This window comes from Lycorma delicatula, chromosome 12 (genome assembly GCF_047948215.1).
Source record: "Lycorma delicatula isolate Av1 chromosome 12, ASM4794821v1, whole genome shotgun sequence".
Classification (NCBI taxonomy): Eukaryota; Metazoa; Arthropoda; class Insecta; order Hemiptera; family Fulgoridae; genus Lycorma; species Lycorma delicatula.
The window spans coordinates 5,604,915-5,660,064 of NC_134466.1; the positions used below are offsets into that span (position 1 = coordinate 5,604,915).

The window sequence follows — 55,150 nt, forward strand, 5'->3', positions numbered from 1 at the left end:
ATATTATAATAATATCTTATATCAGTATGTTATTGAAAGAGTGGTTTTTGATATGGAAGAAGCGCGTTTATGCCGAAAAGGAGTTTAGCGTGATCTCCGGTGGAGGAGATAGAGAAGAGGGACCCTAAAGTTCATGTGAGCGGTCTGTTCATAGTGGACAAGCCGGGGGCGTCCAGAGTACGTGTCGCCGCTGAAACGTACGGAGTCGCTGGATAAAATGTTGAGGCAGAGGAAGTAAGCAGGAAAGGCGGAGGTGATGCCGTCTCAGGAGGAGGTGTGCCCTTATAGCCTGCTGCTGGAGCAGGTGGAACAGCAAGTTAAAGAGTTTGTGAAACTTTTAGGGGCCAATGTGAATTATAAAGTCGAGATAAAAGAACGCTCGGCACGGCTAAAGGAGTTAATGAAGAGGAAGGAGCAGCTGCGGAAGTTTGGTCATCCGGCTGTTGGTGGTGTGTCCAGGATAGGAGTTGGAGTGGATGCGGCGACACAGATGCTTCCTGTAGATAGTACCAAGCTACTTGAACAGTTGGAAGAGGGAGTGTACTTGAAGAGAACCTGTTGGAGTTAGTCGGCAAGAGGTGGCCGTTGGCGTTCTTTTCAAGGTGTGAAGAGAGGAAGGAGTCCCATCTTTGGAATAGATAAGGAGGATATCATGATAATTTGTGATTTGGGGATGAATACTACGGTGGGATATGGGAAGGCACTCCTTGATATAACTTTGCGGTGAAGAGAAGGCTGCAAGCTGGAAAGTTACGTCGAGGTCAGGTGGTGCTAGAAAAGGACCAGACAGAGGTTTTGCTGGGAGATCTGGAGGAGGAAAAGGTGGGTAAATGTTACTCTACAATAATAAATTCGCGGGAGGACGTAAGGTTGCTTGTGGAGGATCTGCATCGTGGATTACGGAAGATAAATGAGGTGAAGGAGAACGTGAGATATGAGGCTCCAGTCAGCCAGGTGGGTTGGCTCTTTAATAAGTGGCTTTGGAAGTATGTGGGGAGAAGACGATAGGAAAATGGTGCTTTGTATGGAGTAGGGTCTTTCCCCAAAGGAGTGGACAAGGAGCAACAGGGCGGAGAGGATAAATCGGGTAGATTGTTTTCAAGTCTGACGGCTCTAATTATCGGCGAGATATGGTCAATTAAGAAAAAAGCGGGTGAAGCCCTGCATATTCGGGGAATGCGTTAGGCAACATTAGTTGGAAGGTGTTAGTGTTACGCGTACTGCGAGAGGTAAGCCATCAAGGATGGCAAGCACTTGACGATCCGGAAATGGATCTTCGAGTGCTGGCCCTGAGGGCTGCGTATGGTCACACGCATATTGCAAAGGTTGCATTGCCCCAGTTGGCGACGAGTCGGTTAGTTAAGTTGCGAAGGATTCAAGTAGGATGGATGGGTTCGGTGCTGGGTGGAGATGAGAGAGGTCAGGTGTTACAGATGCCTGTTGGAAGGTCATATTGCGGCGAGGTGTAAGAACCTCCGATCGTTATCGGATTTGTTACAATTGTGGTGAAGATGGACATAGGGTGGCTGAATGTAGGGCTCCTACTACTGAAATAAAACCCGGTCCCTGACTCGACCGGGTTACTAACGAGGTTGTGGCTGCAACGGTGGAAGTTGCTGTGGACCAAGTACTGGCAGCCTTCAACTGAATACTCTACTGAGGAAAGGTGGTGAAGAAGTAGGAGGGCCAGTCGGTAGCATCTCGACCGAAATCTGGCAGATGACTGTGTGATGTAATCAGTTAGAGGGTATAAAGACAACCTCCGGTAAAGCCCCTTAGGGCTTGGAACAGAGGGGGTGGTGTGGCAACCGGTAACGTCACAAGTTGGGTGTCTCCCTCCTACAGGATTGCGATTGTGGCCTTCAACCGAATACTCCTGGATGGTTGTTTGCTACCAGAATGGAAGGAGGCCAGGGTGGTTCTACTGTGGAAAGGTGGAGGAGAATTAGGAGGGCCAGTGGGATACCAATCTCTTTGCCTAAGCAAACTCTTCGAGAGGCTGCTGGCGGAGCGTCTCCAAAATGAAGTAGAATAGAAGGGAGACCTTAGTGAATGTCAATAAGGATTCAGGAGAGGGCGGACAGAACAGAGAATACCATAGCAAGGGTGATGAAGCCCTCATCCTGGCAGTGGTGATGTTGGATGTTAAGAATGCATTCAACTCACTGCAGTTCGGATGCATCATGGATTAGTTAATTTGGAGAGATATCAGCCCATATCTGGTGCGAGTCCTTCAGGACTATTTTATTGGCAGAAGGATAGTTGGTCATGCAGAGGGTAAGAAGGTTACAACCAGTATGGAGTGCGGTATCCCGCAGGGTTTGGACCGATCCTGTGGAACCTAGCATATGATGGTTGTGGTATCCTGAGAGAGTTTTGGTTACCGGTTTTGCTGATTACACCAGTCAACAAGGCAGGTAGAACAGTGTCGGCTGTCTCAAGGCTCATGAGCAAGGTTGGCGTGCCAAGCTCATCAAAGAGGAGGATGCTGGTGGCGGTGGCTCGGTCCATTGCCTTGTATGCCGTGCCAGTGTGAAAGAGGGCCTTCTGCACAAAAGTGGCCATTTGGAGGCTTGCAGGGCTGCAGCGCCAACTGGCAATCCGCGTTGCTAGGGCTTACCAAACGGTATCTCCAGAGGCAGTTCCGGTGATTGCCTCGCTCCTCCCTATGGAGCTCTTGGCAGAAGAACGGTTGCAAAGAAGAGAAGGGATGACAAAGAGATTGGCTACGAAGGAGATGACAGAGTGCTGGCAAGAGAGATGGACTGGATCAGAGGTGGGTCTCTGGACGAAAAGGTTAATACCAGATATCAGGCCTTGGCTCAGACATGAGCACAGGGAACTCACATTTGAGTTAACCTGATTTTTATCAGGGCATGATAGCTTTAATAGCTATCTCTACAGCAGGAGGAGATGGTCGTCTGAAAGTTTCCAGTATTGTGGAGGGTGGGATACCACAGAACATAGTGTTTTCCAGTGTCCAAGGTGGAGGAAGGTAGGGAGAGGTTACCGCAGATAATGTAGTGGGGTAATGCTTCATGCATTACCTCCACAATATTATGGTTTCACAGTCGGCTCGACTATAAATTCTATGAGACACATAGAAACATTAAAACACCTTCAGAGATATATGTATTGTGTTCAACAATCCACGAAACTGAGATAACTATCCAACACTATTATGCTCAGCCACAAACATCGCATGCAACCGCTGAGGCTCTTGTGAAGTAAATTTTAAAACTATTTCATACCCTCTGTACTCAACACATTTGGCACACTGTGATTTTCACTTCTTTCTGGAATTAGACAGATGTTAAGGGTATTCATTCATTTCATTACAGATGATGAACTAAAGTAAACAGTAACATTGAATGAAGGAAACACACCATGTTTCTTTGACGGAATGAGAAAACCAGTTTACCTTTGGGGAAAATGCGTAGCAGTACGTGAGACTACATGGAAAAACAGAGGTGTAATTTTTAATACCAAAAAAATGAACTTTTATGCCATACATGTTTCATTTGATTATCTCTTTTCATTTGCAAGTAATGAGCAACTGTGCATTATATTATTTCATCCACCTCTTCGTTGTTTTTATTCATAACTAATAGTACTTTGATTATAAAAATATAGTTGCAAATTAGCAATAGCATTAGCTTATTTTGCTGAAAGGATATGTGTGTGTGTGTGCATGTAATAAAATAATATTCATTCATACAAAAACAATTGGGCTAGGCAATTAAAATAAATAAATAATGCCTCTCATTTTATAATTTGTAAAAAAAAAAACAATAAAACATTTTATTTGCAAATAACCAAACTGATTGTCGTCTGGAAAATATGACTGGATTGCTGGCAAATAGTTTAAACGAATGATTGTTGTTTTATAAATATAATTAAAATGTAACCTAAATACTTATTTTTACAGTTGCTTTTATACATTCTCCTATAAAGAAACTTTCAGGACATTTGTGATGAAAATAATGTAAACCATTCATATAATCATAAGTCTGGAAAGGTTTTGAGTAATGGCTAACAAAATATTTAAAAATGCAAACTGCAGAAAACAATTTTAAAATAAATACAAAAATTTATAAAACATATTTTTACTGTGTATATTCAATAATTTAAATACGTAAAACAAAATAATTATGTAAAAACTAAATTGAAATGCGTTTTACATTAGAAATATTTTTTAAACATTCTATTGTATAGGTTGAGCAATATAGCTGGCTAACAAAGGAAACTGTACTTCGTTTGAATCTGTGAAAAATTTTTCTTTATGGATCTTGTGACGTGACGGAAATTCAGAAACTGCTAGATGGGAATAACAGGGGAGATTTCCTGTATGGCGGATTTCAAATATGAAACATTTTCTTCAGTATATCAGCATTTAAGAATGAAACTGTCATTTCCAACGTGTCAGTTTTCTACTGAACACCCAGAAAATAATTGTGTTAATTATAAACATCAGATGATTCAGCACATTTAGCATAGCCCAGGCACTAGTACAAGGCGAATTTCATGTCGCACTGGCTTGACGAAAAACAAAGTGTGGCAAACCTATGATAAGGCAACCATTATAATTCCGCCTGCAGAAGGTTCAAAATTTGTGGTCAATAGATTACTCCAGCGGTTAAATTTCTGTCACTGGATTTTATACAACGCTGATAAGGTAAATTCAATTTTAATTACTAATAATGCCACTTTTATGAAAAACTGAGTCTTCAGTTCTAAAAATATTTATTTATGGAGCGAAGACAATCATGGTACTGTGGAAATTAATTTCAAACATAGATTTCACATTAATGTTTGGTGTGCCCATTATATACCATAAATTCTAGTACCATTTATTTTCAATGAATATGTTACGGGAGATGTTCGTTTGTTGAAAAATAATTTGCCAGCTCTTTTGGAGGACTGGATTGGACAAGAGTGGTCCAATCAATTGGCCACCACCATCAACTGACTTAACACCATTAGATTACTTCATTTGGGGTCAGTCATGAAAACAATATTATACCGATAAAAAGTTAATTCTAAAGAAGAGTTACTCATTAAAATATGAAAGGCAATTGAATTTATACAAAAAAATCCAGAGATGATATAGAAAGCCACCTTAGATATTTTACGTAGGTAGAGCGTTGTCTACATTGTGAAGGAGGGAATTTCAAAAAATTACTGTAACTTAGTAACAGAATAACAATTCTGTTACCATTTATCTTTTTGTGCATTTTTTTTATTCTGCTATATTAAGAATTATTTTTTATTAGGTACAGAAAGAATCTGAGTGAAATTTTTCACTAGCTGTAACTCGATAACAAAACATTTTCAGACCTATGTTTATGTGCTTATTTTTCATTATTTTCACCATTAGAACATGTCGTGAAAGTTTTTCCTTTTCTTCGTGGGACACTCTGTATTACAGCATGACATTCACGGATTAAAAAAGAAAAATTGCAAATGAAAATTATTAAATTCGATAATCACAGAAATTGATATTTAACAAATGGGATCTGTTGTTGACCAAAGAACAGGGTGTCATCTGTCCATACTCCTTAACTTCATGTACATGTTTGGTCCCAAGTGATACTTTGTAATTCTTAGAAAGTCTCATCAGAAAACTACTGCAACAGGTCGAGGTGAATAGAACATACTACATGTCCTAAAGAGTTTGAAGTTGAAACCATATCGCATCACAGTTATGTAACATCTGAAGTAATTGGACAAGGGATAACATTTAACTTTTTGTCGCAGGTTGTTGGCTATTGTTGCAGATGGTCGATTGGATCTGTTTATGTTTATCATGTCAGATGTGGCGTGGTTTCATTTTAAAAAAAATCTAAACCTAATACATGACCAGAAAAGTATGAGATGCGCTGTGCTTGCCGTACATGTTACTGGTACAGTTTATGACATCACAAATATCCTACATGAGCATTTTGGATGACTTTGCTAAACAGTTGACAGAATGTGATCACTGCATCTTCCAGCAGGATGGGATGACCTGTCTGATGTCTGAGAGGCCACTTGCTAATGTTTATGAACTGTTTATTGTTGAATGAAAGGCTTAAGGTTGCCACAGTCACCAGACTTGTGGACATGTATCTTTTAATAATAGGGAATTTTTAAAGGAGTATCAAACAATCAGATTCAACATCGATGAACTGAAGGAGAAATTAGGATGTGCATGTGCATTAACAGCATTGCCTTGGTGGAATTGACACAGGTATACTCGCATTTGTTAAACTGTGCACAAGTGTTTAGCTGTTAGTGGAAACTATTTTAACATTTACTCTGAAGATTAGTACAGGTATGTTATAAATCTTACATACATTACTGTATATAGTGGTGGGACTAATTTTTTGTGACTCTCTGTATTTTGATTTCTATTATTGAATATGTTGACATCATCCTAAGCTATCGCTTGAATACTTCAATATTTGCTATGTTATACTATTTATACGTTAAACAAATAAAATTGGAATAAAATTCCCAGGGGGAAAATTTAGAATTTCCCAGTGAAAAATGTTTAAACAATATATTATTAGAAAAGTATGGACAACATTAGACTGAACAATAAGTATTACAGAAACATATCCTCCAATATTACACTTTTAAATGAGTACCACCGTTTTAGATTATAAAAAATGAAATATTTTTCTTGAATATGTATAATAAACAACAATTTTTTCACACTTATTCAACAACTAGGTTAGGTTAAAAAGAATTACAATGAATACACACATTATGTATAAATCAATAATTTATTTCAAACATATAAATTAACTTACATATACATAACTTCTATTTTTTTCTTAGCACTAGAAATCAGTCACAAAAAACCATACAACTGCATTACCATCTTACAATTAAGGACCGATACTGCCTTTAGAGGACTCACTATCTCATATATCATATATATATATATATATATATATATATATATATATATATATACACCCACACCCACACACACACATACACACGCAAATGAGGGAATTAGATGACATATTAAGAACACCAGTGAATGTTTAGAATGGGCTTAACACAGGCTTTTGGCTTAAACAACTAATATTCTCAATACAGTTTTTCCTTGTTCTTTAGACTTCAAACAATGGGGAACAACACACCAAATTTGAACATACATTTTCAATCAATAGATAGTAAAAGGCAAACCTAACAAAGAAAAATAAAGTAAATGCATTCTCTTGTTTGAACTTATATGAACAGTCAAGTCGAGCCTTTTTAAATTATATATAAAATATCACTTCATCACAAAATTATTTAAATCAGTTTGTCTTTTATTTTAATTACAATTCATCATGATCTTCCTTATCTTCTTCATCATCATCAGCTCCTACTTCTTGTGGTTTTTCGTCGCTTTCACTATCACTTATATCTTCTTCTTCTTCTTCGTCTTCCACCTAAAAAAATATATATATAACTTTTCTACTAACAAAACAAGATATGGTTAAACAGTCTAACCCAGTTGTCCTTTAGATTCTACCTAGGTAATGAGATACGCATAAAAAAGGCTGTACACTAAATTTTAAACTACAATCACGAGTAAAATAAGGGAAATAGACCAACACTTAAAATAGCTTTTTTTCAGTGTTGTTCCTATCTGTATGACAAATTTCAGGTAAATCTTTAGTCGATAATTAAAAACAGAAAAAATTGATCTGTTCAAATACACATGAAAATCAGAAGTACCTGACAGCTGTTTGTACAATACCTTATCAAGTTTTGCTATATGAAAGGTGGTATTAAAGTTGTAATGCACCACCACCATCAGCTCTATTGTCTAAGAAGCTGTACAACACTGTCTTCTTAATTAATGCTGAACTTTTAAAAGTATGTCGTAAATATTATAAAATAAATACTGATAAATGAAAATATTATTACACAATACAGTTATTGTAATAATAGCAACACGATTATTATTGTAAGTTAATTGTAATTATACAATTATTATTATTTCAATTATTATACACTGTGGAACTGAATTACAGTTTTTGAAAAGTAATTGACTGTGAAATTACGGTGAAATGCATTAAACTGAATTTAACACATGAATATTGGGATCTATTCAGTGTTAATACTATACTGGACAATTTAAGTAATGCAATGTTGCCTCAGACAAATTTTTATTCATTCAATTCTATATACTATTATGAATCTTTCAATAACATTTTACGTATTATAGGGCTAACACCCTTGGTTTAATGTATACACGTGGTGAGTTTTTTTTTTTTACAAAGCTCTAGCACAAATGAGCAACGACCTGTTGAGTGGTGCATTATCATGGTAAAGGGATTATGAGTTGTCATGCCATTCAGATACCTTCTTCCTCACATTTCTCCAGAAATGATGTCTTCTAACTAATGTCTGCCCTACTGCCCTGTCAACTGTCTACCCTGTTCATAGAAACTCATAGTGACAACCCATTTGTCAAAAATAAAAACAAAAAAAATTTAAAAAATCATCAACTTTGTATTTGAATGATTTTTGAATGCTTTTTTCAGTATTGGTGATTAGAATTACATGCAGCTCAGAGACCACCATTAACCCTTTTGAATAATTTTGTGCGATCGGGTAAAACTTTTTCTAAGGCTTAACACAAAATTTGACTGCCATTCTTAGTTCATAGATGTTACTCATGGGAAAACGCACCAAACAACACCTACTTCAAATGAACACTACACAAAAACTAATTGTTGTACACACATGCGCAAGATGGGGAACTGTGTTAATTCCTGTATTATCCGATGATAACTACAAGTCTCAAAATATATGTCAGCAACAGAGAAAAAAAGTTAAAAACAGAATTCATGTATTTGCCACCCTTTAATATTAAAAAACAAATAAACACTGATATATTTCTCTAATGAGCATGTCATATGTCATAACCTATATTTTTAGGAGGTGTATATATTAAATAATACATATTTGAAAAAATGATGTATAAATCAAATAACACATGAATTATTACATTAAGAAACTTTTATTAGAATTGTATAGAACTAGAGAGAAGGGGGAGAGAAAGACTAACTGTAAGTTTATTTTCAATGTAGAATAAAAATGAGTATTCAGTCCTTTATTTTATCTTCTGCATTTGGATAAGACCAAAACAAAATTATAATAAAGCAAAGATCACAATAACAGCAACAAAAAGAGTTACTTATATTTGTTTTAATTAAATGAATATTCATCATTATCTTATTGCTACAAAAACAAAATTTACATATACATACATATATATATATATATATATATATATATATATATATATACATACCTGTTCATATTCTGAAATTCCTAAAGTCTGTTTCATCATGCTTTCAACAGTTTGTGCGAATTCTGCTGTATCTTGCAGTAAATAACCACTTCTCAATGTCGCTGAAACAAAAATAAGTAATATTATCAAAAGTTTGAACCCGATTTAATATAATATAAAACTAAAATTACCCAAATCATTAATAGATAATCTTCATCTAAGATACAAATGGGTCATTCCATCTCTATTCAACTGTACTAGCTCACCCACCACCTCAGATTTTGATGAAACTTAGCTTGTTTGTTCTACCTATAGAGGTAAGTAAGCACACCAAATTTCAACTCTCTATTTCATTTCATTATCATGTTACAGCCATTCAAAGTTTTGAGGTCTATCACATTTTGCTAGTTGGATATCGCAAGACAAAAAGCGTCTGTAAATAAAAAATAATTTGTCATTTGTTTATTTTTCATCCAATTGTGAAAGTTTGCTCTTAACCTATGGCGATTTTAGGGGGAAATATAACATTCGTCTAAGTGTAACGGTTTGGAGAAAAAAAATCTTATTTTTGTATCTCTCAAGATTTAAAAAAATGAAAACACGGTTTAGCGTTAAACTCAATATAGTCACACAATACACGCAATAAAACAAAAATATACAATATATGCAATATACATCAGAAGAAGACTGCTTAATGTGTTTCAGTCAGTCACATCCTGAAATAATACAATACAAACATTTGAATAAATAACTGTTATTACTTTTTTAATTTATTAGAAAGTGTGTACTAAAGCATTTATCGTAAATGTAATGTATTTTATTTAAATAAAAGTAAATTATTTTGTAGTCTGAAATCAACCTTTTTGTTTCAAAATCACCTAACTCCCAAATTTTGTTTCAAAATCAGCCATATGCAAATAAAAAATTGAATTTCCTGCTAAATGTACATGGTTAACTAAATAAAATTTTTATTATTTAATTAGGAGTGACTTATTCTATAGTGAATAAATCAAAATTTTAGCTATGAAAATTTTACTGTTCCAGCTTTTTTGCTATCCTGAAAAATTGAATGAAATGGCTGCTGTAGCTGATTTTGAAACTAGGCTGCTCAAATATATTACTAAAAAAAAGTTCATTTACTTACAGTTTACTAGTATTAATAAAATCCATAAAAGTAAAGAAAAACTCACAAAAACCACTACACACTTACACACAGAATTAATATTTAAAATCCTAAGCAGTATACACCATGCTGTTTTCTAAGGAAGTACAAGTACTTCCTTAATAAGTGACTGACTTGGCAAGCCAAGAATAGCTTATTTGATGATATGCCTGTCTAGACATGTTCTGTTTCTACTTGCACAGTTCCAGCAGCAAACAAACATGGTTGCACACTTTGCAAGCTGAGCCTCTTTCTAGTTGCAGCTTTCTTATTTTTGAGCTTAATTAAGAATTTTATCTAATAATTATTTATTGCTCTAAAAATAGTGTAAGTGGCAGTTTAATAATTGACATAGTTCCTACAATGGCTCAATGAGTAATTTTAAAAACTTTTACATTTAACTTAAAAAAACTATACAAAGGAATGAAAAACCCAAAAAGTTTATTCATTTATTTACATTACAGCCCATTTCATAATGATTATGTAGGGGGGAAAAAATTTTGTGATTATTCCTTTACCTTGAAATATTGAGTTTGCTAAACCATGTTTTCGTTTTTAAAAAACTTAGATATAAAAATAAGATTTTTTTCTGCCAAAATCATTACGCTTAGAAGAATGTTATATTTTTCTCTAGATCCCCATAATTAGAGCAAAATTGAAAATTTCACAACGATTGGATGAAAAATAAACAAATGCCAAATTATTTTATATTTACAGATGCTTTTTATCTTGCGACATCAGACTAGCAAAATGTGAAAAACCTCAAAACTTTAAATGGCCATAATATGACAACGAAGTGAGATACAGTTAAAAAATTTGGTACGGTTACATACCTCTATAAGTAGAACAAACAAGGTTAAATTTCATCAAAATATGAGATGGTGAGTGAAAAAACTGTTTTTTGTGGTTGAACTGACATGGAATGATCAACATACATGTAAGACAAAGTTTTAAATTTTTTTTTAAATCAAAGCAGTTACATTTTGGTTCAAAAACACATTAAGATTCTGCTGGCAATGTTTGTAATAGAAATACAAGTAAATATAAGTAAAATATAAGTAAATATAAGTGTAAAATATAAAGTAAAATATAAGTGTGAAAATAATAATCTCAAATGTATTTTGACCATAACAATAAGGAACTAATACTAATAATGCTAATAATATAAATATTATGAAATGCAAGTTGAAAAATTTTTTAGCAGAGTAAAATTATTTAAGTTTAAAATTAATTCTTGTTGTGTTCGTGAATTTTATATTCTTCTTCTTCATTGTTTTCCTATTTTTTATATAATGTTTTGACTTATTTTTTTTTTATCTTGCTTATTTATTTTAATTTAAAATTTTGATTTGTGATGTCAAAGATCTTTTTGAGGATAGGCTATGTTTTTCTGCTACAATCTTTATTTGTTTGAATAAGTTAGATAAAAAATACTAAAAGCAAATAATCTGAAACAACAGTCTCTTAATTCAATAAAAAAATTTAGTATCCTATATAAAATTAGGGAATAGAAAGAATTTTTAAATATGTTTGTATGAATAGTAATGCTGATGGGAATAAAACTTGGATAATAGATACACTAGAAAGAAAGTTTTTGAGATGTGCATGAAAATAAAGTTAATTAAGGAAAACTCAATATGAAATTTTTAAGATGAGTTGGAGAAAAGAGGAAGTCTGTCAAATTTTTTTTATTCAAAGTAAAAAATAGAAGGTTTAAAATGAGAAAGTCTAAAATTTTCAGAAGAAAATTAGAAAGGCCCAAAGAAAAGTATTACGATACATTAAGAGAAATTAGTAACCTGTGCCATAAATCTTATTACCATAAAATCAAATATTAAAGAGACAAAAGACTGTACAAAATTATTAATTCATTTAATGATAATGAAATTAATGCTACTTTCAGCATAATTCCTGGTTACATTTAGGCACATGTCCCAACTTTCTCCATTGATAAAGAATTATTCACTTCAGTGCCTGAGCCATTTATATACGACATTCCTGACCGATTCATTATTGCTGAAATCAGTGCCATGTAAAAACTGTTTTAGAGGATCGAACATCTGTCTGATGGTGTGAGATCAGGACTATACGGTGGATATATCAACACCTCCCGACTTGACAACCTAAGAGTATAAATTTTCTCAAGCAAAAGCATGCTTGTGCAGCATAAAAGCAGGCATTATCGTGCACAAGAATTACACCTTTAGAGAAGGTACCAGGATATTTCCTCTTATTGCAGCATTTTTACTTTAGTCTAGCGTGTCACAGAAACATTCACCGTTGATTTTACTTTGTTCTTCTAAACGATTGCAATAAATTGGGCCTTTAAATTACTTTACATCTGAGACATCAATTTTGAATTTTTTCTTAGCGGGTGACCATGAATCCAAGTTTCACCGCAAGTTATGTAAGATAAAATAGTTTCACCTTCAGCTAAAAACTATTTTTCTAAATTCCATACACGTGTGAAATCAGGTAGATGTATTTGTGATTCTGAATCAACTCCTTGGAATCCACTCTGAACATGTTTTACAGTAATTCAGCTTATCATGGATAATCGGATGGGTATTAACGATATTTGCACTACAAATTTCCCAAATTTTTATGCGTTTATCCTTGTGAATAAGATGAATAATGTGATTTTGCAAAACATCAATCAAAACTTCTACCGGTCTTCCACTATGTTGAAAATCAGTCATATTTCTGATTGAAACTGAACTCTTCTGCCCGATTTAAACTGTCCAATCAACTTATAAAAATTTGCATGATGATGGATTATAATGGAAATTTTATTTGAACAGCTGATATTTTCTGTCAGGGATACCAACTTAAACATAACTTTTCTGTTGTTGTCTCTTTAATTATTAATAACCCTCATATGTTTAATACACTAAAAATAGATTCAGAATTATAAATATTTATAAAACAATTGAACGGATGGCTGGTAGATAACAGAAAATATGCTATTAAAAAAAAAAGTATAATTACTAGAGTGCTCAATAAAAATTGTAATTATTTACCTGTTCTGAACATCATTAAAGCAATATCATTAGCAACCGAGTCATTAGGATCATCAGAAACCCTACGTTGAAGTTCCTTAATTAAAGGATGTCTAGGATTGATTTCAAGAGTTTTCTTTTGTCCTAAATAGAAACTACGCTGAGGATCATCTGCTTTTTGATGTGCATTTGATATCGCCAATCGTTCCATATTACCAGTCCAACCAAACATACTAGCAACAAGTGCACAAGGTGAATCCGTTAATCTTTCTGATACCATAGCCTTAGCAATCTGTTAAAAAAAAGTGAATAAAATAAAATTTACGGTATCAAATTCTAAGGTATATCTTTTAAAGTTTACTTTAACTTCAGTAATAATGTAAAATAATTTGTTTTTAGGATGTTTCTAATAGCATCATAAATGGATATTCTAGGCCGTTCTCAATAATTAATTAAAAAGATATTCGGACTGTTTTCTTTCTACAAAATTCTGTATAGAAACAACTGAATTAAAAAATTCTAAAATTAAATAATAAAAAATTATACATATTTTCTAATAAAATTTTTAAATATTTTTTACAAGATATCCTAGCAGAAGATATTTAATTTAAATTACAACTCCTGTGACATTTTTCACGGATGTTATGAAAGAAATTAATGTTAAGCGTGAACAATTTTCTTGATTTTATAAACCACAGTTTTAAACTATTATGGCTACTCTGTTCTTTCATCATTCTGTAAGGCAGAACAGATATGTCACTTCACATTTTATGACAATTTTCACATTTTACCATGTAAAATGAATAAGACGTCAAATATCTAGTTGTACACACAGTTATTTCTTAAATAAAACACAAATGCTACAATAAAAATCTTACATCTATATTATATGAAACTAAAAATTTCAAGCTTTCATCTAGTATGAAAACCAGCTAGTTCTAAACGTACTTAACGAAAGAGCAATATATTAACCGTAGTAATCTTGAAATACAGAACTTCCAAACTGATAGGTAACTCAATCAAGAAGTCCAAGGGTTAGTGAAACTGAAATTTTACAAAAAAAAAAAACATACTACAAAAACCAACAATTACCTTATCCTTAAGTCCTTTATCCATAAGCCAGTTTGTAAGAGTTTCAAATTTGCTCTTAAGTGCTTCAACCTTCTTTCCTTCTTCAGGTAAAGTAAATCCTTCTTTGGCAACATTTTGGAATTTCTTGCCTTCAAATTCAGGTAATGCAGATAATGAATATTCATCAATAGCTTCAACCAAATATAATACTTCATATTTTTTCTTCAACAACCTTTCAACAAACGGGGAGGTTTCAACCTAAAAAAAAATTATGTATGTTTAAAATAATGATGTTAATCTAACGTAAGAGCAAACGAATAAAAATGTTATCTTAGGGATTATTATGAAGATAAGACTTCATGCAAATATTTTATTGAGAATAAGAGTATACTAAATTTCAAGAATTTGGAAAAGTACAAAGTATATCTTATGGAAGACATGACTTCTTAAAAACAATGGAATTGTTGAACTAATGTTTTTGAACACTCACACATTCTTTAATAAATTGTTCAACTCTAAACAAAATTATTCTTATTGCTTTTCTGTAACACCAGAAGAGAAATATATCTAACACCTTAGTAATTTATAATAGTACGTCTCATTTCATTACAATTTTCTGTAAAAAATAACCGTTATAGATACAAAAGGTTTGAAATTGAATCTTGTTCAAATTAAGGAAATTGATTTATATCTTTCTAGACTGACTTCATTTTCTTTTCTCTTTCGTGTTCATGAAACAGCAGCAATTTGAACACATCTTAAAAGTAAAAGAAAGAAATACATATCTAAAATTCTAAATAATTAAAAAAAATCTTTTTTAGACTTTCCTAGTAACTTTAAAACAGTAACAAGAAAAATCTTACTTTTAATTATTGATACCAAAGATAAATTAAAAAAATCTCACAATTAAAGAAATTAATACCTCCTGTCTTGAAGCACCAGCAATATAGTAGATATGAGTTTGTTTTGGTTTCATCCTCGATACGTAATCGGATAATGTTGTCATTCCCTCTTTATTTGATGAATGGAATCTTAACAGTTTAGACAATCTTGATCTGTTACTTGGATCTTCTACAATGCCCAATTTAATACTGAAACAAGAAGAGGAAAGGTAGTAAATGAGCTATTACAATATTAACTTTTACATCCACTAAGATAAAAGACATCCAGAAATATGAGACGTATACAATATTATAAATATATATATATATATTATACAATGTATAATATTAAACTTTATATCCACTAAGATATAAACATATCAAGAAAATTGTTAAGCTTGTTTTTCATTCAAGACATATATCCCATTTCATTCCTAATATATATCCTACACCACAAAAGAGCATTTATGCTTGAAAAAAAAAAAAAATAAACACAATTTTTTATGTAGTTTTTATAAATAATTTTCTACTGCCATAAATGTGGACAGCATTACTGGTTAATCTAAAAATTTACAATGTAATGATGCTTCTGTCTATTCAAAAAAAGATATTAATGAAACCTGAATGGTTTTGTTTCCAAGAGGAGCAAAAAAATGTGTTCTCTTGCGAACACTGCTTTTTAGTAAGAAAATTTAAAAACAGATATATAAAACTTCAGAAAATTTAGTCTTCAGATTATCAAAATGTTCTTGTAATGTCAATCTATTATAATGCATTTAAAAACAGATATCACAGTCATATTACAATTTTAAAGGAATTTCGGCAAGTAATAGCATAAAAAAAAGGATTATTTATAATAAAATAAATAACTGATTTTTCTTTTTATGTATACTTGGCTGCATCTTCCATTTAAAAAAAAAATACTTGTATTCATTATGCGTAATTGAAAAACCTAGATTGAAGGCAACTGAAATAATTATTTTCTCATTTTTATGAGACATACCCAGAAAGTAAGTACAGTTTTTTTATTAAAAACAAAAATAAGTTTCTACAGAATAACTCAATAATTACATGAAAAAGCATATCTTGAACTATTCGTCTACCTAATTTCAACCGTTACTAAAGCACTTTTCATATTTTCATATCGGTTTTTTCAATCCTTCCTCAAAGAACAGTGCCATCAGTGAAACACCACTGCTCACTTTTGTACAGCATTTTCGCACCAGTACTGTCATTATAGTGCTAACCCGCAAGCCATCACTTTAGCTTGAAAAGCAAACGGTAGTCGCTTGGCGTCAAGTCGGGGCTATACAGTTTGCTCCCAGCCAAACTATTCAATCAGACTCTAAGTTTCACTGCCAACATGCGAACAAACATTATCATGAAGCAACAATCCCATGATTGAGCATGAGCATACCTCTCCTGTTTTGGATTGCACTACATGTTTTTTTAAGACTACCGTAATAAAGTGAAGCATTTATAGTCTCACCTTTGGCAAGAAGTCAACCAACAAAACTCCTTTCTTCTCCAGAAGACAAAGTACATGATTTTTTATGTTGACAGTAGTTTTAAACTTCTGTTTTATTTTTTCCAGAGTAAGACTATTAAGGAAACCCAACTTTCAAAACTGTCTGTTAAAATTCAAGGAACTCAATATATAATGAAGAAATTATAAACCCTTGATTTTCTTCATCTATTTTAACAAAATCATTAATCACTATGGAAGGGCACCAACTTCTTTGCTACTATATACAACTTCTTTGCACACTACATTATCTGTCATTGAACTGCTGCACCGACTTTCTAACCGTTCCATCACTCATAGCTTTTTCTCCATACACTTATCTCCATACACTAATCTGATGATGATCAGCAGTTTTGACATTTCTCGAATTTAAAAACAGGTAACTACCCTAATTTCACTATCAGCAGGATTCTTCATCGATTTGAACATTTTAAACATCGTTTAAAATAACTTTCAACTGAAAACAAACAAAGCTGTATTTGTAATGGTGTCCATAAAAGCCAACCAATGTAAAAATGCGGTGAACATGCTGCACAGCTGCAAGTGATAAAAAAAGTTACATATTTTTTCAGATAAGCCTCGTATATTCTAAAAAAAAACGAATAAATATAAAAACTTACTTAGTTGAATATTCCTTCCAGAAAGTATCCATATCTTCCCCTTCCAACTTTTTAATCATATCAAGTGCCTTTCTAACCAATTTCTTTTTAATAACTTTAAGTAGTTTGTGTTGTTGTAATGTTTCACGAGAAACATTTAACGGGAGATCATCGGAGTCAACAACACCACGTATAAACGCTAAATATTTAGGAAGCATGTCAGCAAATTCATCTGTAATGAATACACGGCGTACATATAACTGAAAAAGAAATAATTAAATATAAAAAATTTAAGAATATATAGAATTTCATCCACACTTTTTAATCCAAAGCAAGCACACATTAACATGTACATTTAACCAATGAATTATTTTTTATCACCAACCAAACAACTGTTTCAGTACAAGTTCTTATTCATTACCTGTGAAAGAATCATGTTAAAATTTAAAAAAGAAATTTCATAAGGAAATTGCTTCAATTTTTATTTTGTTTATAATAGATTAATATAATACATCATGTTCGAATTAAAAAACTTCCCTGTACATACGTTACAGCAAAGATAGATCATAAGCACATTTAATTGTCTTACACACATCGTGTGCATTATAGCTCACCTTAATACAAAATTCTTTTATTTGCTTATACATTTTTTTTTTAATGAGCTAAGGTGAACAATAAGCATATTTCATTGTGTTAATACATTTTTCCCATCTTATAGTTAACAAAACATAAATAATAAAAATGATCTAATCTTTCTTTTAAAAATAGAACTTAATACTACCGTTAATTTTATTAAACTGCTCATAAATAATAATAGTAGATTATGCAATGAGCCTATAAAGATAGCCATTAAGGTACTGATGCCATTAATTTGAAGTTATGACACGAGTGTTAGAAAGTGCCTAAACTTTGCAAGAGTGCATTACTAACCATTATAGAAAGTTGCATACTGTATTTTTTGAACGGCTGAGAAATAATCGGATCAGTGATTTAAATCAGACAAAAATAATTGTTTATGGAACTTTTTTTTTAATTTTTCAAAAAATACATTAAACAATAAATTTCTGTGGCAATGGGTTATCGGTCATAAGTTCTGCATTTTGTTTAATATTGGTCTGCGTTAAAGACATTTCTTCCTCAGAATTCAATATAATTAAGAAAAGGATGAACAGTATACTATAGAAACTTAGTTACCAACAGACGTACTTTCAAATTAACCTCTGCTTGCTAACTACTAAATCAAATTAAAAAAACAGTTGACACATTAAACATAATCGCTTCCGATTGATAAGTGTTTGAAAAAATAGGCTTTTGATCGGTTGACCCTCATTATGATACAGGTTCCAGCTGCGTAATTCAAACGTTGCATATACAGCCGTAGAAAAAGCAAGTTTATCTAATTTTATTTTTACGATTTATTTATAAATTTAGTAAAATGTCTTACACTGACTGACTTTTATACATAAAAAATCATTTACTTAATCCAATTATAAATAAAAAATCATTTACTTAATCCAATTATAAATCTATCTCAAAATACTTCACTAGTACATGTTAGAATAAATAGTACACATTTTATTTTTAAAGTATACATAGTTCACACTAAGTTTTATAAGTGTAGTTGGTTGATGCACAATAATTCTTTTGTTTGGCTCTGGGTAAGTGTTGGTGAGCGGGTGTGTGTGTAACAGGTCTATATTAAAAGGGAAGGGGAATGAGACAAGCACCTGGAGTCTTCAGAAAGACATACACACGAGACATGTTTTTCATCTCATTCTGATCCAGCAACAGCTTAGTTCTCTCGCATCTAAAATACCATTTCCTCCAACCACTGTTCACAAAATTTAAAATTACTGTACTCTAATATTTACCAAACAAATTAAAAAATATACATAAAAAACAAATAACAATTACAATTTATAAAATGTATTAGTGTGATAAAATAATTACACACATATTTCATCAAAAGTTCAAACAAATAAGTAATTTTTATATTTTCATTGATGTTTTGAATGTACTTTACTAATACACACATTCCAGATTTCATAGACAGTTTTTTCCCATAACTCAACAAACTAAACAGTTATCTCTGAGATCAAATACTGTAGTGAAGCAAAATCACAAAGTAAAAAGATTAAAACTGTATTCAATCGTTAATGATGTATAAAAATGATTAAAGATGAATAATTTTTTTGCCCGATACACAAATGAACTTTAGAAAAAATGTGTTGAAATAGAGAAAATGGCATGTTCTATACCACACATGATGAGTTAAAATTCACACAAACCTTACACGTGATTTATCAAAACATTTGGAATAAATAAAGTATGACGTAAAGATAAGATGATCAGTCATGTAGTAATAAATCACTCCATTAGATTTAAAAAGTTAAACAACGTTGGCCCCAAAAATCTCTATTCAGTTAATAACTTAATCTGTTGACATTTTTCAGACATTAACCAACCGCTCTTTGTTTATCGTAAAATTATAAATATGTCTATAATTAATTATAGATATATAAAATACTTACTTTAATATTATCAGTTTGTGTGCCGTATTTATTAAAACTGTCACTTGGCTGCACTTTAGGAACAAACAGAAGAGATTTAAATGTCACTTCACCTTCAGCAACAAAATGAACTTTGGACAATGGATCTTGAGTATCTTTTGTTAATGATTTATAAAACTCACTGTATTCTTTATCTTCAACATCTACTGGCCTAATGAAAATACATACAAAAAAATTACATCGTAAATTAAAGAACAAAAACACAAACTTAAGTTTGCATTTATTGCAACATGACATATTTGTCATGTATACATACTTCTGTATACATTCTAACATATACATATTTCTAGTATATATACAGTGTTCCGGGATGTATTCTTTGAAATTCAAGTACAGATTCAAAATGAGCAGAAAAATTCATATCGACGTAAGTTCTATTTTGCTTTGTTTTATTTCTGGATGTAAATTCATGATTTTCAACAAAAAAAAATATTTTCCACGAACAGGTAAACCTACTTTAATTTAATATGGCAAATCTAAGACTAGTGTCTTATTCAACAAAATAAAAAATTCTAAAAAACATCAATTTCAAAATGGCAGCCTCTTATGATTGTAATTATTTGTTTGATAAAATTTTTACTTATAACAAAATTTATTAAGCATTTTATTTTGAATCACATGACCTCATTTGTAAAAATCTTTTGACTAACAGTCGAGTTATTGCCGATAATTAACCCAGCAGCACCGTAATGCAAGGTGATCATTTTTTGCCAGTTTTATTTTCTCCTCCAAATGTAATAAAAATTATTAATAATAAATAATAATAATTTTTTTAAAAATATTTAAATAATTCAGTAATATATTAACCACTGTGCTAGAAAAATGTAATATTAAAAATTTATAAAACTAAAATTTCAACAATTTAAAGTTCACAATTTATTTTTATGTAGTTATAGAATTAAATACCAATTGAAGATGTGGGTCCTGCAAAAAAAGATCCTTGGAATTAATACGGTAAGTTTAACAATTCTATTTACTGTGTTTTGGTTGCTTAAATTCCATTTAATATTAAAGATATATTATACACACCAACAATCAAGTGACAGTGTAATATTTTCATTTTTTCATCAAGCACAAATAGTATACAATAGTTTCAAAAACTAAAAATTGCAGATATTTCCAAGATGAAAGAAATAAATGAATAAAAACTGTCATAATAAAAAAAAGTTCGTGGAATGAGTTTTCAAAAACATGAAAAATTTTTAGTGTATATTTCTTTCAAAGTAGTTTCACACTTTTTGAGTCAATAAAATTACTGGAACCCTTCTTGAGAAACCTTCCTCAACTGCCTGCATTGCAAGCTGTCATCAGCATCTATATATATTTTCCTTGTTACAGCATAATGTGTATTTGTTAACAGAAATCAATAGCTATAATTTAGAAGCGAATCACTAGTTAATTTCATCGAGAGATATCGCTCCTATAATTAAAAGAACATTTAAGAATATGCCCCATGCTTGGAATTAACAGCTCTTTAAGCTGGCTTGTAATAATTAACAAACAGAAATATGTGTTTGAGATAGCTATAAAAATTAAAGATTTAATCATTTAGCAAACATACTTGCGAGTCCAAATAGGTTTGCTATCATTTGCCAATTCCCAATCCCAGACAGTTTTTTCAACTTTTTTTGTTTTTGGTTTATCTTCTTTTTCTTTAGCATCTTCTACTTCAATATCTTCATCTTTCTTTTCTTCTTCATCTTCCTCAGTTTTAGGTTCAGCTTCTTCATCATCAATAGGTTGTTCTTCGGTTATGGTCTACACAAATAGAAAAATAAATTAATTTATAATTTGCAAAAATCATTAATATACAAGATATGACAAGTAATATATGAAGCATGTCCAAAAAGAAATAAAATTTGAAAATGTTCCCTAAATGTGGAACAACTTTCAATGATACTTTTAAAAGTTACACATAGGAAAGTATAAGAAAGTATTATATGAGCACATTATATCATATTAGTGGTTTAACAGTTTCAAATTTGGCAGAATAGTAAAAAATGTGAAGTCGTGTATTATAATAGTGTTGAGAGGCTGATCTCACAAAGCTTATTGATGTAAAATCAGTACGGGTTTCATCTTGAAAAGGGTACCGAGGACGCCGTACTCCGTGTGATGAGTGAGGTATGAACTAGTGAGAAGGAATATGTCCTGGGAATTTTCCTGGACATCTCCGGCACATTTAATAACCTGTGGTGGCCTCCTGTCATTTATCAATTACAAAATCCTTGCTCCATGAGGACAGGCATGAAGTAGACAAGACGCTGTCCAAGGGCTATCCTCAGGGCAGTGTCTTGGATCTATTGTTGTGAGTGGTGTTGTTTGATTTCCTTCTGCGGCTGAGATTGCCTGACAGATGTCTCTTGTGGCTTATGCCGAAAATGGGCTCCTGCTGGTCGAAGGAAGCTCGTGGAGAGAAGTTGAATTCTGAGTCACCCAGGCATGCAGGATACTTGAGTTGTGGGGTCATCAACGTAAGATAACATTCAGTCCGGAGAAGACCACAATGATGATACATCTTAAAGGTCGTTTGCTAGTGAGACGTCAGGTTCGTGTTTCAACGTCATTCCTTCATATTAAATATGTTCAAGTTCAAAACCACCTCTGGGTGTTTCTTAATGAGAAATTGCAGTCCAAGAAGCAGCTTAATTACATTGCATTGAAGGCCTGTCATGCATTCTTTGGTATTTGACGAGTAGTCAATCCTGACTGGAATCCTAATTTTAAGACTATGAGTATCCTACATAAGTGCATGTGCGAGGCAATTATGCTATATTTGGTGCCTGTTTGGGCAGACAGGCTAAAATTTAAAAGCTATCAGGATATATTATTAAGAGCTCAATCTTTATATTATTAATGGTAACAGGAGGTTACCGTACTATTTCACAGGAGGCAATCTTGGTGATTCCAGGCGTGAAGATGGTAGATTTAACTGCATCAGAAAAGCAGCAGCGTTATGTTGGTAAGAAGTCAGGTGAATTAACTTCAGAAATATTTGTGAGATAGAACGGCATGGCAATGCTTTATGGCAGGTCAGATAGAATGACGCAGAGGGTGGGTGTTATACGCATGATCTCCTCCCAGACGTTGTTGGTTTACAGGGCACCCCTTGGGTTCACCCTAACAAGTACGTGATGCGATTTCTTTCTGGTCATAGCGCCTTTCGAGACGGACTCCAGCGATTTGACCCGGTGGATTCAGGCGAGTGTAGAAATTGTTGACTAGATGACACATACCATGTAGTTCACAAATGTGCAAAATAAAAACTTTTGCACACGAAGACTATTTGTCGGCTCGACATTATCAAGTCAACATTAGATCTCAGTGAGAACTGGAGACACCAGGCCGAACAGGTAATCATTGAAGATTTCATCGGGTACCTAGCAAAAGAACAGATTGCCGAACAAATTTAGGGTTCTGCCGTCTTTCCTGTGTTTTGGTTTTGTTGTTCTTGTGTTGTAAGGTTTGATGTTTCTGTAGTGTTTTGTTTAGTTTTATGTTTATTTTTATTTCTTGTTTTGTGTTATGTTACGGTTGCATGTTAAACTCAACTTCTAACCTATCAGATATGTAGTTGCATTTTTAATTTCAGTTCCTTCACATCACTCAGTCTTGTTAAAGAGTTGACATAGATGTGTTTTGTTTTAAAGAGTTCATTTCCTAGCAGTACACCGATGGGAATATCACATGTGGTATTCTCATTGGCGGCATCCTGAATGAGGCAAGAACAAGACTGAGAGATGCCCTTTACCAGGTTCTGAAGATGACCACGGTAAAGCCCATAAGGGCTAGGTACTGAGGGAGCGGTGTGGTGACCAAAACAGCCACATAGAGAGTGTCTTCCCCTATGGGGTCAGAAGGTAATCAGGAACTACAAACAGGAAACTAAAATGAGAATTTGTACTAATCGAGTTTGACCAAAAATTAGATATACATCCACTGCAACAAATTTGTGCAGCACCAACTAAAAACTTAGTTAGGAGCTTTTGGATCGATCAAATGCACAAAGACTATTCGAAAAACAGGTGATGAAAAGGACGTACAGTTATGAATTATAAACTAAAGTAACATCATTATTAAAAGCACAACAAAGAAGTTATTCTATCAATGTGATCCTGACTGTCTTTTTTTAACTAGATGGGTGACACTTCCAAGAAGAAGATGGGTGACACTTCCAAGAAGAATTTCATTCCATGGTGAAAACATTTTTCAACTGTAATGTCGCTTGAGCCAATAATTCACGTATGCTGAATCAAGCCACCAAATTATCGATGAAGAGCGCAATAAACGTTGGTTCTTAAGCCTCGTTACTTACTCTTTCAAGATGACTCCTGAAAATTTTTTTTTTGTTAAATTAACTAAGTTCAAAATTAGGGAGATACAGTTTTCAGACAACAGAAAAAATAAAGGTAAACTTAAACTATTCCACTAGCACAATTTCAGCAAGCATCCAAATAGTATAAAATCACACAAAGGTTTATTAATAAAGTAGGCTGATTACTTTAAAAGAAGCTACTACTGTACATAAAATTTATGATAATTTTTTTAAATAAAGAATGATAAAGCAGGTAACTTGGAGAATTTTTTTATTTTTCCATCATTACAGCATACTGTAACTGTAATAGTGTAATAATATATCCCTTGATAAATATCATTCTGATATCAAGGGTAATTCCAGGAGGAACTTCAAGAAATCTGGTTGGGAAATTTACAAGATATAAATATCTTTAAAATTCATTTTAGCAGGAAATGTTAAATTACATTTATTAATACACAGAGTCATAGCTTTCTTTATAATACTTCCTTGAAATCATTTGCTACTTTATCAAGGAGCAAGTTTCTTGCCAGGCAATAATTCCAGAAAAAAGAAAAGCTGATAATATAGTTGTAGGACTTTCCCATCACACAGCTAAAGTCGCGTTCCCAAGTCCTAAAACTGTGGGTTATTTCTGATGCACGGCTTACACACACAACTTAATTTAAAATATTTATCATTTTATTTAAATATAATATGTTTTTTTTTTTTAAATTTAATTCAATGATTCTAACTAAAGCATGCGCGCATACCATATTTAATATGCGTGGGTGTGGTGGTACTAGTGCAGATGGTCGGCACTAACTAACTAACCAATGTAATTTCACAACTTACATAGAACCAATTTCATTGTACGGTTGGCAGACTGGTGTAGCTGTGAGGCTTAACACACCAGATAATGAATCCACCAGGTGATTGAGTTGGAGACAAAGCCAAGCAGACTTTGTTGAAACATTTATTCATTTAATTTACTAAGCGGTGGCACCGTTGTATAAAATCAAGTTCTGATAAGTATATATCAGAGTACTTTCGAAGCCTGATAATTAAATAAAATAATAATTTTATTTAAATTAAAATTATTACATTCATAATAGTCGGTCGTCAAGAAATAAAATTAAATTGTACATCAGTAAGACCGTAACTTAACTCAAATACAATTATACATTTGAATCTGAATTATCTTTTGGGAAATCGCTGATGACAGAGTAATGGTTCTGAAAGTACTCTAATATATAATTTTAAAGTTGTTGGTAAGTGGAACTTTGTAATATACAATTTATTCAATTATTTAATTTACCGTTCACCTGTGACGGAACAACATAGCAGTAGTTAAGAGCATTTTTAGGAATGGGGATGCAATTTAGCAAAAAATTCTTTTTGCAAATATTGTTATTTTTTAATTCTTAAACAATGCGCCTAAAAAAAATATGACCTTAATTAGACGAAATCTCAAGACTGAGGATAACCTTGCTCTACAGCCTCACCTTTTGACACTCTTGACCTTTTAAGTTAAAAATTTAATGGCATCAATGCCCCATACACAGTAGTCTGACTGAGATTGGTCAAAATCGATCCAGCAGTTCTGGAGATATAAGGTAATTCAGAGGCCAACACCGAATACATGTGCATATGAACATTTTAACATCCAGAAAATATCCGTCTGGTTTTTCTGGGTTCCTTAAGTGACAAAACATCAAGATCCGGTGAAAACCGCACGTGCCCAAATTGGACCGATTACAATACTTTTCCTTCTAGAGCTGTAGTGCTATCTAGATAAGAAAGTACTACAAAAAAAGTTATTAATTTTTTTTTACTTTTTTAATGAGTTTTTAATTTGTTTTTTATTTAGTTTCAAACCGATTAAGACCAAGAGATTGTTAAAATATCTATTTAAATTATAAAAATGTTACAAGAAATTCACATGTTGAATTAAATGACTTCCAAATTATTTCAATTTTATAACTTTTATTAAATGTTTATTCAAAATTATTTCAGTTTTCATCAAACTCAATCGTTCACAAAACCTAAATTATTTCACTATTACACTAAAATTCATATATCAAAATTATTTCTGTTATAATTTTTGCTATTATTTAGAACATATTTATAAAGACAGATGTGGATTAAATAAATATGAAACACACTCGCTCTTCAAACAAAAAATTAATGAAGAAAAAACCATAAATCATAATTTAAAGCAAGCAGTTAAATTACAGTTCATGATTTCTTAAATTGAAGAGAAGTAGCATAATCTTCAAATTTACTGAGTCCAACAACTGTAAAGCTTACAATATTTTCTATAATAAAAGTTCTTTTACGACCTTCTTTTATAATAGTTCTTTTACTTCTGTCCCTTGTAAAAATATTACTGCATTTAACTGTAGAATACAAACATGTCCACATGCAGATTAGCCAACAGTTTTGGATTAAGAAGGAAATTTTTTTCTCTCTTCTGTCTGTTGGATGTCAAAACTGAAGGGTTAAAGACAAGAAAATTTTTACCTGTACATTTCTTATAAAAGTGTTAGTCGTATGAAAATAATTTTCATTCGTTTCAGACACACAAGATAAATTTTATAAATTCTTTTAAACATTAGTTTTGTTTTTATTGTTGAAAAAACCTAAAACTTCACCGAAAATGTTTTTAACTATATTACATTGCCATCATAAAACAAAGTATTTTAGCACAATTATATTAGTGCAAATCTACATTAATTTTTTAACCAGTTTAACTACAGTTTTTACAACTTTAATTTCATAGTAATGTGTAATTGCCAGGCAAATAATGGGAAGACGTTAAGGTATTTTAAAAAATCCATTAAAAAATTGTTCTTAATTATTTTAATATATTAATCTCAAAATGTTCCGAATAGAGCCAAAATAATTAATATTTTTATAAAAAGTTTCTTTCGTTAATTTTGTTCTGATAAATGAACAATGTAACAAATTAGTATAAAAAAAAATTGTTAGGCATGAGCTAATTTAAAATAAATCGCGTTTTAAATTTATCTTTTTGTTGCATTGTACAAGTGATTACAATAACACAAAATGTTCTCAATCGTATTTAGTACAATTTGAAGTTTAAATTACAAGTTTACAAATTTAGTAAACTTACAATTTCAGTGTCAAGTTCTACATGTTACCTTCACCCCTTCTGAGATGATGGATAATGAACTGTGTTGAAAGTTGAAAACAGTAATAGAACAAGAGTTTCAGAAAGATTTCCAAAATTTGTACCAAAGATGTAAATAGTGCATGAACATCAGTTTTTTTTCCAGAAGCACCAGTATTATTATCATAACTGTTATTCAGGAAATTTACATCTATCGTAGCCAAAACAAAGGCTATAACAGTAAGAGTGAAATAAAGAAAAATACATTAAACTAGCTCTTTCCATAAATTATAATTAATTATAATTCCCTTTTTACACTGCAGTACCTCTACTCAGAAAGGATAATAAAAGTAACAAGATTACAACAACCAAATAATAAAATAAATTTTATCAATATGCTCTGCATGCCAAACATTCAGAATATTTCAATACTCAATTATATATCATATTAAAAAAATAAATAAAATTAAAAAAAGCTACCTTGCTAGACCATAAATAAATAGGAAAATTTATGAATTGAGAGTATTTCTTAATGAGATTCTTTAAAGTCTGAACGTCAAGATATTCAGATGCTTCTTCCTTCATGTATAAACTAAAAAAAAAAAAAACAAAGAAGAAAATAATTTATTTGCATGATTATAACATTAAATAAACAAGAAACATTTCATTTTGCAAACAAACGATAAAAATGAATACAATTTATATAATCTTGTACGTTGATTATAATTTATTTATATAGCGCTAAACCAACAATGAAACCGATGATAATTAAATGATAAACAATCTGCAGAGTTGTTTTTATACAAAGAAATAGATATTTAACTTCTAAAATGCTCAAGCGATAAAATATAGTTAATCGAAAACTTGCAAAAATGACCTACTAACGATACATTATTAGTAATGTATATCTGATTTAAAATTTCTATAAGTAAAAGAAGAAAATTAGTTAGTTGTGCTTTCTTATTTAATACTTTATTAAAAGCAAACTAAACAATAATCATTATAAACTACTAGAGAAAGAAATATTGAATACTAGCATAAAAAGAATGAAATCCAAATCATATCGACTGTTAAATTCTGTCTGGAAAATTCAAAGGCTATACTACAAAAAAAAGATAGCACCTGAGTAATCGCTGAACAAAATGTTACAACCGGATGAGAACTTCTTAAAAGCAAATGGATTATTAACACAGAAAAGGCTAAGTCAAGGAACGGTGAATTTTTCAGGAAAATCATCTTACAGGGGATGACTAAAATGTAATGTACCCTGAACATAATGGAAGAACAAAAATCACAGTAACTAGTACTGATCCCTCGTGGATTCATTCCCCTACTATTAACATTCCAAAATTCATCGACCCATGCCCTCTCATTTTCTGTCGGTTGTCATTGTTATGGAGTTGAGTATACTTGCTATATCAACGCATCTAAAACAAAATGCAGCGATAAAATTTTTAACGGTGGAAAAAGAGAGCACTAGTGACATTATTGTTATTTAAAAGTTGTTTATCGGGATGAAACTATTGACTGAAATACTGTGAATAGGTGGCCAATAAAATTTTGTGCGTCAGAAATTAGTAAAGCAAATACTGCAGATGATGTCCAATGGGAAGACCAAAAGGTGGACAATCTATACAAAATGATTGTCACATCACACAATGCATCGGCCTCCCATATAGGCAAATCAAAAGAATAAATAGGACACAATAGTACAAGGTAGCACAAATGGGCTACCACAAAATCTGTTCGCAGTCAGTGCCATGTTAACTCACAGAAAACAATAACAAAAGGAACGTTGTGAACAACTTATGAAATGTTAGCGTGACAAGGAGATGACATTTTCAATATTGTGGTACGAGATAAAACTTGAATGTATCATTTGACACAGAAGAAAACCGGCAGAGCATAGAATACCAACAGCAAAAATAATTCAATATGACATTCTGTAAAAAAATTCTCTTGAAAAGTGTTCTGGGATTCTAAATATGTATACATGACTAACTATCTGAAAGCCGGGTTGACTGCAAATTTTGTGCAATAGAGAGCATTTTTAATTCACAGAAAGATAAAATTTTTCACTGTTGGGAGATAAAAGTAAATGGTAATTAAATGTAAGTTTTTGTAACAAATAAAATGAAATTTTATGCCATATTTGTTTGTGAATTATGAGCAATTGTGAACTACATTTCAGCCACCCCTTGAACTTTAGAGTAATTTCATTTTTACAAATTTAAAACAGCGCTATGAAAAATGTTTGTTTTCTCCATAACAAACTTAATGTTTCAAAACAAATAATACAGGAACTGATGTGAAACAATAATAAGGTAATCTTAGATAACTTTCATGTAAAATAGCTCTCCTAATCAAAACGTATTCGTACCAAACATTCAGATTTGGAGCTGTGACCAGGATTCATAGCATTGTATTGAGCGCTTGGAGCTGTTCTCAAAAATGCTGATGATTATAAACCAAGATGACCAGTATTCTTGAGACATCTAACAGCAGTTCATTATAGTATGTCGTGGGAATAATCTTTTTGAATTTGTATTAGTATCCTAAAATATTTTGTTCAGGAAGCTAACGATAGAAACATTCCACAATAATATAATAAATATAGGATATTATAAACGAATATAGTAAAACTTTATTCGCACAATACATTCCACATTTTATTGAAAGACCAATGTATTCTGTTTTTATCTTCTGAGGAAGGTACTGTACTGAAACAGTTAACGCGATCTTTTTTAAATAACTTTTTTGATTTTCTTTTTGGATTCTCATCTATATTTTATTCAGTTAGCTTATAGAGTTCAAATAAACAGTGTGTACAAGTGTTTAGGCGGCCGATTCATATGCATCTCCTGTAAATCCTGATGCATTTAAAGAAACTACACGACATAAATAATCAGTAACCGCACGCTATTGTACTTTAAATTATTATACGCGTTTCAAATTTACATAAATTAAGACATTTTATTTGAGTTTTTTAAGTTATAAAATTGTTAATTGTTCACAAAAGTAAAATTTTACTATTATCTTAAATTAGATTTCTATACGCTACACTCACGCTCCAATAAACTTAATAAAAATTGCATTAATTAACTTTAAATAACATTAGAGTAAATAAATAACTAACACAAACACAAAACTTGAACACGAGAACAAAGGAGTGGTCGTATGAAAAGATCAAGGGTTTTAATAGAACCGAGAAGAAATAACATTATATAAACTTTTTATTACATTGATTACTATATGACAAATTAATTATATGGTGACTGTATGAATAGTGCTTATAATGTTGTACACATATGGCCATGTTATGAATCAGCACTGATGCAAGGGATGTGCTTCGCAGAATCATGATGAACTCACTCACACACAGACAATGTTTGTTTATTCTTCACTGTACAAGCCAACTGAAAAAAATTACTTAAATCTAGTCATTGATAAACAGATTAAGAAATCCCAAAACTATAAGGAAAATAAAACCAAGTATTCCTTTTTGCCATTAACTTAGTGTAAAACATTATAACTCAATAACCCCGCCCCCCCCTTCGAGTGCCAAAATCAAAAACCAAGCTTTTTTTATTATCTTTTAAAACTTTCTCTATTGTTTCCTACATGATACAATACACATTTCACATTTTTCTATTTGGAAGCTTGGATGTAAATGTTACAAAGCTGTGTTTATTAAATGAATAATGACTCTAAGTAGTTATACTACTGAATTGCAATGCTGACAATGCTAGGTTGCCTAGCTCAAGAATCAATGTAGCCTAATGAATATAATGAAATTATACAATCTATAATCCACCTTTTTCTTTCTTTTTTCTGTTTAGCCTCCGGGAATTACCATTCAGATATACTTCAGAGGATGAATAAGGATGATATGTACGAGTGTAAATGAAGTATCGTCTTACCAGTATCAGTTCGACCACTCCTGAGGTCCAACTGACAGTGTAATGTCATTTTGCTTGATGCGAAAAATACAACGAAAAAGTAACTATGTTTCCAGTACTGATCCAAGCTGACACTAATGTTTTAAACTTTAATTTTTTTAGAATTTCTTTATTATTAGTTTTATAAAGAAAACATCTAGATACAAAAAAAGAAATAAAGTCACTCCATAACTTTTAATATTATTTCACAACAGAAATACATTAAACTTGATGCTTTACACAATCTATTCTCAATTTTCATATGGCTATGATGCATGTAAAGCACCTGACATCCCAAACACACTGTTCAGGGTTGATCCCTCATTTAGAGTAAGGATGTCCAATATAACCAGTCTCTAAGGAGGGCAGAATGGAGTTACTTTAAGACTGAATATCACCTGTAATTTGGAGGGTTTGGCATGCTGATATTTAACCATAAATTTGGCTCAGTGAATGAGAAATCATCCTAACTTTTAAGTCACAGTATTTTTAGTAATCCTGAAATGAGACTTTTTAGGCTATTTTTATAAACAACTTGCGACTCATGTAAGGTGCCTAGAACAGTTTATTTATACATTCTTCAAAAAACTACCAGGAATTTGTATTTTAAACAGGCCGCATTAAAGATTTTTTTAAAATCTTTTTTTCTGTAAGACGGTTGCACTTTACTTAACTAATTATTTTACCAAAAACGATCACAATCTGTCTACAGCATCTGTTTGAATCAGTCCACCTTCAGTAATGCATCATGATTGTTACAATGAACAAAATTATTAAACAAAGAGTTTGCCTTAAATTTTGTGTTGCGAATGGAATTTCATGTGCCAACTCGCTAAAAATGTTAGAAAAGGCTTATGGTGAATTACTTTTTATAAAAAACACATGCTTACGAAGCATTCAAGAAGGGTCGAGAGATCGTCGAAGACATGCCTTGTTCTGGACGACCTTAAACCACTTCAACTGATGAAAAGATGAAAAAGTGAACGAAATTATGCTAGATAATTCCCATTCCAGCTTAAGTTCATGACCTTCACATCTCTCACGAGTCTGTTCATTCAATTTTGGTGGATTTTTTGGGCATGAGATGCATCACGACTTGTTTTAAAAGAGCTCAATTTTCTTCAAAAAAAAAAAATCAATACCATAAGCAGGTCTCTTTAGACATGCTGGATCGCACCAATTCTGATCCCACATTCATGGAATGCATCATAACTGGTGACGAGGCACGGGTCTGGATCTATGAGTTTGACAAGCAAATACGTCAACAGTCATCAGAACAGAGGGCAAAAGATAAGCCGAAACCAAGAAATCAAAGTCGGTCAAAAGTAAAGGTGATGCTCATTGTTTTCTTCAATATTCATGGTTTGGTGCATCACTAATTCATTCCAGAGGGAGAGACAATCAATAAAGAACACCATTTGGCTGTATTGAAGCGTTTGCATGACAAAATTAGTCAGAAATGACCAGATTTGTGGGAGAAAAATTTCTAAAATTTACACAACAATAATGTGCCACTGCATAAAGCAACAACTGTGACCAAATTTAAAGCCAAAAACCCGTACCATCAATCGACTGCCATATTCACCACATTTAGCCCGTGCGACTTCTGTCTGTTCCCAATTTAAAGCTGCCGCTTTGGGGTTTTGACTTGACTGAAGCCATAAAGCAAAATTCATTGAAGGAGCTGAAGGCCATATAGGTAAGTGCCTACAAAAAGCGTTTCAAAGACTGGAAAAACACTGGCATACACGCTTTGCATCAATTGGGGGCCTACTTTGAAGGCGACAAAATAAATATTGATGAATAAATATAAACTGTCCATTTTATTTAACAATTTGCAGTACTTTTTTGACAGCGTATATTTAATTTATTTACTATAAATTTAAATAACATAATTATTTAAAGATTTGTAATTATTTAACAAGAAACATGAGAAAGCCATGCATAACTTCTAATCTCCGTTATTTAATAGAATGACACATAACAAAACTGTCAGTCATATTAGAGTTTCAATGAAAAAGTAAAAGATAACATACGTGATTGTTGATCCTCGTTTCTGTGTATTCCCTCGTGGATCTTGTACAACACTAAAATTGGTAGCATCTGATTCCCAAATATGTTGCTCATCTTCATTATGCTTAGTCGATACAATAACTTTATCGGCAACTATCAACAAATAAAATAAATTAATAAAATAATTTCCAATTTTTTTATAAAATCATCATAATCTCTAAATTAAAATTTATAATGTTTCACAACATAAAAACTAAAACATACTTTTCATTATAACTCTGATACGATTCATAAATTACGGTACATCATAATTCAAAATAAAATTATACTGTCAATGAACCGTGAAATAGTTGGGACTTATATGCAATGAATTTTGCATTAAGCAAATTTTAAAACCCATTAACGATTTTTTGGAAAAAATCGTTTCCAAAATTTCGAAAACTTTGTTAACGGTCAAAATAGTTGGATTTTATATGCTGAAACTCCTCATGCGTATCTAGATAAAACATTAAACCCACAGAAGATAAGGGTCTGATGTGCGAAATCACGAAAAAAATTGTTGGTTCTATTTTCTTTTAGTACACCATTAATATCAGAATATTTATTGCAATTCATTGCACTCTTGTAAGAGGAAAATCTATAATGCTGGTTACGTGACAATACAATCATACTAACACTAATTCAACAATTGCTTTCATTAAAAAATTCTTTGGCGATTGTATCATTGGTCATGGCTTATGGCTACAGAGATCTCAGATTTGATATAACTAGATTCTTTCAGGTTATATCAAAGAAAAAGCCTATATAACAAAAGGTCAATATTGAAAAAGTTGTATTAAATATCCAATCACAAACTCTTAAAACAATGCATGAGAGACGACAAAAATGCCTCAGGAGGATGGCGGCCACTTTCAGCATTTACTCTAGAATTTAAGGTGTTATAAAACTTTATAAAAATATTTTTTTTTTACTAATTACACTTAGTGATATAAGCCTGTGATAGATGGGTTGAATTTTATATCGGGAATATCTTTTAAAAGAATAATAAATAAAATAAGACTGCACTTACCAAGAAATGCCGAGTAGAAACCAACACCGAACTGACCAATCATATCATTTAGATCATGTCCAGCTTGTTTAGTACTGTCTTGCATTTTACTTAAAAATTCTGCTGTACCTGATTTTGCAATAGTACCCAAATTAGAAATAAGATCATTCTTGGTCATACCGATACCTGTATCGGTTATATGTAATAATTTATTTTCCTTATCAGCCTAAAATTAAAAAAAAGAAGATATTATCATTATTTAGAATTAGAATTAAGATAGCCAATCTGATACTACAACATTTTCATTAACACCTAAGTTTTATAGCATATAGGACCTCAACATCAGTTATCACTACATATCATGAAAGAAACATCTGTTTTTGAAGTGTTTTATTTGTACACACAATTGTAAGTTTATTTATTAACAATAAAAAAACTGATGGGGAAAAATTGACTATGTTGTAAAACAAGTTCTTTTCCATGTTCCTGTTTTGGTTGTAAGCCTATAAAAACTACTCATATCAAGTACTCTACTTTTTACTTATTTTTTTTCAGTAATGAAATTTTAACTCTATATATTCCTTAATATTGTATAAAAAATAAATTTAAAAAAAATTATATTTAAGAATAGAATTTTATTTTTTATTATTTTTTTCTCAAATTATTTTTCCAATGATTAATTTCAATAGAGAAACCTTTTATTCCTTAATTATAGAGATAGAGAGAGCTGAAAATGGATTTTTAATTTTCAGACAGCATTTTTTTTTTTACCCCCAGGAGCACCGTGTTAGGTACTGCTTCAGTGAATGGATGAATGATTTGTAGCATGTGAAAATTCCATACCTGACAGGGTTTCAAACCCTGGACCTCTGGATGAAAGGCCAAGATGCATTATTAGGCAGAAAAAGTTTTAGTATACTAAATATTCTTTACTTATTTATTTTTTTAAACGTAATGAATATATCTCTGTAATTATTTTCCACAAAAACTGATAGTTTTTTTTTTTTTAAATAAAAATGAGAACTTTCTTCCCAGGTTATTTTTATACTAACTCTCAAGCATGCAGCTCCATTAACTTATATAAATATTATGTGGTTTTATGTTATTTTTAAAATCACAAATGAAGCATACACACATCTAAATAAGCAGGTATTATTAAAAAGGAAAACACATACAAACAAAACCTATGAAAATTACTCCTACTTCCTGTACATAAATGTAAATATAAAAATTAAATTAAGATGATTTTAAATTTTCATTCACCACTTTTAAAATGAGGAACCTTAATTTTTTCTACATTAAAACAAAAACAAAAAATAAATACTACTTTAACTTACACGAACACTACTTCTACACTGTAAGAATGTAAACAGATAAAGAATGTGAATATAAAAAATGTTCGATATCCCATTTCATAAGCCATCATAAAGTGGCAGCACATATCAGAAAAATAGTACTGTTATTTCGTTAAGTGAAACCTACTGTCAAATAAACTAACAAGAGGAGAAAAAATTAGCAGCTGTAACTAAAATCAAACTAAGCGCTGAATGAAGATTCCATCAATTTGGCTTAAGTCGAACAAACCAGGGACAGTAATTAAAATGTTTCACTATTGCAGCTACTAATGATGCTAAAAATGTTACTTGCATGTTATAAGAACAATATGATTAATTATATTCACATATTTGCCATCATTTCAATTAACATCAAGATGGAAAAAGGATTTTGAACGTAGAATTTTGTGTTATAATAGGAAGTAAGCTATCTGAAAACAACATAGCCGCTTTAAATAAATGCATAATGCAATTCAAACTTCTATTTATTCTGCTAAAAAGCTGTTCATGAAGAACTGTGCAGTAATTGATCTTTTCTAACAGAAAGTTTGGAGAGCTTAAGACTGCTATGTATTTTATAATAAATTCTTTTTTTCAAAACCATTTTCCTACAGTTTGTTAAATGGAATTACACAACCAAATAAAATACTGAATAATCTTGTTAGAATACAAGACAAGTACAAACTGATAGAATGTAAATAACAGGACAAACTGATGTAGAGAAAAAACTATTCAATCAATAACAATGAAACGTTTTGAGGGTTAAGTTGCTAACCTTGGAGACACATTTAATGAGCTGTTCGGTCATAATTAATCTAAACGTAACCTCTTTTGCTGAATTCAGGATGTCAGCTCCGCTTGAAATGTGTTCGCCGGAATAGCAACATTCAGTGATAGGATTTTTGCTATCAAAAGGCGTGAAACTGGTAGAAATTTACTCAAGAATGTTGAAACAGTATGGTGAAAAGTGTTTAAACCCAGTAACATATATAAGTAGATGGAACAGTTTAATTCGGGCAGAACAAGTGTGACTGATCTCTATCACCCTTGAAGACCAATTGAAGTTTCAACCACCGCGCTGCAAAATCACATAAATGATCTTATTTGTGAAGTCAGGCGAGTCAAAATTTCCCAAATTGTAGTATTAGGATTGGAACCGTGTATTCAATCATTCATGACGTGCTGAATTATCACAAAACATGTTCGAGATGGGCTCCAATACCCATCTATGGGCTTCAGTTGAATCAAGTCCATTATAAGACACCCAGACTCATATTTATTCTGAGCTCAAAGAACGGTTTGAAACAGAAGGCAATAAATGACTTTCTACACGCGGACCATTTTGAGCCTGATCCAAACAGTAAATTCTTGAATGGAAACATCTGGATTCACCAACCAATAAAAAAGAAAAACTGAAAATTCACATGTTAGCCAGTAAAGTGATGTTGATGGTCTTCTGGGACTTGCAAGACCCAATTTTTAACAACTATTCAGAAGAAAAATTTACCGTGAACAGTGAATACTATTCTAACATGCTCCAACAGAAAGTGTGACCTGCGATAAGGCAAAAATGTCAGGATGCTATCTCAAAACATGTGATTCTATTGCATGATAACCAAACCCCCATATAGCTCACAGAACAGGAGAAACGCTTGAGATGTTGGGTTAGGAGGCCAAATCCTCTTTACAGACTAGATCTCTGTCTGATTTTTATTTGTTCGGCTCACTCAAAGACATTTTACGCAGCAAGAAGTTCAGTGATAACAAAGAAGTCAAAAAAGTGGTACACAAACGGTTAAAGAGTTCTATGCTGCAGGAATCAGAAAGCTCACAGAACGATGGGAAGTGTTTAAATGTTGCCAGGGACTATGTTGAAAAGTAGTATAAGTTTCACTGCCATTAAATAAATCATTTTTTTAACTACACCAATTTGTCTCGTCAATTATTGAACATTATCTGGTCGTGTAGTTCCACTTAACAAAGCGTAGGAAACTGGTTTCGAAAAAAAGAATTTCTATTAAAATAGGTGGCAGTCTAAGCTCTCCAACCCTTCTGTTAGAAAAGAGTTGTTACTTTAAAGTCCTTCAATAAAAGTTTGTTAGAGGAATAAGTAGGAGTCTGAATTGTATGTATTCTTGGTATTTCTATCTGAAATTTTTTAAGATTTTTAAAGAATTTCTTTAAATACATTGCGATCCAAAATAGATACTTAGATAAGTTTAACTGCGGTTCAAACTCAGCCTTTTTTTCATTAATTAGTTTAAAATAAATAACTTTTAAATAAGAATTGTTCATTAAAAATAAAAAACAAACAAGCTTTCTCTTTGATAGTATTATAATCAAAAAAATAAAATAATAAAAATCTTTAAGAATCAATATTTTACATCTCACATTGTTCACACACAATTTTAAACTAATACAATAGTAAAATGAAGAACAGACATCTACTGAAGAACTAAACAATCCATAATACAAATGTATAATAATGCTGATAAGAATGCACAGGAATCAACCCTTAATTTTATTCACATTAAACTATACTGACAAATACAGTATGAGGGGCCACTAAAACTTAATTTAGAATTGCGTTAGGTAAAACTGGAAAACAAGATTAAGTACTTTCATTCTTAAGGAATATTATCTGTTCATTAAATTAATATTCGAGCAGACAAAAATCAAAAAGTTATGTTCCAGCTGCACAAACTAATCCTCAAAAAATTAATAATAACAATTAAACAGTCTAGAAGTTAACCAATAACACAACGTCAAGTTTCAAATTTACATTACAGTAAGAAAATTTAAAGTTGTATTAAGTAAATAAAAAATATCTGATAAATGTAACATAACAAAAAATAGATAAAAAAAAATAATAACTGAATACCTTAATTCTTATTGCAAGTTCAGGTGTATGTTCTAGAACAGATGAATCAGTAAGCGATAATAAACGAATTTTATCAAGTGCATCAGATGCATTAGATATCAGCTCTCTTAAAAATATCTGAAAAAGAAAAAAATTATTATTAATAACAAAACTATTAAAGAGCAGATTGTTCTAAGAAAGCATTTTACAAAAATACTGTTTATTGTGTGGTTATTCTACGAGTCATACATATATCCTGTTAATCCAAAAATTGTTATTACTTACTGAATATATTAAAACCTTAAATTTCAAAACCTAACACACACAACATAACATTAAAACAATGATAGAAAATAATACATATATTTTAAAAACATACCTCTTTGTTTCTATACAGTGAATTAATAATAAGCTTCATCATTCGACTAACTTCTGCTTCAAATGCATATTTCTGCGATTTTGCCCTTAATTCTTTGATTTGAGCAACATTTAAGCCATCTAATTTTATTGCCTCTTCTTCTCTAATAACTACCTCATCATCTACAAAAAAAATAAATAAAAGAAACAACTTATAACGATCATCACACTTGTACCCTAATTACAGTAATGTTCAAACAACCAACTTATCTGGTGAACAGTAGCCAGCCAGCGATGCCAAATCAACTTCACTGTAATCATACCACCTAGTTAACTATGTATTCTATATGCTTAGGAATGCGCATTAAACACCACCATTATATAATAGTCTGTATTATATAAATAACCAAACAAAGCCATATAAAACAGTACCGCTTAACCTTTTCGGGACTAACATACTATAAATCCTAGTTTATGCTCAGACTAAGTTATTTTATTAAAATAACTCATTTTTATGTAGTCATTCTTATATAGTATGATTTATCATACTACTTTTTTTTTTTTATAAAAAAGTTTTAAATCAATTTTGTTATTATAAACATAAACAAAATTAGGCCTTCCTTTGAACAAAACTAAGGACTTGTCAGTTAATATATTTTGAAAAGGATAAAACACATTTGAGGAATTTTTTTCAATTTATTCAATACTTCTTGAATTTAAAAAAAATGAAAGCAGAGTGGATGATCTTTATTACTGGCAAAATGAAGCAGACTAAGGATGTTCAAAATATCTGTCTCTGGCCATAGTTTCAGAATATTGGGGAATGTAATAGCATACCTGTTGAATAGTACTCTTTTATAGAATTTTTCTTATTAGAAATGTAGGCGAAGAATCTATTTTTAAGTTTTCTACAATTTTAACAATTATATTATTAATGAAAAAGATTCTGTTTTGGTATTAAGGTTAATTCTCTGATTTGGTTTAGTGAAATAAATCATTTACGATATAAATGAATTTTTTCATATTTGAAAAGGCTTTTTTTTATTTTACTTTTAGTACAAGAAGTGAAATTTAACATGTATAAATGAACTTGAAAACTGGAGTAAACATGACTAAATAAATTAAAATTTTTTGTTAGCAAAATAATATTATTTCTACTAGTGAGACAACCACATAAGATGTTTTGAAAAAAAACTAAGACCAAGGAGAAGAATAGAAACCAGTAAAAAATAAAAAATAAAAAAAAAGATTTCGCTGCCTGTTAAAAAAGAAGCATCGACAATTTTAAGTGGTCCATAATTATATTTCAGTGATCAATATTGGAGAAGATATTTAATTAAGAATCAATCTTTTTTTATCATTATTTCTGGAAGTTAAAAATGAATACTTTTAGACTTTATTCTTCATGATAATCATTGTTTTAGAAGTGATTTTTACAATTTCTACCAACTTAAGCTTGAAGGCAACTTCTTCAGAAAATAAAGAGCTGCAAGTTATGCAAATTTTTATCTAAAATAACTCATAAAAATGTAATATTGAACAAAAATATTACATTATCCTTCAAAATACAAAGGGTGGTTAATAAGAAATCCACAGTTCACATAACAGAAGAACAAAACACTGCACAGAGCAGGGAGTGAGTACTGCCACCTTGCGTAGTATTCACCCACTAATATGAATGAGGCACGACTGAATTCCAAGGTCTCTCTATGTCTATGTCTACATGTTTAACATCTCTATGTCCTGGCAAGCAAGACATTAAACACTTGAGAAGATAGGTATCGTGTTCGAAAATTACAAGCCAAAAATTCTCGACCAAACACATCACATGATACTGCCCAAGCGCTGTAAAATTAAAATTAAACTTCATCATAACTTCCAATACATTGGATTTAATTCCCTAAGGTTTTACTTCTTCCCTAATTTACAGAGAGAAATAAAGGGCATTCATATCATCACAGATGATGAAGTGAAGGATGAAATGGGGTTATAGACAAATGAAAAACTGCCGGAATATTTCATTACGGGATGAAAAAACTGGTCACTGATGAGAGAATATGTAAATGGTGACTATTTTAAAAAGTAATGGTCAGTTCTAATAATATACTTGGTTAGCAGCCAATAACACACTACATGTGTTTTTAAAGTACGGTCTGTTTTAAATTTGCCCCTATAAACAAAAAACTGGCACTTCACCATGTCACAATCATGTTTGATGATTCCTGATCTTTAAAAAAATCAGGCTATAAAAACATTGTGTGCCAGATGGGTGCTGAAAATTTTAACCAACACACACAAGTACATCTTACTACAGTGTGTGAAAATTTTTGCTGTGAAATGAAAATTACTAGGAACAGGGAGGGTGGTGTGGCGACTGGAAGTGTCACAAGGTTATGTCTTCCCTATGGGGTTAGGATGTGCAATGAAAATGATAAATATTTAATCGTGTTATTACTGGAGATGAAACCTGGATTTCTTATACAAATGTGGAGACAAAGCAGCAGTCGATGTGATGGGAACATTCATCATCCCCTAGACTAAAGAAGTTCAAACAAGAATATTCAGTAATGAAAATTATGGTTACTGTCTTTGGGACTAAACCTTGTAAACCTACTGTTCTACAACTGCAAAACATTAAAGAATTTTAAAAACGTTATGAAAACAAACGACATAAGATACAATCTGCAGGATTTTGTTTTTACATAGCGATGCCCAGCCAACATGGTAAATCAGACAGTGAGGAATCGGAAAATTTTCATTGGAAAATCTTCAAACTCTACAGCCCTGACTTATCTCCCAGCAATTATTTTCTTTTTCTTCACCTTGCATCACAAAGATTTGACAATGATGACAAACTGCAGAACGGTGTTACTGCATTAAGTCACTAGCATCAGAATTTCTTGAAGAAGCTGGTGAAATGCTACAAAAAATGTTTTGAAACAGAAGGGGCAAATATGTAGAAAATTACAAGTAAGTGTAGTTTTTTATGTCTAAGTAGTAGTGCGTGAGATAGAGTTGTGGATGTCACTGCGATCAGACGTGCTTTCAGAGCTCTGTGTAATAGTGTTTTTGTTATTGGTTTTTTGGTAATTTCACTGGATTTGGACATAGTAATATATCGAGGTAAGGATAATGGACTGACGTACAAATTGTTATGAGTTTTGTACATGGACTACAAAAGTTATTAGAGTTTATTATATTAGACATAATCTTGTATTAACTGAAAAGTTTTACAGTTCTTTTGGATATTTTGGTGAGCTATTAAGGACCTAACAATAGTGTAATACCTACTAGTCATTCTGGGTTATTTCAACTCAGCAAAGTGTGTAAAAATCTATTTTGGATTAGTTTTTTAATAACTTTTAGGTTATGCGTGGTACTAATATAGAAGGAAAATTTTCTAAGTGGTAAGACAAGCTGTGTCTTGTCTGCTACGTCACAGACTAAACTTTTAAACAACGACTTGTAAAATTTTTCATAGTTAGTATTCAGAGAGAAATTTTTCTAAGTTTTATAGGCATACTTTACACGGGCTTTTCCTTTTTCCTCCATATCTTCCGTAGTTTTGACAATAGATCCAAAATTCCTTGACATCTTTACGAATCAAAAACTTCCCGACCTTTTGACCCCCCAACATTTTTTGACCTAATGTTCGAACAGATACATTTTACCTCCCCGCAACTCCCCCAAATTTTTTTTTGGTGCACCCCCTCGTGTGGGGTATTGCTGAACGCGGAATTGTCCGTTGACCCCAAATCAAGGACATGAGACGTCGAGTCTCGTTACCTGTAGAAGATACAGCCTCTAAATGGGCTGGAACCTCGAGTGGAAGTACAGGAAAGAGAGAGATCCAGACAGAAGACGTAGAGGGAATGGATATTGGGGTTACAAGCCAGGACAAGACAAAATGGAAACAAATAGATCTAAATAAATCTAAAAGAAATAAATCTTCAGAAGAAGAGGAGGCTCCCCTCACCCTACAAGAAGTCATGTATAAATTAGGTAGTGCATTATTACAATTGAGACAATGGACCGGCAAAGCGAGCGTGACCGCTATCAAGGCACATGAAAGGGAACTGAGCGACATATACAGAGAATTACAGAGACTGAGTGAAGAGACTCCGGATACGACTACCCAAGGCACATAGACAGAAGGTCGGTACAGAAATGAGATGTCTTACATACTCAACGCCAATCTGTCTGATGAGCAGTTAATTGACAGACTGTCTTCACGATGGTCATCATGGGTGATGAACCGTCTAACCCAAGTAAATGTACCAAAAATAGGGGAGGATAGTTGTCATTTTGTTGACTTAAATGGACTGAGGCCTAGCAGCCAATACACTGGGGCTACACCAGGTGCTATGGTTCTACAGAATTCAACAATTCTTGAGGATGGAAAAATAACAACGTGCGGTACCAAATACACGGTTATATTTGATTCCAGCAATGGGGAAAAGGCCATGGGAGCCCACGTAATAAAAGCTCTAAGAAGAGTAGTGGGAAAATCAGAGTCAGCAGTCTTTGTGTTGCCTAACGGCCCATCGGATATTATAATTACGAAAATTGTGATATACCTCATGAGAAAAGGGAAGACCCTACCGAGAATGGTTCTCCCCAATTTAAGTGATCATGGAAGAGCGAGATCTAGACCTGCCTCGAATAGAAGAGGAACTCCGCCGGTTACGGAGAGTAAGACTGTGGTAGTACAGGCGCCGGGTATAAACATACGCAGATTTCTTAAAAACAGTGAAAGATAAAGTCAAGGCTGAGGAAGCAGGAGATATCTTATCCATCAGGAAAGGCCGAGACCAACAACTAGAGGTCAGAATTAGCGGATCACAGAAAGCAGGTGAGTTTTCCTCTCTGCTCAAAAATAGGGCTGAAGAGCTTCAAGTTGACATTAGAGCCAAAGGCGACCATAGAACAGTGGTGCATGTCAAGGACCTGCTGTACAATACTACAGAAAGAGAAATCAAGTAGGCGATCGAAAAAGTACTTGGAGTTGGTGACGGTTTTCAAATCACATGCATAAGAGAAGCGTATGGCAATACAAAAAATGCCACTGTGGTCACTAACCAAAGAAACGCTACTAAGCTCATTGCATCATGGCTGAGGGTTGGCTGGGTGTGCTGTAGAGCATACATACGCACAGAAGTCGAGAAATGCTAACGTTGCTGGAATACACGGCATGGCAGGAGAGAATGTAGAGGTCCGGATCGTTCTGAATTATGTTTCAATTGCGGCAGACCAGGACACGTTATTAAAGATTGCAAAGAAGCAACGAGATGCCTTGACTGCAGATCTACATCACATAGAACTGCTAATACAAGTTGTAACAAAAATTATGTGTAAGATATTTCTAATCAATAATAATAGGAGCAGGCTATCGGTGGACTGTCGGTAGAGATGGCCACAAGAGGCAATTTCAATTTTCTGGTGGCCACGAAACCCAACATGTACTCGGTGGCCAGGGGTCAATGGTTGCCCGACAGAAATGGTGACGTGGCCATTAGGAGAATCATAGGCAACGTGGATCATAGTTTATACCATAGAGAAGATGGCATTGTAGCCATAGAACTAAATGATATAATTATCGGAATATATATCAGCCAGAATTGCGACATGGAGTTTTTTCAACAGAAATTACATAGCTTACAACTTATGACACGCTCCCGTAAAAGAACAGTCGTGTTGGGAGATTTTAACTGTAGGAATGCATTGGCTGGAGCCACCACCTCCAATGCTAGGGGAAGAGTTCTTGAGGAACTACTGGAGGCCACCAGGGCGTCCTGCATGAATGAAGGGACTGCCACGTACTGTGCGAGAAGACATGAATCGATCTTAGACTTAGTTTTAGTTGACGGCAGGTTGAATATTAATACAATTGATTTCGCAGTCCTCAATGAGGAAATCGGCAGCGACCATAAGGCCATTTCAGTCACTATTGGAGATCACCCTACAGGAACAAGACATATACACATCAACCACCAATTAACCGACTTCCAGATCCACCAGCAGAAAATCCTAACAGATCAGTGATTGGTTGCGAAGGAGGCAGGTTTACTCAGCAAGAGGTAATGGAAGCTATCGGAAAATTGAAGAATAAAAAAGCCCAGGGCCTGATGGCATAACAGCTGCCATCATTAAAGGTCTTGCAAAAATAATACCCTGGGAAATGGTGGACATTGCCAGATTTGGCCTACAAAACAGGTGTTTTCCTGACTGCTGGAAGGCAACCAGAACGGTCTTTCTCCCCAAGGTAGGACCAGCCAATGAAACAGGAGGTTATAAACCAATTACGCTAATTAACAATATGGGGAAGGTTGTAGAAAGACTTATTGAAACCAGGCTTAGGAAAGAAATTGAGGAGAGGCAATGCTTACACCCAGAACAGTATGGGTTTAAGAGAGGTTGCTCTACTATAAGTGCTATTAAAAGAGTTAAAAACTAGGGTTAAACAACTAGAAGTGGATCCTGGAGTCAGGAAAATTCCCCTCATGATTATGCTTGATATCAAAAACGCTTTCGGCACAGTACCGTGGATTGCTATAATAGAGGCCCTACAGAATATGCAAATAAGTGACTATCTGATTAATCATTACCTCCATCTTAGGTTTATCGAAGTTAAAACGCTTGAAGGTAAAGCTATATATCAGGTGTTTGGAGGCGTTCCTCAGGGATCCGTGCTTGGTCCTAACCTGTGGAACGTCTTCTATGACGAGATTTTTAGATTAAATTACCCAGAAGGGCTATCAGTGATCGGCTATGCGGACGACATAGCGGTTCTAGTGGAAGACAGAAATGTAGATATCGTAGAGGACAAAGCCAATCGAGCGCTAAGTCTAATTGATGAGTGGCTGGAAAGAAATCAGTTGCAGATTTCCCTTAGGAAATCTTGTTGCATGGTTCTTGCTGGTAGAAGACCCATCAGAAACATAAATATAAACATCAGAGGAGAAAGAGTCATCGAAGCAAAATACCTTGGTGTTCTGCTAGACAAAAGCTAAAAATTTAGTAAACATGTCGAGATGATTTGCAACAGGGTTACCCCCACCATTAAGGCCTTGAGGGGGCTTTTTCAAAATCATGGCACAACTAAGATAGAAATCAGGAGGCTGATAACGGCGGCCACCACATCGGCATTATTATATGCAGCGGGACTTCCCAGAGGTGAGACCATAGAGCTAATACAGCAAGAGTGGCAGAGTATGTGGGCGCACTCAAGAGTTGGGGATTGGACGAGAAGGCTAATTCCCAACATAAATACATGGGTTGGTAAGAGACTGGGTGACGTGAACTAGCACACAAGTATGGACAGGCCATGGTTGTTTTAGTCAATATTTATTCAGAATTGGGAAGAGGGCCACCACCCCACTATGCGTTTATTGTCAGGAGATCGACAATGCAGAACACACCATCTTCGCATGTCCCAGATGGGCTGATAATAGAAGGGAAATTTTAATTAATAGACTGACCCCTGACAATTTAATTAATTGGATGGTGTATAGTCAGGAAAATTGGGACTGGTTCAAGAAGTTCACGGGGGAAACTCTCCGTATTAAAGAAGACGAAGACAGAACACGGGGGTCGTAGTTAAAGTAGGGAAGGGAGGACAACAGTCCCTCCGTGGAGGGCCCGCATGCTGAGGTGTGCGGGTTCCTGAGAAGGAAGGGAATTCCTGGGGAACTGTGGAGTAAAGTTAAGACCGAGTCCCGGCCGGCGGTGTCGGCCCTGCGGGTGCCTTGGTGCTTAGTGGGGTCGGTGCCACCAGTTTGAGGCATGGCAAAAGATAAAGACTGAGACCCGGTTCCCTGCCGAGGGGCTGAGGGACGGCATTGCCGGACCTTGGCCATGAGGTGGGGGATTAGAGGCATGGCAAATGGAGAATAAAAGATCCGAGACCGGGGAGGCTAACCTGCCGTGCCAGATGTGCTGCCGGTGGGTGGGGGGATGCCTCCTTTGAGTATATGGACACTCTCCCCGACTGCGTATACTTGAATGGATATCCGGTCGGAAAAAAAAAAAGTAGTAGTGCGTAAATTTGTTTACAACTTTCAGTTTAAAACTTTGTTTTTATTTCAAAATAGAGCTTTTACTTAAAAACAAGCCTCACGTAAATTATACCTTTTTTAATTCATTTAAATATCTTTTTCTGATCTTTCTGATGAATTACCAGTGAGTATACATCACTTTTCAGAAGACCCTTGTGTAATTGTTTTCAAGGTGTTATTTTTTTCTAGAAGACATTATGTTTTTAACAAGTGAAAAACACAAAAACTCATATATTTACCAAGTTTGAGCTCTGAGAATCAGAGTTAATTTTAAAAGAATCTCATGTTTATAAATTAGCAAAAAATTGTACTTTTGTCTTTAACATCTCTAAAAGATATATAAAAAATTTACTGGCTCAAGACACTATTTATGGTTTCATCATGCACACTCAAAATTCAAGAACGTTTGTTTGTAAGCAGAGATATGAAAGGGCAATGAATAAAAAAAAAGCACATTATGATGAGTACGTCTACTGCAATACAAAATAAATATTTCCCATTTTAATATTTTCCATAAAAATTCTGTCCCTTTAACAGCGATATTGTAATAATGTTGCCGTTAGTTAGGAAAATTGATTTTTAACAGGGTCCAGCTTTCTTTAAATTATTAATCAATCGATAATATATTGATATGTGTTGTTTGGAGTTCCATAAATATGATCTTTGTTAAAAAATAAATGTGTTACAAGAATACCAATATCTTCCAAGGTGTTTATAATAAAATATTATTTTCTACATCTTCTAAAATTTCTTTACAAAATGTACCCTTGAAAACAGAAATACTTCCGAGGAAAATTCTAAAACTTTTTATTAAAATTTAATCCTTTCAAGTGTATTTTATGTGAAAATTTACATAAACTAATTTGCAGTTATTTATTTTCTGAAAAACCTCCTTTTAAGTTCAATTACAGGACAAATTTACAGCACAACAGACATTTTCATGAACCTTTAATTTTTAATTTTTTTTTTTTAAATCTGCTCTGGTTTGTAAAACTAGCAGAGCCATTATGCAAAATAATAAAAAATAATATTAAAAAATAGTCATTTTGAGATGATAATAATATAAAACAGTAACTATAATACAACTAAAGAAAAATATTTTTTTTATTTCTTAAAAATATTCAAAATGACCAGTGTTGATTTACTTAATATGGATTAATCCAATAAAATCTTAACAAAAAGGATGTAATAAAGTAGATAAACTTTGTAAAAACAAAAACCAACAAAAATAACTTTTTTTCTTGTCAATAATTTTAGGCAGTTATAAAATGTTATACAATACAACGCCTTTTTATAATTTAAAAAAAAAAAGTTCATCTTTTTACTTATTTATAAGTTACATCCATTTCATTCAATCAATATTCACCGTATCAAATATTTTTACCGGATCATTTGCAGAGTGGAAAAAACACCAATCAATATATAATAATTATGAAAAAATTCATAATTTTGATTAAAAGTGTAAGATACATATTATACATACGTGTGTGCATACATATCGTATATATATATATAATTGAATAATTAAATTCAAATAATTCATTAACATATTAACCACTGTGTTAATAGAATTTAATATTATATGAAATATAACTACCAAAACACAGTAATTAGATAAGATAAATTTACCTTAATAATTTTAAAAAACCAGTTTTGATGGTATCCCACATCTTCAGTTGATATTAAATTCTATTTTTATTATATTAGCTTATTCTTTTAATGATTTTCTTTCTTTTAATATTTTCTATTGTCAAATTAACATTAAATGTTTATATTAAATATATGGAATTTAAACAACAAAAACAGTAAATAGATGGCTAAGTTAAACTTACCAAATTAATTTCCAAGAATCGATTTTCACAGGATCTTCAGTTGATATTTAATTCTATAATTACATTAAATACAATTCTTTTAAAAATTTATTTTAAAGTGTGCTCTGTTTTAAAACTTTTGAATACTATTTATTATGAATGCAGATGAAAATTTTTCTGTCCAAAATTTGAATATACAATTAATTAAGTGCAATGAATGTAACAACATTTATATTTGTAAAACTAATAAATAGATCATTTAAAAAAAGATTTACAAAACATTACACGGCATACAAAAACAAAACAAGAGATAAATTAAAAAATTAAAAACATGACTGCCAAAAAAACACATTGGTGACAAACATTGCTGTTTAATGTAGGATAATTACTAATATAGGACAATAGAAGACCACGTGGGTGACAATTTTATATACAGTATCTTTTCTCTTTTTTCAGTAACTTTTTTTAAAATTTATTTAAACATATATATATATATATATATATATTTATACAGCATATGACAACATAATAATTCAACGCAGGGTCATACATCTAATTGGTTCAGCTGTTATGATAAAACAAACATAAATACAGACATACACTCTAAATACATTACACTCCTTTTTAGGCAATCATGTAAAAAGAGGTACATCTAATGTAGCTAATCATTTATCAGAATATTAACATAGTATTACTGATTTCAAAAATAATTTAGATTTTAGAAATATGTAATAATGATAAAAAATGAATATACTTGAAAAATATTACATTTATAAATATAAATAAAAATATAAAATGATGAACCACCAGATCACAATCGAAGATGATAAAAACATAATAAAACATTAAAACATAAAAAAATTGTAACTTAATAATTGGCATTAAGGACGATAGAACAAAGGAAAATACGTTTTAATTATTACATTACTCCAGTAGTGGACAGCAAAATCTGCACGTGTTCACAATAATATTAAAAATTTTAAAAAAAGAGAACATTCTAAAATAAATTTTTAAAATTATATATAATGTAATAACAGAATTCAATACCAACTGAGGATGCAGGATCCTGCGAAAATCGATTCTTTGAAATTAATGTGGTAAATTTAACTTATCTAATTACTATGTTTTGGTGGTTTATTTTATATATGTAATTCATTTTATATATGTAAATTGCACAATTACCTGTTTTAGAACCAACCCTGGCACTCGCCAAATTTTCAACTGGTGTTGCCTCTCCTGAAAAGTCATCTTCAGCACAACAACCTACAAAAGGATTAAAATTAGCTTGAAATTTTTTATTTTGTAAAATTGTTGTTATTAATGTTATGACTGCAATCGCTACTTCAGTATACTGTGCAGCTTACTGTATCGTCTACCTATCATTTGCTTGTTATTAAACAATATCTTTGATACCCCAACTCCATCAATATGTGGACTCTTAATCATGAAAAACTTTCAACTGATGTACTTTCCAGTAGATACTACATGAATGAAGCGAATTAATTTAACATACGTTGCCAAGCAAGATCTTACACACATACCTACATGCCTACTACACATACAGTACACTCTATGTATTACAGAATTATATGTTATATATCAATGTTCAAAGTGTACAACATGGTAATAAAACATGGCACATAAATTCCAAAAAAAAAAATAAAGGTAAGTTATAGTTGCTTTCAGTTACCAGCTTGATAGTAAATACTAAGCGCATAGGGAATTTTTTATTTAAAAGGGAAATAGTATTTTCCTTATAGATATTTTTTTCTACTGCTTATGAATATTGTTATCCATTGTTACTTAAACAATTTTAAAATGGTGCAATTTAAAAGCAAATTAGGCAGAAGTAAAATCATTAAGGATCAAACTGAAGAGGTAATATCAATGTATTTAGTTATTTTAAGGATAATGAGCAGGTACTTTCTCTGAATAATGTACACGAAAAAACAGCGACTACAACTGAGCTACAAGCACTGTTTGAAGATTTATTGTGAATCTAAAACATTATGTCCGACGTCATTTTCCACATCAAATATTAATAGAACAAGGAGAAAAACCAAATCGGTGGTGGACAAATTTGATGCAAATGCCGTTAAAACAAATTATTAATAACTTTCACATAACTGAAAAGAGAAAACCTACTGTAGATTCTATTTATAAGGTTGTTAAAGACCTTAGTTTTGTCAAAAGCAAAATTGTCATTTTGCAGTCTCATATACAATTTGGGTTTTAAATGCAGGAAAACTCATAATAATAGATGCATTCTTCTTGAAATAAGTGATATAAGACTGAAAAGAATTAATTTTTTAAAAAGTGTAATATGGTATCTGAAACACTGTCAGAATATTGTGTACGTAGACAAGACTCAAGTCCACAGCAATATATAACCGGTAAAGCTTGGACAGATGGAAGTAAAGAAGGCTACTTTGTACCAATTTCTAAAGAAAATCATCTAATTATAGTTAACACGGGTGAAAAGCCAATTTTCTTCCAAAATGTTTGTTAACGTTTAAGTCAAGCTTGACGTCAACAGACTATCACAATGATACAAACTTTTTAATTTTAAAAAGTAGGTTGAAGAAATGCTAATTACCAACTTGCCAGATGAATCCATTATTATTCTTGACAATGTACTGCATCACACTGCGATTGCCAACCCCTCTCCCAATTCGAATACCCTTAAGGCTGAAATGCAAAACTGGTTGGGGGAAAAGAGAATTCTATTTTCAATGTCAATGTTAAACCTGGAGCTGTATTAACTTATACAAATTGTGATACCAAAAATAATTAAATATAAAATTGACAATATTTTTTAATCAAAGGGTCATACTGTACTGTGATTACTGCCTTATCATCCACAACTGAATCCGATAGAGAAAGTATGGTCAAAGGTTAAAAGTCATCAAGGCAATAACAATACTGACACTATGCTTGTAAACTGTTGAAAAACTTGAAAAAATTAAAAAATTCATGGCTTCACAATCGCAACATTATTGTAATCATGTAAAGAAAATCGAAACAGCTTTATGGATAAATGAAGTGTTGAGTAGACATTGCTGTAGATGAATTACTTAGCCCACCGGGCTGGTCTAGTGGTTAACTCGTCATCGCAAATCAGATTTCAAAGTCAAGCGTTCTAAGGTTCAAATCCTAATAAAGGCAGTTACTTTTATACGTATTTGAATACTAGATTGTGAATACCGGTGTTCGTTGGTGGTTGGGTTTAAATTAACCTCACTTCTCAGGAATGATCGACCTGAGGCTGTACAAGACTACACTTCATTCACATTCATACATATCGTCCTCATTCATCCTCTGATGTAATACCTTAAGGTGATTCTGAAAGCTAATCAGAAAAAGGGGGCAAAGAAATAGGCAAATTAATTATTAATTTAGATGATTCAAATTCACTCACGAGTGATGAATAAAAAATTTTGAGCGTTTAATTTAATTGCTGTTTGTACATTAAAAAAAAAAAAAAAAAAAAAATCGAGCTACACTAACTAATATAATGTTAAATATTGAGTTTTATATTCTATTCTTTGCACACTTATATTTGACAATTATGTTTAATTTGTATTCAGATTTTGTTAATAAAACCATTTGTTCATGGTTAGATGATATTATCCTTTTTTATTATATTTAAAAATTATTTTAAAAGACTCCATTAACAGTAGCACTGATTACAAATCAGTTATTGAAAAACCTGGTACTTATGTATTAACGCCACCGCAGCTACAGCTTTATTTAAAAACAAAGTAGTCAATTGGATTTTGGTGGAAAATGGGCCGATATAGAGCTTGACATAGATTCAAAACAGTCTCTTTATTAATTTTAATAAATGGTTATGGTTATCTATATCTATTTATTTTATAAATATAATTTAACCAAACTTAACTTTTTTCTTTCTTTCTTTTTCCTGTTTAGCCTCCGGTAACTACCGTTTTGATAATACTTCAGAGGATGAATGAGGATGATATACCTGAGATGTGTGATTAATTGAAACCCAACCACCAAAGATCACCGGTATCCACGATCTAGTATTCAAGTCCATGTAAAAATAGTTGGCTTTACTAGGACTTGAACACTGGAACTCTCGACTTCCAAATCAGCTGATTTGGGAAGACGCGTTCACCACTAGACCAACCCGGTGGGTAACCAAACTTAACCTACGCTCCGCTAACCTTGACTAATTAACAGGAGTGTTTTGATTATTTAAATAATAGCAATAATTACTGAAGAATTTATTAAATAAATACTCAGAAAATTACGGTTTAATTAGTCAAGGTTAGCGAGCGAAGTGAGTGTAGGTTAAGTTTGGTTAAATCATATTTATAAAATAAATATAAATAACCATTTATTAAAATTAATAAAGAGACTGTTCATTTTCCACCAAAATCCGATTGACTACTTAGTTTTTAAATAAAGCTGTAGCTGCGGTGGTGTTAATACATAAGTACCCATAATTGTTATAGTTTATTTATATATTTTCATTTATTTTCTTAATTCATTTTTTTTCATGGGACTTTAAAGAAAAGCTAAGTATTCATTTAATGTTTTAAAGGTATTCCTGGGCTGATGCCGCTTACCTTCATCTGTAATTACTTGTAAATAAATAAATAAAAATAAAGAAAACAAATAATGCGATTTGTGCTGAATACAAACTTATTAATTATTTATAACATTTCAAATCATATTTCATTTCAGTAACTTCTGACTAACAAATTACAAACAATATTCATAATTCTACAAAATGAAGATGGATGATAGTGAAAAAAAAATTCTTACTAATTCTAACACATTTACCAATCACTGAAAAATATAATTGTTATATTACAAAAAAACAAAATCTTCAAAAATGTTCAAATTAAAAAATACCCACGTACATAAACATGTTTACATTTTACTTTGAACTACTAAAAACTATGTTTATATGGATCTACAGAATCACACACTGATGAAGAACAAAACGTAAAATAATTCAATAAAATCCTAATCATCATGACTCATAATCTGCATATTATAAATCTTATCCTAGATTCTACCTTCTGTAGTTCATTATTAAATAAAATTTCATTCTAATCAGAAGTCAAGCTAATGAACATGAAAATTTGTATTTTATTAATAAATTTCAAGTTACACTTTAAGAAATAAAAAGATAAAATTATTAGACCATTTACCGTAATATATAAATAAATCCAACCCCTCAATGGAAATATTATGTTTTACACAATTTCTCACAAGCTAAAACATTATCAAATAAACTAAGAAAAACTAAGTTACTTACAATTTATAAATATTTTAGGTTATAACTTAAGAGATAAATAAATACGTTAAAAAAATAACTACATTAAGATACCTCTGCTACATTCTCAAGAAATTTAACATGAAACTATAACAGAATATACTACAATTATTCTAACAGTAAAGTACTACTAATATTGTTGAGTTTTCATTCACAGATGACATTAAAAATGTGCACTTATTAAGGTTAAGAAAATTCAAAAACATACCAGTAATTAGAATTACTCCAACTACAAATAAAAACCTATATTTCATTTTATATGTTACAATTCAATAATAAAAGGTGCAATACACCTCTATAATTATACAAGTAACACGCAGATCAAGATATTCCGGCGAATTCACGACAAAACTACAAAATGCAAGAGCATGAACGTTTTCAGTATCTTTGTGTACAACTACAGCCAATCCTATCTTACCACGGCATTAGAACTAAACCAATAAAAGTCTACCAGATGTTTGATGTTGACCAATAACATTACAAAATCGTCACTTACGTAACTGGCCGCTTTTATTTGAACTGTAATAAACGTTCCATTTTTTGGTTCTGCTGTTTAAGTTTTTATATTAAAAAAAAAATGTTGTAATTGAATTCTGAAGTTAATCATTTTTATTGTAATTTTATAGTTTTGGTCTAATTTTAACAATTGTAACACTTTTCTTTAATATTTTTCATTAATAGAATATTATTTAACACATTTATTTTATTAAATAATAATAAATTCTATTGTGGCATAATTTGTAATTTTCTATTTTAAATTAATATTCTACACAATCAAATCCAGTTTATGAATAATGTTTAAAGTTACATTCCAGTGACTATAGTAAAAATTATAAGTCCAAATCTGCGAAAACATAATTTATAAAAGAATAACCCTAAATTAATTAAAATGGAATAATATACCTCACAATAA

General features: G+C 31.9%; 1 protein-coding gene across 1 annotated transcript; it reads right to left on the minus strand.

Annotated features, from left to right (window-relative positions):
• Window positions 1-6,748: 6,748 nt before the first annotated feature.
• Gp93 (heat shock protein 90 Gp93) lies at window positions 6,749-54,621 on the minus strand. The gene is made up of 15 exons (XM_075380501.1): window positions 54,446-54,621; window positions 50,112-50,192; window positions 39,087-39,247; window positions 38,729-38,845; window positions 34,535-34,739; window positions 33,489-33,618; window positions 27,995-28,106; window positions 21,649-21,845; window positions 20,049-20,238; window positions 17,539-17,777; window positions 15,435-15,603; window positions 14,534-14,770; window positions 13,463-13,733; window positions 9,302-9,402; window positions 6,749-7,427 (listed from the first exon to the last, which is right to left on the minus strand). Exons 1-15 carry the CDS (start codon window positions 54,489-54,491, stop codon window positions 7,314-7,316), a joined length of 2,370 nt encoding a protein of 789 aa, XP_075236616.1. The 5' UTR covers window positions 54,492-54,621; the 3' UTR covers window positions 6,749-7,313.
• Window positions 54,622-55,150: the final 529 nt, after the last annotated feature.

Excerpts from the sequence above, each read along its gene's own strand:
- Gp93 (XM_075380501.1), bottom strand. The coding sequence starts at position 54,491 with ATGAAATATAGGTTTTTATTTGTAGTTGGAGTAATTCTAATTACTG. Across the intron at positions 28,107-33,488 it reads AAACGAGGATCAACAATCAC|TTTATACATGAAGGAAGAAG; the intron begins GTATGTTATCTT and ends TTTTTTTTTTAG. Across the intron at positions 17,778-20,048 it reads CACAAACTGATAATATTAAA|TTATATGTACGCCGTGTATT; the intron begins GTAAGTATTTTA and ends TTTCTTTTTCAG.